The sequence below is a fragment of the Pelecanus crispus genome, chromosome 1, assembly GCF_030463565.1.
Source record: "Pelecanus crispus isolate bPelCri1 chromosome 1, bPelCri1.pri, whole genome shotgun sequence".
NCBI classification, from domain to species: domain Eukaryota; kingdom Metazoa; phylum Chordata; class Aves; order Pelecaniformes; family Pelecanidae; genus Pelecanus; species Pelecanus crispus.
Genome location: NC_134643.1, coordinates 134,043,652 through 134,115,740, shown reverse-complemented (window position 1 = coordinate 134,115,740; position 72,089 = coordinate 134,043,652). Strand labels below are relative to the sequence as shown.

The 72,089-nt window shown below is 40.2% G+C and overlaps 1 protein-coding gene across 1 annotated transcript; it reads left to right on the top strand.

Moving 5' to 3' along the window:
• The first annotated feature begins 22,373 nt into the window (after nt 1-22,373).
• GK (glycerol kinase) lies at nt 22,374-56,584 on the top strand. The gene is made up of 20 exons (XM_075718157.1): nt 22,374-22,451; nt 30,187-30,260; nt 30,934-31,040; nt 31,599-31,676; nt 32,672-32,751; nt 33,967-34,104; nt 34,623-34,732; nt 35,339-35,405; nt 37,566-37,601; nt 38,237-38,304; nt 39,864-39,906; nt 40,742-40,822; nt 42,580-42,658; nt 44,495-44,591; nt 46,273-46,357; nt 49,782-49,902; nt 51,706-51,849; nt 52,839-52,919; nt 54,477-54,563; nt 56,541-56,584. The coding sequence occupies exons 1-20, from the start codon at nt 22,374-22,376 to the stop codon at nt 56,582-56,584; spliced, it is 1,698 nt and encodes a 565-aa protein (XP_075574272.1).
• The last annotated feature ends 15,505 nt before the right edge of the window (nt 56,585-72,089 follow it).

Genomic DNA, 72,089 nt, shown 5'->3' with positions numbered 1-72,089 from the left:
GATCACAGGGAGGTCTACACGGCACCGGGCCTGCTGGCGGCTGATGGAGATCGGCTGTCTCCAAGGGGGAAAAGGATTCTCGCCCAAGAGTTGGCGGGACTCATTGAGAGGGCTTTAAACTAGGTTTGAAGGGGGAAGGGGATATAAACAGGCCCGCTAGTAAGGAGCCCAGGGGCGGCATGGCAACATTGGGGGCAAAATCGACAGCCCAGCTTAAGTGCATGTACAGCAATGCACGTAGCATGGGCAACAAACAGGAGGAGCTGGAGGCCCTTGTGCAGCAGGATGGCTATGACATAGTCGCCATCACGGAAACGTGGTGGGACGACTCTCATGACTGGAGTGCTGCACTGGAGGGCTATAAGCTCTTCAGAAGGGATAGGCAGGGTAGGAAAGGCGGTGGGGTGGCTCTGTATGTTAGGGAGTGTTTTGACTGCATAGAGCTTGACAGTGGTGATGACAAGGTGGAATGCTTATGGGTAAGGATGAGGGGGAAGGCTGGAAAGGCGGATGTCCTGTTGGGAGTCTGCTATAGACCACCCAACCAGGAGGTAGAGGTAGATGAGGCATTCTATAAGCGGCTGGCAGAAGTGTCGCAATCGCTAGCCCTTGTTCTCATGGGGGACTTCAACTTGCCAGACATCTGCTGGAAATACCACACAGCAGAGAGGCAGCAGTCTTGGAAGTTCCTAGAGCATGTGGGGGATAACTTTCTAATGCAGCTGGTAAGCGAGCCTACCAGGGGAGGTGCCCCGCTTGACCTGCTGTTTACCAACAGAGAAGGGCTTGTGGGAAATGTCGAGGTCGGAGGCCGTCTCGGGCTTAGCGACCACGACATGATAAAGTTCTCAATTTTGGGTGATGCTAAGCGGAGGGGCACCAAAACTATTACCATGGACTTCCGGAGGGCAGACTTTGCCCTCTTCAGGACCCTGGTTGGGAAAGTCCCTTGGGAGGCGGTCCTGAAGGGCAAAGGGGTCCAGGAAGGCTGGGCCCTCTTCAAGAAGGAAGTCTTAAGGGCGCAGGAGCGGGCTGTCCCCGTGTGTCATAAGACCAACCGGAGGGGAAATCGACCGGCCTGGCTGAATAGGGAGCTTTTGCGGGGACTCAGGGAAAAAAGGAGAGTCTACCGCCTTTGGCAGAAGGGGCGGGCAGCTCAGGAGGAGTACAGGGATCTTGTTAGGTCCTGCAGGGAGGAAATTAGAAAGGCAAAAGCCCAGCTAGAACTCAATCTGGCCAGTGCTGTAAAAGACAATAAAAAATGCTTTTATAAGTACATCAGCAATAAAAGGAGAGCCAAGGAGGATCTCCATTCTTTGCTGAATGTGGGGGGGAACATTGTCACCGAGGACAAGGAAAAGGCTGAAGTACTTAACGCCTTCTTTGCCTCTGTGTTCAACAGCCAGACCGGTCATCCCCAGGGTACTCAGGCCCTTGAGCAAGAGGATAGGGATAGGGACCAGAATGGAGCCCTCATAGTCCAGGAGGAAGCAGTTAATGACCTGCTATGCCACCTGGACGCTCACAAGTCTATGGGGCCGGATGGGATCCACCCAAGAGTACTGAGGGAGCTGGCAGAGGAGCTTGCCAAGCCACTTTCCATCATCTATCAACAGTCCTGGTTAACAGGGGAGGTCCCTGATGACTGGAGGCTTGCCAATGTGACGCCCATCTACAAGAAGGGCCGGAAGGAGGACCCGGGGAACTACAGGCCTGTCAGCCTGACCTCGGTGCCGGGGAAGATTATGGAGAGGTTCATCTTGAGCGAACTCCACAGGCAAGTACAGGTCAACCAGGGGATCAGGCCCAGCCAGCATGGGTTCACAAAAGGCAGGTCCTGCTTGACCAACCTGATCTCCTTCTATGACCTGGTGACCCGCCTGGTAGATGATGGAAAGGCTGTGGATGTCATCTACCTCGACTTTAGCAAAGCTTTTGACACCGTCTCGCATAATATCCTCCTCGGGAAGCTGGCAGCTCACGGCTTAGACAGGCATACTCTTCGCTGGGTAAAGAACTGGTTGGGTGGCCGAGCCCAGAGAGTAGTGATAAATGGTGTTAAGTCCAGTTGGCGGCCGGTCACGAGCGGTGTTCCCCAGGGCTCTGTTTTAGGGCCAGTCTTGTTCAATATCTTTATCAATGATCTGGATGAGGGGATCGAGTGCACCCTCAGTAAGTTTGCAGACGACACCAAATTGGGTGGGAGTGTCGATCTGCTTGAGGGTAGGATGGCCCTGCAGAGGGACCTGGACAGACTGGATCGATGGGCCGTGGCCAACTGTATGAGGTTCAACAAGGCCAAGTGCCGGGTCCTGCACTTCGGTCACAACAACCCCATGCAACGCTACAGGCTTGGGGAAGAGTGGCTGGAAAGCTGCCTGGCCGAAAAGGACCTGGGGGTGTTAGTAGATAGCCGGCTGCACATGAGCCAGCAGTGTGCCCAGGTGGCCAAGAAGGCCAACAGCATCCTGCCTTGTACCAGGAATAGTGTGGCCAGCAGGAGCAGGGAGGTGATTGTCACCCTGTACTCGGCACTGGTGAGGCCGCACCTGGAATACTGTGTCCAGTTTTGGGCCCCTCACTACAAGAAAGGCATTGAGGTGCTGGAGCGTGTTCAGAGGCGGGCAACAAAGCTGGTGAAGGGTGTGGAGAACAAGTCTTATGAGGAGCGGCTGAGGGAACTGGGGTTGTTTAGCCTGGAAAAGAGGAGGCTGAGGGGAGACCTTATCACTCTCTACAACTACCTGAAAGGAGGTTGTAGTGAGGTGGGTGTTGGTCTCTTCTCCCAAGTAGCTAGCGATAGGACAAGAGGAAATGGGCTCAAGCTGCGCCAGGGGAGGTTTAGACTGGAAATTAGGAAAAATTTCTTTACGGAAAGGGTGGTCAGGCATTGGAACAGGCTGCCCAGAGAGGTGGTGGAGTCACCATCCCTGGAGGCGTTTAAAAAACGGGTAGATGTGGCACTTCGGGACATGGTTTAGTCTGGTCTACCCTTGATTAGTCTAGAGTGGGCTTGGTAGTGTAGGTTAATGGTTGGACTGGATGATCTTAAAGGTCTTTTCCAACCTAGATGATTCTATGATTCTATGATTCTATATAATCTGGAGGGTTGGTGGTTTCTCCCAGTTTTATTTAATGCTTTTCATAGGCTGAAAACTTCTTTAAATGCTTGAAATTCATATAAATCATTTCAGCAAACAATGTGAAAAAAACCCTTTTAGTTTTTATTTGTAAACCTGAGTGTGCATAGCAAATAGGAGTGATCAATATTAGTATTTCAGGTGGCAAGCAAATAAAGCAGCCATCCCAGATCCCTGCATTTCAAAGCATCTCCTGCAGAATAAAAAAGTGCTTCAGCCCCTAACTATGTCAGATCACTTCCTACCACAGGAATCCCACAGGCATGTCCTAATGCATTCCTTGCTTCACAAGTCTGAAATGACTACTCACATATGCTCACTTAATTAAGCAGCAGCTAATTACATCCTATGTTCCAGATAGAAAGGCGCATCATTGGAGTAGCGATAAGACCAACCAGTAGGTCTGGGAGGAAATACTTTTGTTGCTTGGAAAGTAGTTGCACCTTTTATTGAAGGAGTCTTTTGTACAGACATGGTGTCTAGTGCAGAGCAGCCCACAACACCGTCCCAGGCAGAGGGCAGCAGAGCCTGAAGTTGTTTTACCAGCATTGCCAGAGCAGCGTGTAGCCTACCTTTCTCTCCTCCCCAGGACTTTCTTCCCCCAAGAACCTTTTTCTGCTTTTTTGCCTCTAGGCAAGCCTGGATTCCCTTCTCAGCAGGTCTCCGGGTTTAATAAGCTCTAAGCCTCAGCAAATCCCGGCTGATAAGAGAAGGAGCTTGTTGTTTCACCTGTCTGCATCTTGAGGATACGGAAGACTATTAATCTCTGCAGGACTAGCTCACTACAACACCGGCAGTTTTCCTCCTGGCTTTCTGTCAGATTCCCACTGTGGCTAGACAGGGTCTCAGGGACAAGCCAGGATTTTCTGTGTAATTCCAAAGGAGGAACCAATTAATTATATTATAAAAGTTTCAAATGCTATTTCCAAAGGCAATACAGATTGGCTGGAACACTGCCTACCTGTATAAAATCCTGCCATATGATACATACTCTAATTCCAATGCCTGCACTGAGTCTTTGTTAAAAATAAATCATGCATCACTCTGCTAATGTACTTTTTGGTTCAGTGACAACTAGTCAATAGTCGTGAGGCTTTAAGATGTGAGGCAAAGAGCTTTTAACTGGAAAACAGGATTGTGCAATAGATAGGGTTTTTCTTCTTTTTTTAGGTTTTTTTTTACTATACCTCAGTGTAATATAATAAAATCAAACGCAGTCAGGTTACTAAGAAGGGATTCTTTTTGACAGTGTATCAAAATGGCACAAAAATTGCAGAAACCCACGAGGTATCACAGAGTTCTGGTTACGTTAGGTGTATTGGCACATGCCTGTAGTTTCTAGGTAGAGCCCTCCAGTGGTAACTGGCTGAATTTCATGTATCTTTTTCTCGAAGTACTGGCTCTTATTTTAACAACGATTTCCACATCCCTCACTTCTTACTCTTACATCTTTCCGGCAACCAACTTTTTCAGCCATCCCAAATTCTCTGTCAGTAACACTCAGTTGAAAATTGAGTCCGAATTCAGGCACTGTCTTCAGGAGGTTTCCAATGGAGATGACTGGGGAAATCTGGAAGCAGCAACAGAAAAAGCAGTTGATCCTCTGAGTATTTTTAACAAGATAATAATAGAAAACCTTCCTGCACTTTGGTCCACACAAACCAGATGCCAGCAAACCACTGCCTGTGGTTTTGTTTGAGTTAGGTATTCCTGGGCAACCATGCTAAGAACAAACAAAAAAATGAAAAGCAGCAAATGTTACAGGCTGGAATGACCACGGACAAATCATCAGTTCCGTCTGCTAATGAAGAAACGATGCTCATCGCAGTTTGCTGCTGAAGCAATATCCAGGGTCATGACACCTGGCAGAGGGGGTGAGAGGGAGGAATACTGCCATGGACAAGTTTCTGAAAAGCAGAATGAAAGCTGAGGGTCGCTGAGTTGATTTTTTGAAAGAGATGGTTGTTGGTTAAGGGGCAGAAAAACATTAAATCAAGCATACAGGCATAGAGAACCAAGGAAGCTTTTTCAGATGGAGGCCAAAACTGAGATTTTGCAAGGAAAACTGATAGCAAAAGGCTGTTTAGTTACATAAATAAGAGGAAAACAATTTAAGAAAAATGGGTCCAGTGTGGTTTCTGAAAACAACAAATATACTTGCTTGAAGGTGGAACTCAGTGAATTAATGAAAAGTGTACATTTGATGTGATGCTTGAAGGATTACTGAAGATACTGATACATATCCAGGAAGACTGGGACAGAAACAATAAAAAGATTTAGGAATGAAGTAGAACATTTTAAGTTAAAAAATTAAAATTATGAGCCACCAATGTGCCCTTGCAGAAAGAAGGCCAGTATCATCTTGTGCTGCATTAGGTAGAGCATTGCCAGCAGATTGAGAGACCTGACCTTCCCCTCTGCTCACCCCTGGTGAGACACATCTGGAGTGCTGGGTCCAGTGCTGGGCTCCCCACTACGAGACATGGACATACTGGAACGAGTCCAGCGCAGGGCCACAAAGGTGGCTAAGGGACTGGGGTACCTGGCATAAAAGGAAAGGCGCAGAGAGCTGGGACTGCTCAGCCTGGAGAAGAGAAGGCTCAGGGGGATTCACCCATGTGCATAAATACCTGATGGGGGAGAGTAAAGACAACAGAGCCAGACTCGCCTTGGTGGTGCCCAGTGACAGGAGGAGAGGTGATGGACGCAAACTGAAATACAAGAAATTTCACGTAAACGTAAGCCACTTCTTTGCTGTGAAGGTGGTCCAACACAGGAACAGTTTGCTCAGAGAGGCCGTGGAGTCTCCATCCTTGAAGATACTCAAAACCCAACTGGACACAGCTCTGAGCAACCTGCTCTGACTCTGCTCTGAGCAGAGGTTTGGACCAGATGATCTTCACAGGTGCCTTCCTGCCTCAGCGGGTCTGTGACTCTAAATAGGAAGGAGGTAGAAAATATAGTATTTAGTACAAGACAACAAATATTTCTCTTCAAATGTTTGTTGCTACTGCGACATAAAATAACAGTGATGTGTGAAAACACAGGGATACAATACAATACACAAATATGTGTGACTGTTAAGTGCAATGACACAATAGATAAATGCTGGATATGAAACTAGACAAAGAGGTAACAGAATAACCTCAAAGGAGAATAATGGAGACTAAAGGTAAAGAAAGATTTTTGTGCTCAGAGCAACTTTTGATATTTGATAATTTGGGCTATATTGCCAACACTGCCAACATCCTCTGTGTTCCTGAATGAGATCTGTAAATATTACATGACTCATTTTCTCAACTCATAAAATCACTTAATAGCAAGTACCAGTTTACATAACACTTTAGGAAAACAAGACATTCTTGTGGATTTTGTTACACAAAAGGGAAACAAATTCAACTGATTTCAGTAACCACTAAGCAAAACTGGAAGCTAAGAGAAAGCTAACCAAAGAAGGTGGCCACAGGCCAAGTAATTACATTTCCATAGTAAAATATATTACTGGAACGAGTTTGAATGCTGGCATCAAGAATCCCAAAAGAGCAGAGAGATTTCTGAAAATCAACAAGAGGCAGGAAACTTGGTGTTCAGGACAATGCGGGTGACACAGGTTTTTGTTTGTTTCCTTGTTTTACAAAAGCAATTATGAAACCAGGAAGAGTAGGAATAGCACCTACTAAACTGAAAAGTTTAACTACTAAGTCAGTATTAAGGAATGTTTGTATCTTTCTGGGCATTCTAAAAATGTTGAAAAATGGAGGCCTGGGATGTCAGGCAAAGTTGGTTATTTCCTTTTTTTTTCTTCAAATAGTTTATCTTTTGTTTTGTGTGAGGTAGTTGGCATCTTTAATGATTTGGTAAAGATATTTGTTAGGAAATAACTAAATAAATCATAAGAAATTAGAGATGTTTAATATTTACACCATTTCTAATTTTTTTTTCTCATATCACACCAAGCTGCACAAACGTCATTACTTACAACACAGAAATTGTAACTTCAAAATTACAGTGACCCTACAGACATCCATATCATCATCAAACCGAGAAGCCATTCATGCTAAGTCAGACAAGGCAAAATAAAATAATAGAAGTAGTTTGTAAAATAATTACATACACCCAGATGCCATGATAAGATAAGGAGCACTTTGCATCAGATCATAATTCACATTCTCTATGGATTTACTGTTACAAGTAACCAGGAAATATTTCACAACATCCCTGACTCACCCATGTGTGATACGTGATGCAATCAATGGTCACAGAAATTTGTGTCTAGCCTTGTACCAGAACACAGTACTTTGAACCGCGTATTATTATGCCTAGGCAAAACTCAGGATTAAGACTGCTTGCTGCCTTTAAAGCAGGTTGGTTGCTCATCGCTCACAGACTCTGGACTGCAGAGAAAAGTGGTCATATTACAGATAACACGACCACTCTGGTAGCCCTCAGGAGCTCTAGAGTATGACTGCTAAGGTCAACTGCGTAAACAGAAGACCTGGTCTCTGATGACTACCCTGAAGGGTTGGACTTTTTTTTTAACTTAAGCGTTTGAATCAGCTACAGGCCTCTAAAGAAAAGACTAGGAGGGAGCCGTATCTCTGTATCTCCCCAGTTACATCCCACAACTTCTCCACAGACCCAGCTGTATCTCCAGCATGAAGCACGAGCTCTCCTGAAGAGCAGAAGCTGCTTGGTCACTGCCTTGCTGCCTTTCAGCTGTGGCTAAGGAGAGGACAGAGAAGAGAGAACTTCAGCCATTCTGTTGCTTGCTTTCCTGCCAAGCAATGTGACCTCTGCGATGAACTGAGAAGGTCTGACCACCTCTGCATAGCAACTGAAGGGCACTTCCCACCCAATACGCAGCTCTTAGAGCAGCCCAGGAAAGAGGAAAAACTGCCAGCACCCTGGCAGCTATAGATAGGGGAGGGGAGGGGAGGGGAGGGGAGGGGAGGGGAGGAGAGGAGAGGAGAGGAGAGGAGAGGAGAGGAGAGGAGAGGAGAGGAGAGGAGAGGAGAGGAGAGGAGAGGAGAGGAGAGGAGAGGAGAGGAGAGGAGAGGAGAGGAGAGGAGAGGAGAGGAGAGGAGAGGAGAGGAGAGGAGAGGAGAGGAGAGGAGAGACGAGAGGGGAGGAGAGGAGAGGAGAGGAGAGGAGAGGAGAGGAGAGGAGAGGAGAGGAGAGGAGAGGAGAGGAGAGGAGAGGAGAGGAGAGGAGAGGAGAGGAGAGGAGAGGAGAGGAGAGGAGAGGAGAGGAGAGGAGAGGAGAGTCTGCCTCAAAGTGTCTAAGTTATCCCCTTTGCTGTTTTAAGTGGTAAACTGAATTCCTTATGATTAGGAGGTTGGATGTACCTCTTACATGGTGAAATGTTTGTTAATGCAGTGAACACCAGCTTGAAATGAGGAACTTTGTAGCGGGGGCGGGGGCGGAAACTTTGTCCTGTCCTCTAAAAAAAACTTATTGTTACAAAACCATTTGGGAATTGAGAAGTTCTTTTACAGACTGGAAGAAATCATCCTTTTACTTTTTTTTTCACTTATCCCGTCCTCAGGCCCACAACCACAGAAGAATGTTGGACTCGCCTGCTGCAGGTGGCATGGCTCATGTTTAAAGGCACAAAGGTGAGAGGAAGAGTTTGGGCCTCTTGAGATTTCCATTAGTGAGATAAGACATATTTTATAAGATTTGCTAAGAAATGGACACTCCACCCTTGAACTGCTTCTTTGGCAGAGCTCATTCTAGTTCCTCATTCTTTGCCTCCCGAGGTAAATGAACTAAGCATTGCTCATAAAATTGTAGAATGAACTTTCCCATGACCAGTGAAATTCATTATAAACAAGATACTCTCTGAACTCCAGACAAAAAAAGAGAGGCAGAGTGACTGTGTAACAAATACAGTATCCACACACCAGCCGCTCTATGTGCAGGACACAACACATTCAGGGAAAACAGCTTCTCACCTTTCTCCTCTAACAGCCTCTCAGTGAGTGATTGTGTATCACATTTCTTTGGGAGGCTGGCTGTTTAAAGTTTACCTGATGAGGGCTTTTTACATAGCCAAAAGATAGTGTGCAGGGTGTTTCTTTCAGGAGATATTTTCTGTATAACAGTATAAATCTGATCTTCAAATTTCATGGGAATGGCCTAGAGAAAAGCTAATATTCCAAGCTAAAAATAACTTCTTGGAGTTAATCCATTTTGATGAAAAAATCTCTCCTTTGTTTGCCAAAATATATAGCTCTGAACTGACTTTAAAGCATCTGAGATATTCAGTGCTTAATTCTGTTATGCAATTCTTAAATCCTTCCTCTCCTCCCCAGCAAGCTGTCATGAGAAATATGTTTTGTTAGATGGGATCACCTGTTTCACATAAGCTCAGCTGTCAAAATGATAAAAAGTAAAACCTTCTGCTGACATGTATAAGAAAAACAGCATTGCAGCCACAGAAGAGCTCTTTGTTTTATATCAGGCTTCTAATTATTACAAAATTTTAAAGAGGAAGAGGCAAAAAGAAAATAAGAATCAGTCCTTCCAGGAGAAGGTATGGAAAAAAATCAATATATTTGGATGTTGTGTCCTCTGGGAACTTGAGGAATAGAATAACTGAATCTATAAGAAGAAAAAAGGTGGTTCTTTTTTTCATCTTGGAAGAGGGTAATGAGGTGACCTTCAGAGTTCCCTCCCAACCTAAATTATTCTATGAAAATTAAGAGTTAAACTCTTAGAAAACCACTTACTACTTTATGCTATTTGATGTATATTGTAGTATTATTTTAATATAATATCTGGAAATATTATATTATTATACAAAACTTTATATAAGTTTATATTACATACATATAAGAAGACATTTACTAAATCATAGATATATACATATGTAATAATTATAATTATTTAGAGTTAATACCATTTATTTTCAAAGTTCACATCATGCTTTAAAATATTGGTGTGAATTAATTAGAACTGTACTTCCCCACATTTCAAATGCCTCTGAGATTTCTAATACTCTCTGTCCTCTTTTGTTTAAGCAGACTCACATGCTCCACCATTAATCATCTGAGAACTTTGTACAAAATACACCATGGAAGTAGGTTTTTCTGTTTACTCGCTGTTTATCTTGTTTACAAAAGTACAGCAAACAAAGATAGTAAGCAAAGATATCCAAGAGAAATATAGTTTGATGTTAAAATTTTAATCTAGTTTCTTTCTTAAGTAAGCAGTGACAAAGCAAAGCAAACAAACACATGCACACAAAGATCAAGTACATTTTAGGGCATCCGCAGGAGAAATGCACGTCTCCTTTCCTTCTTAAATTCACTGCAAAATCTTCCTTTGACTGCAGGGGGAGCAAGAATTTTCCTAAAGTATTTTTGAAACATTCAGCTGTGGTGCACTTACTGTGCAGTGTCTTGGTGATTAGCCAGATAGCTATTCCTGCATAGAACAGAAAGAATAAACGACATCTATAGCATATGAAATCAAACTGAGCAGTGTGTTGCCTCAGGCTGACTCCATCTCAAACAATACGGTAGAAATAAATGTATAAAAGAGGCTAAAGTTAGCAATTAAATTTCTTTGTATTATTATACCAAAAATATAATCTCATATAGAATGAAGTCAGCTATGAATTTATCTTAGAATAGGAACCTTGTAATGTCATTAGAAAGGTAATTTTTCTACTTCTGCAATAAGTAGATGAATTTTACCACTGCTACACTGATGTTCATCATCTGAATGTCTTGCCTTATGAATTTATCTATGCCCCTATTATCTTTTGTCCTAATAGCCTCAATAAGGAGTATATACAGACAAATCACTCTTTTGTAGTCATTAGAATGTTATTAAATTGCACAGAAGAATCAACTCAGCTTCTAGAAGTTAATGTATTCACAGGGATGACTCACAAACAAGGCAGCTGGGGCAGTTTCCACCCTAGCTCTCAACTCTGCCCCTAAGGAGCTTGTGCTTCTGCAGAAGAGTGTTGTAACCTGGAGAGAATCAAATGCTTATGAGGAAGCTGTTCTGATAATAGACCAAGAGCATTCCTGGACTTAGGCAGAAGTTAATAACAAGTAGCCGCAATATGAATATATAAGTACATTCTGTTAACGAACCACTGCTGGGTAGACGGAAATGTCAAAGGCCCTGGAATATGAGGGAATAACATGACTACAGTGTGCTGCTGTTATCAGGAACTTACCTCGGGAAACATGAGCAGGAAACTATGTTTTGAGGTATATTAAAGAAAAATAGGAACCCGCTGTTGGAAAACCATTCAGCCAGTGTATAAGATACACATAATTTGACGATGTACAGAACTGCATAACCTACTGAAATACCCATAACTGATAGCATAGGTGGAGCCATCTTTACATTGTATATATAAGCCTGTAACAAACACCTCCTGTTGCACAAGCACCTGTGCTTCAGAATCCAGCATGCACATCTGACCGCTCTGGTTGCCTGCAACGCTACGTATGTAAGTGTTACCTTATGGTCGCTCTAGGGAAAGACACCCCTTACGTTTGCCTCTGGTCTAGCATCCTGCCCTTCAGGCTTGGTTGTAATCCAGCTGGCTCTGACAGAAGCGGGTATTAACACCAGCATTACCCTGCGTTTCCTGGACTGTGGCAGGCTGGTTCCTGTGCTGGCTCAGGACTGTGTGGTGAGCAGCACATCCCTGCCTTCCAGGAAAGGAGCAAGAATAGCTGAACCGGCCACTGTTTCAGACAAGCGATTTTCTTCTTTTTCTGTGTCGTGCTCCTCCACCATTGCACCAGGAAAAATGCATTCTTTAGATTAGCTGTCCTAAGTAAGGCTTCAGATATGTAGTCTCAGCAGACGCTCAGAAAGCATGCAATAAATTAACAAAATGTCAAATTCAGTCTTTGAAGATCAGCCCACATATCCACTTTTTCTTTGGGTGACTGGGGTTTTTGCCCTAATGATATCTACTAGATATGTTTCAACTTTCTCATGCTCTCCTCAGGATACTCTACAGTTTCTTTTACCTCACAACTTCAGTTATTCTCCGCTGCTGAAGAGCACTTTTCTCTTGGGCAACTTCATTGATAGCTTGGTTAGCTTCCTCCCTGTCTTTCTCTTGCAGTTAATTTTAGTTGATTCCATCTGAGAGTTTCTTCTCTTCCTAGAGCTGGGCTGTTTTTTTCCCCCATAAGCATAGCTTTGGGGTTCTGCTTTGGCAACCCCAGAAAGAAATATATGCAATATCTTCCAAATTCATTTCAAATCCAATTCAATTCAATTCCCAATTCAAACACAGCAAGGCATCTTTTATGAAGTTTGAAAAGGTTGGTGTTCATTTTGTGTCCTCAGCGGCTATATTTGCCAGCTTACATAGCAAACGAGTTTTCTGACTCCAGAAGAAACTTGTGCATTATATGCGTCTTCTGTCTCTATTCCTTTGAACATAGAACACTCCAAAACAGAGAGCACAAGCTTCAGGAATAGCTCCTGCTGGTGTGTGCCATCAGATCAGTGTCAGACCTTGGCATCAGAAAGGATCTGTTACTCTGGATCAGTCCTTTAGTACCATGGTCCCTGGAAGCATCGGTTGAACTGAGACCTCCTCATCTGACATCTCCTTCCACAACTTCTCCCAAGTCTTGACTGTTGACTGAAAATGTGTAAGGAACTTTGTTTTTTTAATATCCAGTTGCCAATTCAGGACTTTCTAGGTTAGGCTTCAAAGCCCTTCACCAGTAACGGCAAGGCCCTGAACAAGAAGTCAAAGAAGAAAAGAAGGTCCAAGTGCTTGGCTTGATTCAGCCCTCAGAACTGTTTACAGCTCATGCCACATCAGCTAGTACTGCTGAAACAAAAAGAAAGAAAAAAAAAGAAGGTTACTAAGAAGAAAACCTTTTACCTTTTCTGCAGGACTCGGTCCCCAGGAATCCTTTAGAATCACACTTGAAACTTTACAACTCTCAGCCCAGCCTTTTAGGAAAATACTGATACTGCTCCCTTCAGAAAGGAAAGGCTATGGGGCAGCACTACTTCTGACATGAAAGCTAGGACTGTCTGGGGTTCTCCTCTTCCCAGAACCCAAATTCCATCAGAGCAGGGGTGCTTCTCACACAAGATGTTCCGCCTCTTCTGTCCTGATAGTGGTGTTGATCAGTCCTTGATTCTGCAAAACCCAGTCATCTTCTGCACTTCTAAACACTGCTTTTTTTTCATGAAAATGGACCATTTATCCCCAATATCAGTCAGAAAGGATTTCTCACTATGTACAGAATGCCCAGATTCACAACATAAATTCAGGGTATTTTCATAATCTCAAGTGGAAGGTATTCCCAAATGTTATGGCACTGCTGGAGGAGTCAGCAACACTGAACAAAGTTTATAGGACAATATCCAACACCCAATCTCTCCAGAATGTCTTTACCTATAAATCAGGCACCACTGGACTCTTCTTACCTACTCAGTGATCTTCTGCAGAAGTAGTGGACTCTAAAGATCAAGTCCTTGCTGGGACTACAGAGTTTTTGTTTAAACAGCCACCCTCTCCTTTCATTTAGGGAAATAGCTAGAAAACGCAAAAATACATAAAAAGATTAGAGCCATAAAAACAGGGGAAAAGTTTTAATCTGGCAGCAACTCTTAAGTCTGGGTTATCCAATTACCATATCAAGCTTTGCTCCTAGGTCTTCATTGCTTTATTTTGAACCATCTGTGTAGGTTATCTATCTGTTTAACTATTAACCTAGTAGCAATTTCTACCCATTCCTCAGCTGTTAAAAACTGACACAAAAGTTAAAAACTGAAGCAAAGGCATGTCCCACGCTCCTCTTCTGGCAAGAAATTCCTTGACACTATGAAATCTGAGGTTGGGATTTGCATTACTTCTGAGTCCTTGATGACCTGGGTATGGAAGTAACCATTGCAGTTATCAGCAGTTTGCCTCGCAACGTAGGTGACATTTAGGTACTTACAGAAGATCATTCTAACAAGCCCATTTTTCCGATGGAGTATGCCTTCACACACATATCATGCTTCTGCATAAGAATGTAGCCAAATTTACTAGCAGTTTACCTGAAATTGTATGCTTTCCTGGCCCTCCAGTTTCTAAAATGGAAGAATCACTGTACTCCTTGGATGTCCATGGGGCTCCTTCTTTGGTATTTCTAAACTTTCAGATACTCTCCGATATCATTCATCCCTGTTGCTAACACCCAGCCCCACAGAGGTACTTTTGATTTGAGTATTTAGGGCAAAGGCAACATCAGTGATTGTCTCAGAATGATCTCAGGAATGTCTCCATCTTCAAAATCTATAGGATGGTCCCCTATAGCTTCTTTATTAAACCACTAAAGACTATGAAGCACTACACAACTGCTAAAGCACTGGGAAATGGTGCAGGTAGTGGCAGCAGTCCTGAGGTCACTGTTTGCTTGAAGCACTTTTATTGCTTCAGATTCTGCTTGGAGGAGGGAAGTGATCGTCCCCCTGTAGTCAGCACTGATGAGGCCACACCTTGAACACTGTGCCCAGTTTTGGGCCCCTCAATACAAGAAAGACATTGAGGTGCTGCAGCATGACCAGAGAAGGGCAACAAAGATGGTGAAGGGTCTGGAGCACAAGTCTTATGAGGAGCGGCTGAGGGAGCTGGGATTGTTTAGTCAGGAGAAAAGAAGATAGGACGAGAGGAAATGGCCTCAAGTTGCATCAGGGAAGGTTTAGGTTGGATATTAGGAGAAATTTCTTCATGGAAAGGGTAGTCAAGCATTGGAACAGGCTGCCCAGAGAGGTGGTGGGGTCACCATCCCTGGAAGTGTTCAAAAAATGGGTAGACGTGGCACTCTGGGACATGGTTTAGTGAGGATGGTGGTGTTGGGTTGATGGTTGGACTGATGATCTTAGAGGTCCTTTCCAACCTCAGTGATTCCTAGTTTTACTTTCATTAAAAAATAATCCAGCCACCAAGCCAGGAAACATGGAATTAATTCTTACTCTACCCTGAATTGGTTTAGTGGTGGACTTGGTAGTGTTAGGTTAATGGTCGGACTGGATGATCTTAAAGGTCTTTTCCAACCTAAACGATTCTATGATTCTATGACATGTCACATGGAAACTGGCATGCAGTGCTTCCGAAGGAAAGAAAAGCAGTTGTTTAGCCACAGCTTAAGTTTCTTGAGAACTGTAAGCCACTAATACACTAGCTTCATGCTCTCCCCTGTCTCTATTTCATATTCCAACTTGTCTCTGTTTAGATTACAAATGGGGAGGAAATGAAAGCCTGTGGCTGATGTCTACCTACAGACTTGTCATGGAGTTAAAGGCAGTAGAGCTGCAGCATGGCTACAGGTACTCAGTACTGAGCGCTTGTTGCACTTACCCTCAAAAAAAGTCACAGAACCACAGAATCATATATGCTGGAAGGAACCTCTGGAGGTCAACTGGTCTTACCTGCTGTTCAAAGCAGGCCCAGTTAGAGCAGGTCGGTCAGGCCTTGCCCAGCTGCATTTTGAGTATCCTGAAGGATGGGGATTTTACAGCCTCTCTGGGCATCTGTTCCAGTGTTTGAGAACTCTGACTATGGGGGGGTAAAAAAAAAAGTAAAAAAAAAAAAAAAAAGTTGCTTATTTCTAGCCATTCCTTACATCTAAACAGAACTAACTACACGTGTTCCAACTGGTGTCTCTTCCCTCCTCCATGGTGTCACCATGCACCTCTGAGAAGAGACTGGATCCATCTCCTCTATATCCTCCCACTAGGTAGCTATAGGCAGCAGTAAGGCCCCTAGGCCTTCTCTTCTTATGGCTGAGCAAACACGGCGCTCTCAGACGCTCTTCGTACATTATCTACCAGTCCCCAAGAACTCCAGCTGCTGGTAACTAATATCATTTTGCCTTTAGGATATAACCAAAGCATAAAGAATCTCCAGAAGACCTCTTTATAGCTGAGTTCTCCCTTCAGTTTTATGAGAGCTACACTAGTTTTGTGATGTAAAATTGAAAACAGCAACGTATTAAAGTTATTCTCAAAAACAGACAGTATAGTTCAGTCTTCACAATAGTGTAGCTATTAAAATCTCCAGGATTTCCCAACAGATAGCTAATGTGATTTGATGATATGGAGGCTGAAGGTCTGTGAGCAGCTGAGGCAATATAAGAGGTTGCGGTTGCTGGGTATTTCATGCTGTCCCTAGTCTCCTCCACATCACCTCCTGCTTATTCTTAACCTTTCCCATGCTCCTAGCTGTGGAAAGCTCTGCTTTTGCACCAGCTCTGGCACTCATTACAGTAAGTGAGTCAATTCAGCTTCTTGGCAGAAAACAACCCACTTTTATTTTGTCTGGGTATGTTTTCTGCCATATTAATGAGCTCAAACAACTCAAGAAGGGATCCAACAAAAACCAGTCCCATTGCACAATAAGGAGAAACTGTGCACAGCTGGGATCAGGATGGTAGTGGTAAAAATACTGTCTTTTAGGACCGATGTGCGGCTAGCTCAACTTACCCTGTGGATTCCTGCCTCTGCTGGTTATTATTAGATAATTCAGTCCTGTTCTCTCTGAGATTAACAGGAATGCAGCTGCTGATTCCTGAGAAAGGCAGGGAAATGCAGTAAAAAGCTAGGGAATGCAGTACCTTTGGACCTGAGAGAAAGCTGTCCTTTACCTCTGCTCTACTAAGCACTTGCTATGTGACCACTGGCCAGTACTTTAGCTGCTCTGAGCCTTTCTCCATATCTGTAAAAAAATGCTAGAAGCACTACACTTCCCCAAGAGGTTTTGTACAGATAATACATCAAAAGCTTTTGAAGTTCATAGACAAAGAAATATACAGATCCCGGGGCCATCTAATTACCTAGAATAAATTACTAGACCACAATACAATAATCAGTACTAAATTCTCAGTGCCCTTTCTGAGGATGTTGCACAGCAATTCAGCATGCAATAACCAAGCTGAAACAAAAAAAAAGCAAAACTATGGGATATCTTTTCTTATGTATACTAAATATGTATTTTCCTTAATAGAATTAAATATATTTCTACAAAATGGCTTCAGGTTGCACCAGAGGAGATTTAGATTGGATATTAGGAAAAATCTCTTCACCAAAAGGGTTATGAAGCATTGCAAGAGGCTGCCCAGGGAAGTGGTTGAGTCACCATCCCTGGAGGTACTTAAAAGATGTGGAAACGTGGCACTTAGGGACATGGTTTAGTGGTGGACTTGGCAATATTAGGTTTACAGTTGGGCTTGATGATCTTAAGGGTCTTCTCCAACCTAAATGATTCTATGATTCTATGAAAATGAACACATATTCGATAGTATGTTTTAATAACTACTATCCTTCTGTACTCTCTGTGGATGTATGGCACCTCTCACTTGAAATATTATTTTTTTCTGCTTTGCTTTAGTTCTCCTGCACGATATAAGAGCTCAGGTTAGTGCAGGATTAATGGAACTTGTTGAAATCCAGTGTAGTGATAGTCTCAGGGTTCTCACACAATTCCACTGCTGCTTCTTGTTTTTAATATCTTCACCACATATGGAAACCAGAGCCTGGAGTGTGCATCACTAAATTTTCAATTCTGAGCCTGGATTTAGAGACAAAAGTGTCAAATATCAGTATTTAGAGCAATTCACCTTTCTTCTAATCCTACTATTATACATAGCAATTTCACTTAAGCTTATTTTTGGACATATCCACTATCCAGTGCAAAAAAGACACGTGAAAAAATGCCCTGTATGAGCAACAGTTGCCTTGCCTCTGCTAACTTGAAAGTGAACATAAAGAACAGAATGAGCCTATGAGAACTGGTCATAACATCTGTTTATGGAGCATGAACTAGATTAATACATTTGATAAAAATAATTAAAACAAAAAAGGTAGCAAAATACAACTGTTACGAAACCAGTAGAATACTAACTCAGTTTTAATGCTTCCCTTCAATGCAGTGTGGATATTCCCTCAGGAATAAATTTTGCAGTAAGTTGCCATATTTTTGTATGGAAGCTAGACCAAGTATCTCTGTGTTAAGGATTTTGAGGCACAGAGTATCCACTATATCACTAATGAATACTTATATTTCTCTGAATTATTCATTTTAATTCCCAAGAATGCTTCATTTTATCTATATAAAATTCTTGTGTGGTTTTTTTCTGATTTTCACGTTTTGATTTGAGTAATACTATGCGTGTAAAAATTTATTGGCTTAATAGCTACTTTTCAACGTGCTTAGTATTAGTTGTCTTTAAAATGCAAATTTATTTAGTCTAAGCTTTATTTTTGTCCACTAGAAAGACAGCAACTGCAACAATGATTGCTTAGGGTTTGAACAGTGTGAGAGTGATTCTAAATATAAAATGTCATTCAGGGAAAACTATTGTCTAATATCAGGTCAGAAGTAAAACCATTCCACGAGACATTTCGTTGCATCACCGCAGTCATGGCTTCACAACAAAACTGTTCTTGCCAAATGGTAACAGAGTACTGCATGTGGAGACCTTCCAAAATAAACCGAGGAGACAAAAGGTGGAGTTGTTCGTTCTAATCTCCTTCCTCTGGATCCATGAAAAGTTTCCCTGCATACGGGTGCTGCAGACGATCTACATAAATGTAAGGGCATTGGCAGCCAAGGTCATGATCTGTTTGTGTTTGCTCCCTGAGCCAGTAAGAGAGACTGACTTCATCCATGTGTGCAAGCATATACACTCTCACACATACCACTCATCTTCCCAGCAGGCAAAAGGGCCTATGTGACAGCGTGACTCATTACCCTGGCACACTGAACACTTTATGCCTACACCTGTTCCAGGCTAGTTCAAAATATTTGCCTTCAGTTTTTCCTGGGGGAACACAAAGATCAGCCATCAGTAAGGAAAAGCAGGATTCAACCACCAAGCCCTCTCTGTCACTAAGAGGGAGAAGGGAAAGACATGTGGACATCTGGCATCCACTCTTTAATTCACACTGTATCACATGCTTTGAGTAGCCTGACACAGTCACATTTTGCCCTTAACTTGATGTCAATAAAAAAGAATCATCCAGAAAGAACAGAATTTAATTACCAACATCCTTCCATTCTGCTGAGATGGAAAAAAAAAAAAAAACCCAAACGCAAACCACAACCAAAAAACCCACACCAAAAGCAAACAACTGGGTTTATTTGCTATTGAAAATTGTTCTTTAGGAACTAAATTATGTTGTCTCTGAAAAATGCATTGTAAATATTTATGTGCTTAATGAACATGTTTCAAAATGTGTTCACTACCTTAAAATATCCAAAAAAAACAGTGGGGCTATATTCAGAGGTGGAGAAAACTTCCATTCGAGTTCAGTCCGCAGAACAAGAGGTCAAAAAGCTGCATATGGAACAAAAGCACCATTTGCAGGAAGCCACATTGCATGGGCAGTTGAAAACAAGCTCCATCTTCATAAATGTAGTATTTCAGGGAAACGAATTCAATTTTATTGTAATTGAGTTCTCCAAAATCAATGGGAGTCTCCATTATTTCTGCCAGGCTCAAGATTGAGTTAGTAAGTATATCTAACTTCCAAAACCTCTACCTCTGTCATGAATAATACACACAAGGCTCCCAACTGGCACTTGCTAGATATGGGCTTGATTTCCCATGGGCTCCTTCCTTTAAAGGAAGCTAATTCTTTCAAAACTATCTCAGCACTGCGCTGCCTCACACCATCTTACCGTAAAGGTACGGCCACAGTTCCACCCTTCCTTACCCTGCAGGCAGCTTCCTTGGGACTGGGCCCACGATCTGTACTAGTAACTCTGCAAATAGTAACGCTCGTGTGTTGTATAATAAATACCCCAGGAAAAAAAAATGTTCTCTTCAAACACTGAATAGAAATGTGAAAGAAGGGAGAGTACACTGCTGAATGAGGCAGGAAGAATAAGCTATGCTCCCTGACTCTGTATTTTCTAGTTTCTGACAAAATTCTTCCCTCCTGTCTCTCTTGCTTGTGTGTCTGCTGCAGGCTAAAGAAATGACATAGGTTATCATTGCCACCCCTCCTGTTCCCGGTCTATGAAAATACACGGGCATTGTATACCCAAGAATACCCAAGAAAATGGTAGATCTGCACCTCCTAGAAAATTTCTGTAACCCAGGGGTCTTTATAAATTTTACATAGGTCCAGTAGTATTTCATGTTTTACATAAATATCAGTCACAATATTGCTTCCTCCCTTTTTGGATCCTAAGACACCTCAACCTTTGCTGAAAATAGTCATGTCTTATCTTGACTTAAAATAACTTCCAAACACCATACAGCAGTTTTTAAAAGAAACGAAGTAACACAAACCCCCCACTTCTAGCAATTATACTAATGAATTCAGACTTAACTAAGATCCCATGAGATTAACTCCTTGAATCGTTAATCAACTTGGAGATGCTGTAGTCCTGCACAAACTTTTCAAGTCAACTGTGGTTGTTGCCTGTGGCTTTAGAGTAGAAGCTGCCTGTAGCACATGTCATGAGAACTGAAGGATATAGAAGGGAGGGTCGCTTGCAAAGTCGGGAGGGATAGTTACGACCTTCTAGTATGACCTGCTGTGGATCCTTCTCTATGGGTTGCAGCACATCCCCGAGTAAACTACAGCTTACATTTTAAGAACAAATACCTGTCTTGGTTATAAAATTTTAAAATAACAGAGAATCCTTCATCATATTTGGCAAGTGGTTCCAGTGTTTCATTACTCCTGCTCTTGAAAATATGGACCTTATTACTAAACTGTATTTGTCTCATTTCAGATTTTGTATTTATGGGCTGCAACTAAATCCCTTGCTATCTATTACACATTAGCAGATAGCGCTGTTCACATCCCAACCAAGGCCTCTTGGTGCTAGCTGAAGTACTAACAAAAAAAGGGTATGTTGGAAGCATTGGTTAAGATGTCGCACAAAACATTACCAAGCGGCAGCAATCAGATTTTGCTTATCAGGCAGCAATGCCGACAAAACACCACGAGTTTGGACAACTACCACTAATGGGGAGCTACAACAAAACCAAATTTATTTAGTGGTGTCTGTGGGAGCTGACCTACTGGCAACACGTGTCACTGAGTAACTTCTCATGTGCGTTAGTCAGCGTTACTAGCTTTTGCAATTCTGTCACAGGTCGTGCAACACCAGCAGTTTTTCTTGAAGCGCGAGTTACCAATACATGGGAAGGAAGGAAGATTGAGATCCTGTTTTTTGAAGTTAATGAGTATTTCTGCTTGACACAGCGTAAAGCTTTGAAAGATGAAACAAGCCCCTTTGGGGCTGCTAACGTTTTTCAGCCGATGCCATGGCTACAGTGACTCAGTTTTGAACACCTCCTCAGCAATGTTCGCTCTGAACAGAGAATTTCCAGTGGACACCTCGGCTTGGCACCTCCCGAGCACTCACCCTCCGCGGCCAGATCCTGCCGCAGAGCGGCAGCGCCGCTGGCCGACCCGGGAAAGCCAGCTGGGCGTAATGGATTTAGTCTAAAGAAGAATAGATTTAGACTGGATATAAGGAAGAGATTTTTTACAATGAGGGTGGTGAAGCACTGGAACAGGTTTCCCAGAGAGGCAGTGGAGGCCCCATCCCTGGCAACATTCAAGGTCAGGTTGGACGGAGCTCTGAGCAACCTGATGTAGTTAAAGCTGTCCCTGCTCCCTGCAGGGGGGTTGGGCTAGGTGACCTCTAAAGGTCCCTTCCAACCCAAAGCATTCCATGATTCTTCCGGCTCTCCCCGACTACAAGCGAAAACAGGTTTCGCTCTGGGGAACGCTGCCGCAGGACACAAGCGACCCCAGGCTGGGGCCCCGGGCCCTCACCCGGCAGGCTTCCCGGCAGCCTCGCACAGGCCTCCGAAGGCCCTGGCCAAGCGACAGCGGCTTCCCTCAGGAAACGCCTCAGCTTTCCCGGGCCTGCCCGCCCTCCCGACGCCTCTGGGGCAGAGGAGACGGGGCCCGCCGCGCGCACATCCCCCCTCCCGTCACGTGACTCCCCCCCGCCCCCCCGCCACTTCCTGCGCTTCCCGGCCCCGCCCCCGCCGCGCCCCGAGCGCTGGTTGGCTACCGGCCGGCGGTGCGCGCGGCAGCGCCCCCCGCCACGCCCCGCCCCCCCCGCCCCGCCTCCCCGCCGGCTTCAGCCCGGCAGCCACGCGCCGCCGGCCGCGAGCTGCCCGGGCAGCGTGAGCGCGGCCGTTACCCGCGCGCCGAGGGCACCGCTGTGGGGATCGCTGAGGGCACCCGGCGGGCGGCTGAGCGGGGCTGATGGCCGCGTCGGACCGGATGGTGCTGGGGCCGCTGGTGGGCTCCATCGATCAGGGCACCAGCTCCACTCGCTTCCTGGTGAGCACATCGTGGGGCTCCGGGCGGCCCCGGGCGCTGAGGTGTGCGGGGGCAGGCGGCGGCCCCGCGGCCTGAGGGAGCCGCTGCTTCCGCTCCTTCCCTCTCCCGCATCCTCGCGGGGCGCCTCCGGCCTCTGCTTTGCCCTTGGGGAAGGGCAGGGGGAGCGGGCCGCGCAGGGCCGCGCTGCCGCTGCCCCGGCTCTTGTCTCCTGCCCTGGGCCGGCATCCCGCTGCCCCCCGGGGGGGACGGGGCTGCTGCGCCGCCGGGAGAAGCGGGCGCCGGCGGACACGGGGGTGGCGGAGCCGCCGGCCGGCGGTGTCCGCCGGCGATCAGACCCCCGTCACCTTCCCGCCGCGCCTGGGGCCGAGCAGCGCTGCCCGCCCCGCGGAGATCGGGGAGGGAGCGGGCCGGGCGGGGCCGGGGTGCCGGCAGTGTCCGCCCGGCCCGGAGCGAGCCGGCGGCCAGCATTTCTGGCTGCCGCTGGAGGGGGCTGCAAAATCCCGCTGCTTCCAGCCGGTAGCGTTTTAAATCTGTCGCGTATCTCGCCCTGAACGAAATCAAGCGGGCAGGGTGCTCAGGTAGTGGATAAAACAATCGGTGTGAGTTCAGTGGCCCATTAGCTGGTGTTCAAACAATGCAATGACTCTGCTGTGTTCTCCTCTGACACCTACTTGGGCCTGTTGGAGTGACTGCTGCAGTTCCGGAGGCTACAACCCTAATGTCAGTGCCTCCTGTGCACTGTAGGTATTCAGGTGACTGAACTTGTACACCGTATGAAAGATGGGCTTGTTGAAACGCTGAAGGAAGATAGTTTAAGGATGGGGCGATTTAATGTCTTAATCATATATATAAGCCCTTTAGTTTAAGGATCTAGTAATTTCCATATTATGCAACAGACAGTAACGTTGTTATATATGAAACTCGCTATATGAACTTCCTTTCACCTAGTCAGTAAGTCGTCGTAATTTGACTTCGATCCCGGTGGTAATTTCTACCCCAGAAGTGAGATAATGACTAGATACAAAATGTTGTCAAATGTGCACAGCGTTTAACTGGGAGGATGAATGTTTTGGCTTTCCCTTCCTATTTTTCTCTTTTTTTTTTGTAATTCTTCCCCCATGTGGAAAGTTCTTTCATGAAGCAGGAGACTAGAATATCTTCTTGACCTGTGTTACCATTATTACTCAATATCTTGACCTTCATGGGATTGTCAAATGACAAAACACAGATCTGGGGGTGGAGAGAAACTTCAAACTGACAAATGACACCAGTAGGCTATGTTGAATGCCTGTCAGGAGACCTTTTCGGAACAGAATTTGGAAAAGTTTCCTGTAACACCTCAAGATAAATTCTCTCTGCGAAGTTAACTTTTTTGTTAGCCTGAAAGGATAACACTAGTAGAACTAAAAGAGACACTGCAAGCTTTAAATTCATACTCAAGCTCTTTTTACAAGTATTTTTACAAGTTCTTCTAACAAGGAGTTGCTTACACTAGATGTATTCAGATAATAACACATGTATCTGGAGAATTCGGTGCTGGAAAGAGATTGCCACAGTTAGAAGAGAGACCTTGCTTTGAAATATTTTAAGCCAAAATGTAATGTGGTGTTCTTTTTGCCTGAGTTGTTTCCTTGGCTCTCTTATTACCTCTTGATCTTTTACTGTGTTAGTCTTTTTGCGTACCTTTCTCACTGATCTCTCTGTACATTTTTTTTTTTTCTCTAGTGCTTCCAACCATTTTCATCTTCACCAAGTCACCAGTCAAAATCAAATTCTTGGCTACTTTGCACATGTCTATTCAGTAGTACAGTGCGACTTTTAACCTAGTTTTTTAAAATGGAAGGCATACGATTTTGGCCAGGTTAAAGATGTCTGGCTGAAAAACTGGCTGATCCTTTGGGGCCAAAGGGTAGTGTCAACAGTTCAGAGTCTAAATTTACAACTACAGGGGGCCAATTTACAAGTGGTGTTCCACTGCAGTCAGTAGCAAGGGCTGATACCCCATAGTATTTTCATCAGCACCCTGGCGGATGGGTTGTTTGCAGATGACCACAAACCAGGGGGAGGAGTTGACTGGAATTCCAGTTGGAGAAGGGGCCTGGCAGAACCTTCATGAGGTTCAACAAAATTTAGCATTTGGGACAGAAGGCTAAGAAGCAGCTTGGTGAAAAAGGACCCGGATTCCTGCTGGACAGCAAGGTGGATCTAAGTGAGCAGTGTGTCCTTGCAGTGGTGAAGATTAACCACATTAAGAAAAGTGCAGACAGTGGATCAAAGGAAGTAATTATTGCCATCTGTGTGGCACTTAGGAGGCAACATCGAGAACACTGCATCTGGTTTTGGTCCCCCCAGAGGAAGAGAGAGTCTGGGTTTTGTCCAGCAGTCTCACTAACGTGATCAGTGCGCTACAGCACAAGGCACCCGAGGAGTGGTTGTTTGATCAGGGGTTGTTTCATCACAGGGAGTCTAAGGGGGTGTATTCAGCTATCTAACCACAGTTTGCAGAGAACTCAGAACCAGCCTTTTCTCAGATGTGCACAGAAAAAGACACAGGCAATGAACACAAGCTGCAGCAAGGGAAATTTCAAAATAGATGTAAGAAAGGAATGTTTCACTACAAGGGGCTCTGGATCAGGGGCCCAGAAAGCCTGTGGTATTTCCATGCTTGCAGGTACTCAACACCTGACTAGAAAAGGACCTAACAACCTGGTCTAACTTCAAGCTTACCTGAGCAGTGGGTTGGGCTAGATGACCTCCAGAGATTCCCTCCAGAATTAATTATTGTATGTATGGACACAAGTTTTGAGAGATACTCCTGCTTACATGAATGAGGCTGTATGAGCATACACAAAAAAGACGCACCAGAACTTAGCTGTATTTCTGTTACTGTCACTCCATATTTATCCTTGCCTTTCACACTACGCATACAGTTTTAGCTTATACTGTAGTTTTACCCTCTGGGGACCCTAATTTGGATCTTTTCCTTGCTAAGCTGCTTGCTTTTGCAAGGTAAACTGTAATTGTTTTTGAGATCTCAACTTTTCTGTTAAGTTGGGTTGAATCTGGGTAATAGATTCAGAGTTACCAGGGAGAGCGCAGTGCTTTGAGTACCAGTGCAATTGCTTAAGGCTCATTTTCTTAAAGATATCAAGCAGGAAAATAAATTAAGTGGGCTAGACAAGTGTACCCAGATGGCTAAATTCTGGTCAAGATGTTTTGCCAGATTTTTTTTTTCATCAAATACTTGAATCTCTCACATTCCATTTTATTTTATTCAAGAATCGTATCAAAAATCCATTGTAACAACTTCTGCTAAAAGTCTTGGGATCAGGAGCTAATGGCCAGCTGAACCACTGCCTGATCTCTTGAAAGGTATTTTCTGGGTAAAGTCTGTCTGGCATTTTATCCAGGAACAGCAAGAATGAAAATATTCAGTGAAGTACATATACAGTGAAGTACATATAGAGTACTTCATGTTCTAGGTTTGTCAGTCAGCCACAGACAATTTTTTTTTCCACCTCAGTGGAATATTTGTTTCTTCCTTTACTTCATTTCCAGAAGAAACATTCAAATAAAGCTATATTGCACTGTAACCATTCTTTTTAGTAAACAAAAACTGGTTTTAGATAAGGAAAACTTAGTACCTATTGACCTTACCCTTCAGAGGGGAACCCATTTCACCCGTGTACTGAAGTAACATGACCTTTTGGGAAAAAGCAAAACTTGATTGTATAGCTAACAAGAAGGGTTAAAAATATTGCAAATACTTTAATTTTTCCCTAACACTTAGCTTTTATCACTTAAAATACATTGTAGTCTTGCTCTTTATTCCCATAATCATAAGCACCTCCTTGAGGGGGGAGAGAGGTCTGTTCATCAGGAGCCTTCCAAGCAAGATAATGTCTAGGTGACTTGTTAAACTGTGCTTATTCATAAATTCTGACTGACTGCTAATCCCAGTTAAATGCTGAAGATGGAATTATTGTTCGACTGTCATCCTTCCCCCACATGAGTTGATTTCAATGCAATTTCAGAACTCCACCTCTGAGTTTGTTTGCCTGCAAACCCATAGCTGTTCCAGCCTAACAGAAACTCATGAAGATACAGCATAGGCTAACAGAAGTAGCATTTCTGCAGGCAGAGTTACGTGACAAAGCTTGAGAGTCATGAAAAGTTGCTTGTAAAATCTGTGTTTTCACTATTGTCTTTTCGGCTGTACAGCTTCTTGCATCACTTCCGTGAGTCTCACATTTCTGTTTGTCTCGTATGTCTTTTCATTCTTTGAAAATTGTTACAACTGATTGATCTGAATTCTTTTCCACTGAGGTGATGCTCGATGTAATACCATGCAACTGTTTGCACCCCTTCATATGATGGCATGTATTATATTAGAGACCTTATAAAGAGCTTGAATTAATTGATCAGCTCTTGTGCTCGTCTGCTTGCTTACATACAGCATGGCTAAGTACGTCTTTCTTCTCTCCTTCACTCTGAGATTCAAGGCTCAACCTCTAATTCTTTGTATGATAATTTGTTGGGAGTGGAAGGAGAGTGTTATTTTTTCCTTTTCTTTAATCTCACCAGAGAATTCAGTATATACCTGGTGGTTTCATCGAATCAAAACCTGTCTTTCATCAAATCATGTCAGTTCAAGATAGCTCTACATATCCAAATAACCTATACAATTCTTCTGTGACTACTGCTGATCCAATTAGGGCAAAACTGACTTTGACTTTTTTTTTCCCCCGCCACAAAAAGTGAGAGATCAGTATCATAAACTGGAACAAGTTCTTAATGAGTATGAAAGGAAGGAAAGCAGTGACAGAAATATACTTTGAGCCTGTTTCATCAGGAATGTATTGACCTTGTCTGAATTACTCATTGCCACCTATTTCTCTCACCAGTGTCAGAGAGAAACAAGGACCGTTTGGGGGTGTTTTGGGCAACAGGGTTTTTTTGGGCAGGGAAGGAAGGGAGGTCCCATTTGTTCTATTTATTGCCTGCTTTGTTTATCGTCTTCTAGGTTTAAATGTAATGACTCGTTTATGTTTGGCATCTTTTTGTGTATGAGAATTCTGTTTATCACTGTAGAACATGGTATTGTCTCACTGAAACTTTTTTAATCTGTTGCCCTGAGGTACAGGGAGTGTCTGCTGACTTTGTTGAGGATGTCAGAAGCTTGATGTTTTGTTTGTGATGGATTAGGAGACTGTGTTTACCTATGCTCTATGGGCATGAAAAATCTATGCATTTGTAGTGTTATTGCTCCTGTTGAGAATTTATTGCTGTTAGAACAGCTTGCTTAGAAAGAGTCAAAAAGCCTTGCTGTGCTAGAGCTTCACTCTTTATTATCTGTGGGTCACACACTCCAGGTTCAATGAATGACCTTGTCTAATTAAATCTGTAATTATTTCCTGCTAACAGTAGGAATCCTTATGTGCTGCCTGTTGTAGAAGTCACTTCCTAGCTCAAACGGAATCCAATACATAGCATTAGTAGCAAGGCTTGCTAAAAGCCTTAGGCCGCAAGCTGTGAACTTTCACCTAGATATGCTGACCATATACTGAACTTTTACTTAGCTACGTGAAGGAAGGCCCCCAAAACTGGTGCAAACCAGAAAGATAAGGTAGCCACAACTGTCAGCAGAAGCTGCATCCATTAAAATAAGAAAAGGAATGTCCCACCTGGAGACAGAGAAAAGATCCAATGAAGAACAAGACGACCCCAGACCAAAATATTGCTATTGGACCGAACCGTTGCGCGACGGGGGAGGTGGGGGGGGAACAACTTAAATTGTAAGGGTATAATGGCCCAGGGATTTCTTTGTTCAGGGTCCCTCTCCAGAGGCACGCAGCTCGAGCTGTCATCTACCACTGTACCACTCAATAAATTCATCTGGTGTACATTGTGTCAGGGACTCTGCTTCAGGGAAACCTAGGGTCGAGCCTGAGGGGAGAGAACACGCCTGAGAATGAGTGAGTGTGTGTGGGGAGTCGAAAAGGTTCCTTCCAAGCATGCAGTACTGACAGAGCTTACCCTTCTATTAGGATACGTTCATGTCAAGCCTGAGCTGGTAGATGAAACACAGATAAGTAAATAGGGTAAAAAGAATACAGTGGTGCTTTTTTCTATGTAATCTTTCCAACTGATAACAGAAAAGGATGACCATGTACCTTTTAAAGACTTCTTTTCTGGGGAGTGGAGGGGAAAAATTAACTTTTAGTATTTTCCAGAGAGATTGTGCTGTTTCCGTCCTTGGAGGTTTTCAAGAGCTGCCTAGAAAAAGTTCTTGAGCAACCTGGTCTAATCTCATAGCTAGCCCTGCTTTGAGCAGGAGGTTGTACTAGAGATCTCTCCAGGTCTCTTTCAGCCTGAATTATTCTGTGATTCTGATACATAACTGGAATGTTTCTAAACTTTAAATTTTCACTCTGAAGATACACTTTAAGGTTTCAAAGAAACTGGAGAATCAGAACTTCATCTGTTCTTTGTCAGAATTGTTCTAACAGTTTCAGAGTAAACTACTATCTAAATGAAATCAAGAGTTTATGAATTAAAAGCTTTAAGAGAAATTCCTAAAATTTTTGGAATTAGAAGAGAGCATTACCAAGGAAGTCTAGAAGAGATTCAGTTGTATCCTAGAGAGTGGATGGGTATTATTGAATTTTATACCCTTAGCACAAGAGTGGTTTCTCAATCTGGCCTTCCTCTGCTTGCCATAAAAAGATAAGATGGTGTCCTACTGGCATGTCCTGGAGTTCACTGGAGTTGGCTGTTAGATTTTACCTTTGAGGTCCCTGAACATTCTTCAAGCAAAAGATTCTTCATGGTGCTAGTGAGAAAGCCATTTTCACAGGAATGTCGTTATTGCCCAGTCAGTTACGCTGGCTTACTCACTGTACAATTAAGTTGGATGTTTTACTGGGTCTCCTCTTAGCTTGGCTACAGTCAATTACTTTTGGAAACAGGCCACTGATGGTTAATGAAGATTACTGTGTAGTCTAGCTGAGCTTCTACTGCAAGGCAGAGCCTCTAACTCGTGATTCTTAAGAACAGCCATTAGTATAGTCCGCAGGATTCTCTAGTCTGCTGTTTTTTATTGTGGTATATCCAAATCTAAGTAACTTTTCTTCATGTTCTTCTCTTTTTTAATGTATTGTGTTGCTGCAGTGACATTCTTTTCTTGTCAGATTGTTCATGAGCTCTGTAGTTTGTTTTGAAACAAACTGGGTTCTACCCAAGTGCTTTTTCTTTCTTCACAGTTTGGTCCCGTCTGTGATTGCTAAACCACATATGATTGTCCATCTCTTAATATCACTCTTCCTAAAAGTGAGCTAACCCAAGAAAAGGCATAGCTCTGTCATTAGACTATCAGAGCAGGAACTAAAGAAATGTTATTATGACTAGCAGTGGGTATTTTACTGAGAGGTATGTTCTAAAATGCATCATTAGTCTAATTTCTACAACCTCCACAAAAAAAAATGTGGTCCTTTCTGAATCCATCATGAAAAAAAAGCAGTTATGATTGATAGCAAAGCTTACCAAAATATTCTTTGCTCACCTTAATTACAAAACTTCATATATCTGAACCCAGGTTGTATGGATATTTCGGTTGATGATGGAAAATGATTGTCAATTATCATGGCACTGTATTTATTCAAAGGAATAAATGTTAATTTATTGTTGTTTAAACTTCTGTGTTCATAGAAAATTCTGTTGTGCAACTTATTTACAGGTTTTTAATGCGAAAACAGCAGAGCTCTTGAGTCACCATCAAGTTGAGATAGAGCAGAAATTCCCTAGAGAAGGGTATGAATTTTCTGTGTTTTTTATTTGTTTGTGTACATTTTGGTAGAGCGTATGTATTTTTATCTATGAATGATCAAAACTGAAGTCGATTAATAATTGTTAAGAACATAGTATCTTCTATAACAGACTGTGTGGTAGGAAAAACAGCATAAAAACCCCACATTAAGTGTCCGGTATGTGCTCTTGAGTTATGTAAACTAAAAATACTTGGTGTTTCACTGTGATCACTCATTAACGTATTTCAAGTTTAAACTTTGAAGTTTAAAACTAAAGTTTAAACAAGACTTAAAGTCTGATTTAAAGTGGTGAAGCTGGTCATTTTTACAATTTAATCATAGTCTTCAGCTTGGTCCATAGAAATTGCTTAGTTTGTTCTCTGAGGTGTGTGTTTGTTTGTTTGTTCTTAACTGACCTACCAGGTGCTGCTAAAGCCCTCTGCATAGAACAAATCTAAACAAAATTCTTTGTTTTCTGCAGATGGTTTTGTTGTGAAAATACAGGTTACTGTTTAAAAAGGGTTTGAAATTCATTACACTTTTTCTAGATATGTAAAACATACTTTGTAGTTATGATTGTGTCAAAATGCTCAGCTGTTTTTTCAGACTAGAATTTCTTCTTTTCCCTAAATGTAATTTTTTGTCTTTTTATTAACTGGTGTTACTGTTTGTTAAAGATGGGTGGAACAAGATCCAAAGGAAATATTAAAGTCTGTCCATGAATGTGTGGAAAGGACCTGTGAGAAACTGCAACAATTGAACATAGACATCACTAATATTAAAGGTATTCCTAGTACTTAAGGGTAACTGAGGGCTTTAACATACTTATGGTTGAGCAAGTCAGATTCTCTAGTTTTTAAGTCAATAAATAGAAAGGTGGCAGCATGTGTCGGCCTCAAAATGTTAAATCGGAATTGAGAGCAGTTTGTTTGGGAGGAATAATGGGAAAATAAGTGTATATTAGCAATGCAAAATCTACAAAGTAGACTTAACCTAATCTTGCAAATTCACAGAGACAAGTGATGAATGAAGAAATTCTGGAATTTAAATTAGGACTTACTGGGAAAAGCTAGTTTCCCTATCAATGTTGTTGCTGTCTCTGGCAAAAAAAAAAGAGATTTAGAGCACACAGGTTAAGCAGCAAAAGTTGAACGATGAGTTTTTAGAAGTAATATTTCTAGATTATAACATGAAAAACTTAGAAGCTTTTTACTTCCCATTTACTTTCCTCTTCTCCTTACCTGGTCCTCCCTCCTCTCCGCTTCTCCCTTCCCTCCCTCACCCCCTAAAAGGGGAAAACAAACCTTCTGAAAAAGATACTTCTTTCTGTTTTGTCCTGAAGCCATTGGAGTCAGCAATCAGAGAGAAACAACAGTGGTTTGGGACAAGACAACTGGAGAACCTCTTTATAATGCTATTGGTAACTACTATGCTTTCTGAATGTGTAATATCATAAAATGAGCATGTTGTAGAAAAATGCTTTCCTGGTTTCCTGTGCAGATCTCCTTGTGGCCTAACCTGCTAACTTCTTTGATAACTGTGTCATAAGCTGTGTGTTTGTATACACCAGTGCAATTAAAAAAAGCCTGTTCTGTTAAAATCATTACTTAATAGTTAACAAATGGCTTTGTGGGCTTTTAACAAAAAACAAAGTTCCTGGGGGATTTTGTACATCCCTGGCATGTAATGGAGCTCTGACTTCTGCCCAATCACTTCCTTTTAAATGAAGGAGCTTACTAAATTTTCATGCTTTTGATTTAAATTTAAAGGAAAAACTTGTTAACTAGGTTTAATGACTACTTACTCATGTGGAGTTTTATTTATAACTTACCTTGGCTTTTCAGATTATGTCAGCTGAGAAATGGTAATTGTCTAGATTTGCTCTTTTAGGCCATGTCAAGTGCCAGATTTAGTTTCGCATAGTATCACTGAAAAAACATGACTCTTCTATAGTCAAATATATGTTTTTTACAGCTTTATTTTAAGCCCAGCTGTACCTTGATAAGTCTGACATGGCACTTCAGTTCAAAGTTTTCGTAGAGATAGTAAATAATCAACCTGCTATTTGTTTTAACCTCCTAGTTTAATGACAGTCATCTGCTGTAAATAAAGCAGTATTAATCATTTGCTTATGCTCTGGTAGAGAAAAGTATATATCCTATTATGTGGAAAATCCTGTTTGATTTCTCAAATTGTTTGTTCGTCTAAATCAAATGAGTTTATCTAAGCATTTTTACTTTTTACAACAGTGCATTAAAAATACAATGGCAATACAATATTCTTTCAACTACACGAAAAGCTAAAAATAAAGACATGAATTTACTGGCAAGAGCTCTAGTTTTGTAGAAAAAGCTTGTACATGTCACTTTTCATGTATTAAATCAGTTGATCAGTTAATTTTATTTGTGTTTTTAGTGTGGCTTGACCTGAGAACCCAGTCAACAGTTGAACGGCTTCTTAAAAGAATTCCAGGAAAAAACAAAGCCTATTTTAAGGTAAGAGATATTCCAGAACATTTAAATAGTAGCTGAACTCTTATTGCTACAGTATATAATGTTTTGGAGATGTATGTTTAAAATTCCCCAAAACAAAGTCAGTCAGTTGTAGCTTCTAGTCCCTTCTTAGCTTGTGAAATAATAAAAAATGTGCATAATACTATACTACAGATCTGAGATTGGAAAATGTTTATTTTCCTCAAAAAAAGTGGTTAACACTCCTTACATATCTCACTAGAGAAGTTAAATGGGTAATCATTAGTGAGACTTAATCATGTGCTATCTATCCAATGATAAGTAAACATCACACGCAAAAATTAAGAGCAAGTAGAAAAAGGCTGGAAAATAATTTATTGATGTGAAATCATAGAATCATAGAATCATTTAGGTTGGAAAAGACCTTTAAGATCATCCAGTCCAACCATTAACCTAACATTACCAAGTCCACACTAAACCAATCAAGGGTAGACTGGACTAAACCATGTCCTGAAGTGCCACGTCTACCCGTTTTTTGAACACCTCCAGGGATGGTGACTCCTCCACCTCTCTGGGCAATATATTATCCTTTCTCATCTTATGCCTTAATATTGAAATGAATTGCAACCAATCTGGGAAATGGGAAGATATTTCATAAAGAGCAAATTAAATTCTTTTTTTGTATATGGGTGTATAGATATAACAATTTGGAAAAAAAATGCTTGCAAAAAGGTGTCATAATTCTTTGATTTATATTTTCCTTGATTGATTGTATTAATATTATATATTTTATGTATTATGTATTTTCCTATAGCCAGTAAATGGATGTCAAAAAGCATATAAACTTACTTGATTTTTAAGTTCTAGTGGAATACAAATTCCATGTTTTCTGTGCCGTTCTGCTCATTTCTATTGTCATTACTTGCTGTCTAGTCATATGGAGATGTCCTAGATAAGACAGGACTTCTGCAAACAATTATTTCCATGTAAATTATCTTTGAACTGCATTTAGATCAGCTTTAATCATTGTCCATTAATGCACTCGTCATTTGGTTTTTGATATTTTCATACTTGGGTATTGTATGCTTAGTACTGATTTAAATAACAAGCTTGTGTCATTTCTCTGAGTTTTGTCTTTGGTTTTTCACTTACTATCACCATTTTTATATATAATTACAGTATTCATGGAAAAGGTACTTGCATGGTCTTTAAATTTTTTTATTTTATTTTATTTTACAGGGTAGGACTGGTCTTCCACTTAGCACTTATTTTAGTGCAGTGAAACTTCGATGGCTTTTGGATAATGTGGAAGAGATTAAGCAAGCAGTTGATGATGGAAGAGCTATGTTTGGAACTATTGATTCATGGCTTATATGGGTATGTATTTGTGAGTTTATTATCATTCTTTTTAAAATTAATTTCCATATCAGGCAAATTTCTGTGCAAAGTACTGTGACACATGATGCCCACTGATCACACAGTGATGTTAGTACAAGCCACTAAAGAAATTCCATTCAAGTTCCTTACAAGATGAACTTTTACTGTCCCTATATGGCTGTATTTTTTTTTTTTTTTTGTAGATGCTTATGTATAGTTTACCATTTATGGTTTGCTGTAAAATTGCACTGATGCTTTTGGAAAAATCTTGAACTTCAGAAAGATGTATTAGCCACCTTTGCATTATAAGAATCCGGGAGGTACTGCTGTACCCTTATTACTTCTCTCATGCTTTTTCTCCACTATGTCACATCTGCCTCTTTAGTTGTTGCAGAAATATCAGAGTTCCCAATCCCAAGCTGCAAGCTTTGTGAATGTAGAATTTTTTTTTTGTAATTTGTTAAAGCAAACCTGTATTTTTTCTTGGTGAATACTGGTGATATATTTTTTTTGTTCAGAGTTTGACAGGTGGAAAGAATGGAGGCGTTCACTGTACAGATGTAACCAATGCCAGCAGAACAATGTTGTTCAACATTCATTCCTTGGAATGGGATCTTGAGCTCTGCCAGTAAGCTCAGTTTTTCAGTAATACTGTTATTTACACAGATTCTGTAAGTGATGTGTAAAGCAACTCATTAATAGTAAGAATCTCTTATCTAGACTAAGATCAGCAATTACTGTTGTATTTACTGTTAAAATTAATAATTAAGATTCATTGTTCTCCAGATGTCCAAATTACAACTGTCTGGATTAATTAAAAGTAGCAGAGCCTTGATTTTTTTCTGCAGGTGGAACACTGGTTCATGGAAACAATATTTAATAGTTTCTTTATTCCTTAATCAAATTTGTAAGACAGTTACAATGATAGTGTCTCCATTTTAATTTAAATTTATTAATAACGATGTAATAAAGATATTGTTGGAAGAGAAATTACTTCCCACATGAAAGAGTTGGATATGTCTTCAGAATATTCCAATATATGCTGGTTTACTCCATAATTCAGTGTCACGTACTATAACAAGTGAAAAAACACAGTGATGGATTAAACCCTAGGAATCAAAGTTCCTTTTATATTTTTTTTCTTTACAGGTTAAACTTATTTAAGAAAATAAATGCAATATGTGTTCTGACTTAGCACAGAACATATATATAAATTATTTTGTATTGTGTTCAGGTTCTTTGATATTCCTATGGAAATACTTCCAAAAGTACGAAGCTCCTCTGAGATTTATGGCCTGATGGTATGTTTTCTTGTGTGTGTGTGAAGTTAATCTTGTAAAAATATAATTCTATCAATATAAATTTGACAGAATTTCCATGGATTAAGACTAATGGCTTTTTCTAGACCAGTATTTTTTGGTTTATGATTAGTATGTCATTATCTACCATTGTGTAATATTATATGAAGTTGAATACCTGTTGTTTTCTCTTTTAAGTGTCAAATAGACAAAACGAAATGGGAGAGTTTTTTTGATAAGGATAAAAATTTGATTTTTTAATTACAATTACTTATTGATTTAGAAACTACCAATCAGAATGCAATGTATAATCGGTAGATTAAAAAGATGAGATTACTGTTGTTAGAGCACAATATTTTTACTTTTTGTACAATTGAAGAGATGAAAATCACTATGGAAGTCTTCAAGATCTCAGACGACTGGAGGAGATGTGTAATGTATTATTTCCACATAACTGAAGGCAAGATAAGTCAGTTTCTGTGAACTGGAAAATCACAAGTGACATCTTAGATTGCCTTCTTTTTGAAAAATAAACTCCTCTTGCCATGTATATTTACATAGCACTCACTAAAAAAATATTTTAGAATATTGTAATGTCTTTTTAATCACACTGCTTAGAGTGCAGCTGTGAATATTACTTAGGAGTAAATCATTAATTGTTATCATGGGGCCGAGGTTTCAAGTTTACTTTGATGCAGCACTGACTCTGCTGATACAGTGGCATCTAATTTATTCTTAAAAGCTTCAGAATCGGATAAACTGGATGTTGTGATTTTGCATTCTTTTTCCTGGTAGTTTGCCCTATTGTTTACTAAGAACATACAGGCATTTTGTAATTAAGACAAGTTATGACATTTTTATTTAAAATATAACTCTAACTTGCCTGAAATGTAAGTATTTTTGCTAATCTGTTAATGGAGATGCCACTAGAAGTCATTGCTGACTTTTATTAATGTGAAGGTCAGATGAGAGTGAGTTGTGTTAAGCTGAATGAGTGAGGTAAATGGGGAAAGATACTACCTGGCAACAGAAACAGAATAGCTGGTCACTTTAAATGTGAACTTTTGTTTCTCTTCCCCTTTCCTTCTATTTTTTTTCTTTTTCTTCCTTTTGCTGACTGTAGAAAATCTGTCCTAGCCTGGTGAGTAAAGGCTTCCATTAGGTTGACCACCTATATCTTATCCATTCTGTTCAGACGCTGTGCATTTCCATTGGTTTAAGGATTAGTAAAAGCACACTTTCTAGAACAATAAATTTGGTGGGTATTTCCAAATTTGAGATATTACAATTAGAGTTCATGCCAAAGTTGTTTCTAAAATGTAATCTTGATGTATGCATTTGCCTTAATTTGAAGGCTGTTGAATATTTCTTTTTATAGTGAAGTAAAAAATACAGCTACTGGCTAATAAATGTTGGCTGTCTCATTTTATAAATGAGAAAAGTGGGCCATTCTGTCTACAAAAATTCGTTCTATTATAGTGAAACATCAGATTCATGCAGGGGGTTTTAGTGCATTTATAAACTCAGTTACCTTAAATCCAGTTAATTAAAAAGAGAATTAAAGAAAAAAAGATTCAGATTGGAAATGCACTTGCATGACTTCACTGAAAATGTGTTTTCATGATTGCACAAAGAAACACTTTAAAGAAAGAAGTAGAAATTGTCAGGAGATAAATTTCTTATGTTACCTATTGCAAGAATGCAACTGAAAAACAATGTGGTAGTGTTTGGAAGAAATTGTCTATGAGACTTAAAATGCTGTATCTTAAAATGAGGCATCTGTCTTTGCTTAGTGTGTCATCACAATCACGTTTTTTTCTAGTCACTACTATTTAGGCACTTTTGCATTTTACACTTGACACTGACTGCAAAGGTTACACTGAACTTAATTTTCTGTACACTGTGATTTCAACAAAATTTATATTAAGAGCTGTTGAGGTGACATAAAATATACCTGTAAGTTTCCTGCTCTCTATTTTTTAGTGCTTTAGGCATGAGCTGGATTAAGCTGAAGTCCAATGTACACCTGAACTGAACCACGTTGCTTACGTGACCCTTCTTTGTTTTCCTTTGAGCATTACAAGTTTAGCTTCTTTTTCATTGCCTTAAGTTGTAGTCATGGAAAGCTAATTTTGAGCTTTTCTTTCTCTTTTTGCAAATCAGAAATCTGGAGCTTTGACAGGTGTACCAATTTCTGGGGTAAGTCCTACTTCAACTCAGATTCTGGCATGAGAACCTGATACTGCATGAACATATCTTCACTGGAAAAAGCTTTAAGATGGGTGACTCCTGCTACAAATTAACTTGATGGTTTTTTACTTTGTGTTAAACATGTAGCAAACTTTTAAAGTTGAATTATTAATTGACTGGGTTCTTCATTATTAAGTTAAGGTCTGGCTGTGGAAATACAGCTGACAGCTTTAATGCATATGGGTAGTGCTGTGGGAAACAGGGTCTCTAAGTAAATGAGTAATACTACAAAATGGAAGCAAGCTCTGCTTTATATATAAAAGGAGTTTCGTATATACATAGCCCAGAAATGTTGGGCAGATTGTCATCTTTTTCCAATACAACATGCATAAAGATAGTAAATTTTGATTTTGATTTCTTTAAATTGTTCACCATAAATCACACGACACATTTCATTTGTAGTTCTTTGAGGGGAAGAGTACTAAAAAGCACAGATTGTCTTTATAGATTTTTTTCCTCACTTTCAATTACCTGTGTGCTCCTAATAGGTTAGAGGTATAGTTAAATGTATCTGTTCATGTTCCTTTTTCATGCATGTGATTCATCTACAGACATTTGCTAAAAAAAAAATCTCCTCTTTTCAGTGCTTGGGTGACCAGTCTGCTGCTCTTGTTGGGCAAATGTGTTTCCAAGATGGGCAGGCAAAAAATACGTAAGCTATTATGAAAGTTGTAAGATAAACAGTACCTCCCTGTTCTGTTTTGAATTTAGTGTTATGTTCTCTTTCAAGCTAACTGCCAAATGCTTTTGTAGTTATCACATAACTACAGCTCTGTGTTGACCTACAATGTAAACAGTGTCCTTACTTTTATATAAAATAGTGAAGATATTAAAGTTAAATGGCTTGTGAGTTATATTTTGAAACAAAGTCACTGTGAGTAAATATCTCTGTGTGACAGGAGGTTCTTCATTTGAAAATTCTCCAAAACACAGATTAAAACAGTTGCAGTATCATTTAAATGTTGACCTAAAGTTAAACAAATAGAGGCCACATGAGTTAGATTGTGTAGTCTTGAATGACAAAAAAGCCACAGCACTGCTGGATGGGAAAGGTCCATTTCAGCTGCAGTGCTTAATTTTGCTTCTGTGTCTAGCTCAGGGTGGAGACTTTTACGTTTAGGTTTTTTTTTTTCCTATTTCTCAGCCTCTTAGTGTCCCTTGTTTAAAATAGCTGATCAGTTAAATCAGGCAACTGGTGTAATCAAACATTCATTTCAGGAAAAGCTCTCTGCTTAAATGTCTTACTGTTCCATTTACAACTGTGTGCTTAACTGAGCATGTAGGTACATACACAGTATTGGACTTGCACAGATTTAATTACACATTAATCTATACTTGTTGCTAATTAACCTTCACTTTATCTTTTATATTTATGGTTTTATTTTATGGTTAGTGGCTTTGTATTTTAGTAGAACAAACACGGTTCTAAGTAATATTGTCATGAAGTATTTTTATAAGAAAAACTTTTATAACACAAGAGACCTTTTGAAAAAAAACCAGCTAAACCAAAAGGTAAAACTGAGATTCTTTTTAACCTGTTTGTGTTATTGCTTTACCATTTTTCTCTCCAATCATAACTGAAGACTTTCTCAGTACTATTTAAGCTATTAATTTTCAGGGTATTAAAAAGGTAGGGAAGTCATAATTTCGTAGACTAAGATAGAGTGGATTATAAGTATTTTGTACTTCTTTTATTAAACTGTGTGCTTGTATGTGTATGTACGCACACATACATGTGATGTGGTCTTCAAATGAGAAACATGCCATTTTAAGAAATTTTTTAACTTAATGTTTAAAGAAAACCCTCTTTGTGATAGTAACAGTTTCTTAAATTTTCCCCTTTAAAAGCTTGAATTTAATATTGTGAAATATTTATTTTATAAAGTAGCTTTCGTAATCAGCTTAAATTGAAGTAGGTAAACACTGCCACCAAAGAGGAATTCGCACTTAGTTTTCAGCCATATCTGCTCCTTGATCGAGCGTTATACAAGAAATAGCCGGAGAGTGAGGTGTGTGACTAGATTTTCCAGCTGCAGGCTGCATTTAAATCAACTTTTTGAGGATGGTTTTATCATTAGTTAATGGTAACATAACTTTCAAGGGGCAAAAAGTGGTGTCTTGATTCTCCACAGGGGAGTCGGATTCATGAATTGCAGTAACAGGTTATCCTTTAAACATCCTGGTTTTAACTTTTCTTTGCTTTCATGCTAGGTATGGAACAGGATGTTTCTTGCTGTGCAATACAGGTCAGAAGGTCAGTTGCATTTTTTAGTTGTTCACTTTTTTTTTTTACAGTCTTTAAGTTCTTGACTACAGCTATATATTAGCCTTTCTTAACCTTATTAGCAGCAGTTAGTATCGCTAGAGATAAGGAAAAGTGCATACTGAAATCTGAAAGAATAGAAAGTAATAATTTGTTCAAGGTGTTTCAGTAAGACTCCATTTCCTAGCTCCTTAAGTTTCTAAAAAGAACTTGTCATAGCAAGTTTCTTGCTCTTCCCTTGTATATGTTTCTTAACCTCACCCAGAAGTGCTGAGCGTTGTGTTACTTAACCACATGCTTTTCTCCTCGTCATGGCTATTTTATTTCTTCCCTTCATTTTCTTCCACTGGTTCTTTGTAGTTGTAGTTCAATCAATAATGCAAAGCTTTGGCTTCCATCTCATTCACATCTCCTTCTAAGGACCCCTAATTCTTTGCTCTAAGGAGGCTGGAAAGATCTGAGGCAGCCTGTGGAAATGAGAATTAACACCAGCGATCTAGTCATAGAATCATAGAACGCTTTGGGTTGGAAGGGACCTTGAGAGGATCATCGAGCCCAACCCCCTTGCAGTAAGCAGGGGTTGAACCTGTGAACTTGGCGTTATTAGCGCCGTGTTCTAACCAACTGAGCTAACCTGGCTGGTCTGAGGGTTCTGTCTTAGGTGCTTATTTAGAGTGACTGATAATTTAATTTGTTCAAACTTTCCATATGTAATATTTCTTCCACTGAAAGTTTTGTCTCGTTTTTTATCATTTGAATATATTTCTTTTAAATATGTTCTGCCTCTGTTCATGCTTTACCTTTTCTTTCCCCTTTCCCCATTTAGTCTGTGTTTTCTGAGCATGGTCTTCTAACCACAATAGCTTACAAACTGGGCAGAGACAAACCTGTTTGTTATGCACTAGAGGTAAGTACAGTAATTTCTGCCTTCTTGTAGTGATATGTATTCTTGTTTACTAATGTTTTCTAGTATCCTTTTGTTATCTTCAGTTGCATGGAAATCAAAATAGCATTGTGTTGTAGCTTGTGTGCTTCAAGGCTTATGTGTGGTTTTGGTTATCCCTATCTCCGATCTGTATCATGTAATCTAGTAAAAATATTTCTACATTGCATCATTTATATTTTCAGGGCATGACGGTGACATTTTTTCTGCTACACAGTCTTTCAAATGTTTAATAAATGTTATAAATAAATAAAAAAGAAAAATTTTTATGCTAAAATTGTGTATAAAAAAGAGGGGAAAAAAGTACTAGTGTTTCAGTTATCCTCTCATAATAAAAGGCCTGACTAAATGTCTTTGGGTTTTATTTCATTCTAACGGATGTTACTTATAACTCCTTTTAAAAATCTGAATCAAATTTCTGGGACAAGAATCCTCTAACAATTGAGCTTTTTCTTCCTACTAAGACTTAGGTGCCTACTTCCAGAATTTGGTTCCTCAGTTCTCCACAAAACTCTGAGGACACCCAAATTCTATAGAAAATTGGATTTTTACTATAACTTCAGGGTTCATTTTTCTAAAGCTCGGCTTCTGAAGCACAGAGCAACTGAGGACCTATTTGTCACCAAAGCTTCGTAGGGTCCAACAGAATGATTATTATTCCATCTGTGTTGCTTAGTGGGCTTAATCTAATAGTTATTCTCAAAACGTGCATACTGAATTCTCTGCTGCCATTGAGCTTCTGTAGAGAGCCTGTGTTTTCCATGTGAAACAGCCAAAGACAACACACAGGTTTTTCTTCACTGGGAGAATAGTTTGTAGCTTACAGTACTTTACTAGGATGTGGGAGGCTGTATTAACTTCCTTTTCCTTCCCTAAGGAAAGTTGATTTGGCATTTGCCATGTTCCAGCAAACTTTGGGGTTTTCATTTTGTGGAGGTGTGCAAGATGTTTGTTTTATTTTTAACCCACGTTCTTAAAGCAAGAACAGGAACTGTCTTGAGAGTGATTTGTATTTCCACATGCTGAAACACATGCATGTATACATTTCTTCTTCCTCATCTCCAAGTCTTTAATGATATTGTCTGAAGAAATGGCATCAATAGAAGACATTAAGTATTCTTTCTCCTGTATCCATGCTAGAATCATCTACAATCTGTTGGTTGAGACACTTTCCAGAGAGGCAAGAAATGTGGATTCAGCCTTTTCTTCTAATCAAACCCATATCTTGTAACTGTAATAGCTAGCTGGTTAGAAAACCCCCTGCACCTTCTAGCAATGGCTAGAGGAATTTTGCTGGCAAATGCAATTGTCTAAATTTTCTGTCTGTCTGGGCATTTGTATTTATTCATAATCAGTCTTGGGTTTTTTAAATCAAAGCATAAAAATTGTAATTTGTCAGAAAAAGAAGGCTGAGGCTACTGGACCTCATGACTAAATTAGAGAGACAAGTAAACTGCTTAGGAAATGTCATGGTAACTCCCCTCCATGGAAAAAATCGTGCAATATGCACCTTTTCTACATGGAGCCTGTGTAACATGCTGCCATTTTTACATGGCAAGAAACTTGTGGTTTGTTTGAGAGCATTCTTGGGAGTGCTTTAAGCTGTGACTGTCAGCCTGCAATTGGAGGCCGCAGCTACCCCTTCTATTCAGTCTTGTGAAAAGGAACACAAAGCTACCAGTTGTTGTCTCCTAATGGTGTAGTGATTTTGTTTCCTTCAGGGATCTGTTGCAATAGCTGGTGCTGTTGTTCGCTGGCTGAGGGACAATCTAGGTATCGTTAAGACTTCACAGGAAGTTGGTGAGTGTTCACAATTTGGAGCTTTTCAGCTTTTTAAGGTTTCTTTTCCAATGTGTTGATGTCTCTAATGTTGAATGAAAGTTCAAAATATTCAAGTAAAGAAAAGCTGGAAGATGCATATATTTTGCTGCCTTTGAACAATTTGGTTTGCATCCATGAAATCACCGTTCATTGGTATGTGTATTTCATACAGGTTATCAATATGGTCTTTGAAACCCTTTGTCAACTCTATTCTATTGCAGTCTGTACTTTTTAGTAGTTTCCCTAGCAAGCAGATATTCAGGAAGATACTATACTTATAGTGTATTTCCTTGTTTCATACAGTATTGAATTTTCCAGAGCCAAGAGTATTTAAGTCTCTATTACAGAACCTAGAGCGTATTTGATCCTAAACCTACATATTCATTCCTGTCATAAACACGAGAACCTGATGCCCTACATATGCAACAATTTGTGTAGAATTGTTCATATCCATTGAGTTAGGGACCTCAGTTTGCAAAACTGCCTCTTAAAGGAATCATGGAAGATGGTAATCCATTTTGGCTAAGAATATAGTAATCCATCAGCATTTGGGTAGCTGATGTTTTCTGCTTGAGCTGAACTGAAACAAACTGGTGTGTGACGTTACAGAAACTAGGACTATATCAAACTTTGAAAAAGGAGAAAATGTCAGAAGCGTGCAAATGTCACAGTTTGAAAGTGATTAATTTAATGAGATTAGGATTAAAAAGCAATTCATTACATATTTTTAATAATTTGATATGTTATTCAAAGGTGGAAAAAATTATAATTAAAATGTTATGTAAAACTTCAAAGACTAAGCAAAAACTTAAAACGTCAGTCTGTTTTTCTGTAAGAAAGCTTCGTAGATCATACAGAAGAATATAAACTACTAACACATGAATTAGCCAGCTGTTGAAACACTACAGGACCTGTTGGCTTCAAAAGTTTGACTAGACCTTTGGAAGGTTTGAGTTTCAAGAACTTTTAATCTTGTCAGTGTTGTTAAAGTCATGTGAGACTTCATCTCCTCCTGTTTCCTGGAACGTGTCCTTGCTTCCTTCTTCTGCCTTTTTTTAAGTGGAGTCTGTATGAAAATACCATTTTAAAAAGAACTTCTGAGTAAGTTTTCCTACCTCTTTTCTCTATTACTATGCAAACAGAAGAAATTTACAAAAGCAGATAAAAAAATACTTTCCATTCTTGTTATAGGAAGGAGCTGCACATTAGCATTACTTCCTTGACAGTTCTAGATGTTTTAGTATAATTTTTAAAATTACAAATATTTTAATATTGGGGAGTTCAGATATCCAAAGTTATTACTCAGATATTAAGAAACCTCGGATTTCCTTGTAGCTGGCCTTGTGATTGTGTATGTAAGCTGATAATTTAGAACTCTAAAGTCCATTTGAAATTAATGAGAATTTAGTTCTTAACTCCCTTTAGTCTTCGTCCAGTTTCACTTGCTTGCCTTGACTTAAATGCAAGTAAAGCATAACCTTTTGGACTGCTTTGAAGGCTGCATTCTTTAACCACAGGATATCCTTTGAAAACCTCACAGAATCTAGATCAGAATATTGAATACAGGATTTTGGGTTTTGGTTTTGATTTTTCATTTTGCATTTTACATTTCCCACAACACCCGATGCCCCATTCCATTCACATTGTTGCAAATGAACAACTAGTTAATGAGGAGCAGAATGCCAGAGTTAGTTTCATTTAGTTAGTTAGTTTTATTTTGTTTATTATTTAAATAATAACACCTTTAAGTGTCATATTTAAGTGTTGGTACAGTTGTGAAAAGCTAAGTGAAGACTGTTTGTGTGTGTGCATTAGAAAAACTGGCCGCAGAAGTGGGGACTTCTTATGGCTGCTACTTTGTGCCAGCATTTTCAGGACTGTATGCACCATACTGGGAACCCAGTGCAAGGGGGTAAGGATCTGACTAAATACTGCATTTGCAGGGAGGTTTAATGATTTTACAAACACTATCGCTAGTCTTTCCAGGTATGTGAAATTGTTCTTTTTGTTCCTTTGATGTCTGAATACATCATTCTCTGTGGTATCTTCAAGCAACTACTGTGCTTCTCTTTTGTATTTAATCTGTTCAAAACAGCATCTGCTACTGGGAGAACAGGGTTAGCTAGCTCAACTACTCACCCTCCTCTCCGTCCCCCCTCAAAAAAAAGGAGGTGGGGAGCAGGGAAAACATTTGGGGTGGGTTGTACATTTCAGAGGACAAGTGCAAGATAGTTCTATCATTCTTGCCACTAACAAGACCAGCTTTTTTTCTTCACACATTTCTGGTTCTGAAAGGATTTTCGTCTCACTAAAGAGAAAGAGGCGGTCTGGATACCTGTGAGCTGTCAGGCAGCAGAAGTAGAAAGTGAAGAATTTAGTGCTGATTAGTTTTTCTGAGCTCAGTTTCCCATGGCTGCTGCCTTCACTATCTCAAATGAGCTACTTAATGGGCTACTTAATTCCTCCCCAGTTTTCCTCCCTCTCCTTCCCCTTATGTCCAGCTTGCTTTCCAATCTATTGAACGCTCTTTTCTCCTCTCCTTACAGTCCCTTTCCTGGTTGTTAAGACTTAACTAGCTGGTACTAGTTAGAACTACTAGTTCAAATAATAACCTTCCATTTGTCTTTTCTACTACTGTGAGCTTCCCACTGTTGCTGGAATCACAATATGCCATGGGAGTCATAGAAGTGTAACAAATTTAAATATAAAATAACTTTTCCTAAAGTGAAAAAAAGAAATCTTAAAGAATATCTAGTTCTAGGTTTCAAGTAGTTGCATCTTTAGAATTTAGATGCTTTTTGGACATAAGGAAAAAAAAATCTTAGAGTTAGATGTTTTTACAGTTTTTCAGATCACAGTGCTTAACTTTTTAAGTGTTAAAAGAGGATCTTTGGAATGGCAACAACTAAAGATGTCCTTTAGTATCTTTGAACTTTCATGTATCCAGCACCAAACATAGCAGCATTTCTGTGTAGTATGCTATGATTCCTCAGGTGTTGAAACAGTATAAAAGGATGGTTATTTGCTCTGCAGTTCAGAATACATTGACAGAATTCAGCTTACTCATGGTTAGATGCAGCATTATTTTCATATCCAAAAATCTCTTTGAAAGCGCAAAAGCAACTAATGATCAGAATAGATCTGAAAACAATTTTAAGCATTTAGAGCACAGCACTGACCCAGCTAGGCTTTTCTTTAAGAACTGAAAGCACTAGAAAATTTATTAAGATTTTAGTGGTAGGTGATACTATTTTTTGAAGAAAAATCAGCCTCGATCATTCATTTCCTTTTCTTAAAGGAAGACTAGAATTTGGGGAGGGGGGGAGGTGAATATACACCTATTTGCATGCAGATTGGCAATAAAATTTTAATTTATGGCAATTGTATCGATTGGACACTGAAAGCATGTTCGTCAGGAAAACAGGGAGGAGAGAGTTTAGACTGAAGAGAAACAAGCTTTTAATATTAAAAAGCAGTCCTCATACAATGTAACTGGATGAGCTTTGAATTAGAAGGCTTATGTCTGAAGTAACAGTGTATGTCTGGTAAAGAAGTATGTCCTAACTGTTTGGCTTTTTTTTTCTCTACAACAGTATTATCTGTGGCCTTACTCAGTTTACAAATAAAAACCACATCGCCTTTGCTGCATTAGAAGCGGTCTGCTTTCAAACACGAGAGGTAAAGGCAAAATGGGTCCTAAATTCATTGTAAATTAGTATGATAACAGGGACTATAGCTCTTCAGGAAGAGAGAGGATTGAAAAGATTTAATGAACATTAATCATGCTTTATATTGTACTTGGATGCTGTTCTTCTCTTTAAGTGATGCTAATGTTGAAAAATTGTTCCTGTGGACTTAGCTACAATGGTCTGTTTGGGTGGTACATTATTTTGGGCTGGCAATCCTACTTTTTATCAGCACTTAAAATAAGGTGAACGTATTGTGTGAATATTTTGAGAGGCAGAACATAGAAACGCGAAAATGACAAGACCAGTGCCATAGTTGCATTAGTTGCCAGTTGCATTAGTTCCACAACATAGGAGACTACATTTTATATTGTGTGCTGTGACAGAGATGGCTTATGTGGCTTTCAGTACACAAGAACAAAAAGGAGTTAAAGAAAGACAGCAGCAAACATACCAAGGGAAATCTGGATTCACTTCTGGACCATTACATCTTGTATTGCCTTAACTGGCATTCTGCAACAGCAAACCTAAATTCTCACAGAAGAAATGAATCCTTCACCCAAATCAAAGGGGTTGATATCAGTATGTTCTGAACATTAGAATCTTTATATCACCATCTGCTATCAATTTACGCTTCCTGTGTTCCATACAAATACAGGAGAAAATGCAATCCTAGATCCCAAAGGGCAACAGTCAAACCTTAATTTGATTGCATGTTTTTAAACTGATGTTACTTAAATATATTGAGTTTTAAAATAACAGCCAGCTAAAACCTTGTGAGAGGAGGAAAACAGCTTGCTGTTTCTGTAGTGAGATAGAATAAGGTAAGAAGTACTCATGTGGAAAAAGACAGTTAGAAATTTCACCCAGGTGTCTGCCTTTGAAGCTATGCTAACAGCCTCTGAGTCCTCAGAAAGTTGTGAAGGAGCTTGGAAGTAGCATATATTTCTAATTCTCATACTAGAAATCAGAGTAAAGTTGCAGGGAACTGAACTGATAGTCTAGTTTTGACTGCTCCTCTCTTTCCTTGTGCCTCCTCCCATCCATTCCCTCTCATGTGACAGCCCGATGAACTTTCCAGCAGAAAATTATCCCTCTTTTTGCTAGGCTATTTTTCTGCTGGATTAATGACCTCAGCTGCCTCGCAGAGGAGTGTAGCAAATGTCAGAACAAGAGACAGGGCATTTGGCTGGGAGTAGGAGGGAGGGGAACAAAGCTCTCAGGCTGAGTGAGGGTGAAGTTAACTGTTTGAACAGGTCTAATACTTCCTCATGCTTCAGTCAATGTGCTTTTATCACAATGACAGGAGTGCCTGATTAGGTCTCTGGACACGCTTAAATTGACAGATTAAGTCCTAGTGACACAGATAAAATATATGTACATTTTTCAAAGATACATTGTTAGCTCTGTCTTGTCAGAAACAAAGTTCTTTCGTTTTAATTCCAGTTAAAATGGAATTCTTTTGTATCCTTCAGGAAAACCCTCAAATTTCATGTTCATTGGAGTTTTTGCTTGTTTTACTGTGCCATCCAATCCTTCTAAGTCTCTGTTCCTTGTTATCCAAAAAGCTCCTTCCTTGTGCAGACAAACAACATTTGTTACGTTTTTTTCTTCCAGAAGGCATTATGGAAAAATAAGCAATTTTTCAGTTCTAAGAGTTGTACAATGCTGTCGTTAGCCAAAACTTACATACTTGGATACTTTACTCTTCATCCAACCTTGGTATAATACCGGTATAATACTGGCAGCAGCATGATCATGATTTGGTTTGTTCCTTCATCCCTTCCTGATTTCTAGCATTCTTTTTACTTTTTTACTCTCTACTGAGTGCATAGTATGATCCAACATGCTCTTTGCACAGTGCTAAACAAAGCCAGAGCCTCCAACAGTATGTGTATGTAAAGCTGAGATTATGAGGCACTGCTGAAGTTCCGAATGGTAAAAAAGGCAAAGGCAGGTGAAATCAGCATAGACAAATGTAAAATGATGCATGTGAAGGAGATAAGTGGTGGGGAGCAGTACTAGCTTACTACTGCCAGCAAACTTTGCTGCTGTGCTATGAATCCTCTTTTCCAGGTTATTTCTAATGTACTGAACAGTGCAGGCCCATGGACAGATGCTGCCACCATGAAAACTCACCTTTTGCTCTTACCTTCTAGTTTTTAACCATGATTTATCCTGTGGCAGTTCTTTTAGTTCCTTTAAAGATTTTCTGCTAAGGGACCTTGCTGACTTCCTTTCTGGGAACAGGCAGAATCTACTGGACAGCTCATCTCCCTATAGTTTTTACTACCTTACAAACCTACAATTTTTTTTTCTTTTTTATAAAACATTTTGACTTTTCCCAGTAAGGATTGCATAACTGGGTACTTTGTGAACTACAGGACAGTGCAGAATGTGTTGTATTTTTGGTCTTTTTTGCGGTCTATGTTGCCTTGTCATTTAAAGCTAGAAAAAGCACACCTCTTTTTTATTCAAATAAACTGAAAAATTACAAAGAGAAAATAATTCTGCACTAGTTAATGCTTAACTTTGTCAACAAAAATTATGCACTAACCTTAAAGAATGTAAATGAGATATTTAATTGACTGCTTTTATAAAACCCTAGAAAACCCATGCTTCTGCATTTAATAGGTGCTGTGGTGTTGCCAGTAGCTAAGGTTTGAGGCAAATCTTACATTTTTAGGAAACCCTCTAAAAAGCATATTGGTAGGTATCAGTGAATTAAATACTCCACTCTTAGTTAATTATCCCTTGCAAACACTTTAACACTTTTCATTTGTTTTCAGCTATCCACTGTGCCCAAAAGAAGGAAACATGATTTTACAAAAAATTACACTAACAAGTTTGTTTTTGCAGTCTATTTCATGTAATGTAAAATTCTCAATTTTCAACAACTAATTGAAAATATTTCAAGAGGCTGCTCTTTCAAAATAGTTCCACATTCAGCAGTTCCTATTGAAGTGTATTCCAGATTGCCAGTTCAAAAGTTTTAATTTTTCAATTCTTTAATGCATCAAATTAGAGAAAGTATCTAGACAAACTGTAATCAGCTAAAGGACTCCATTTAGTATTACTTCTTCCTTTGTTAGCTTTGATAAATGTTGTGGTTGTCATCAGCTTTTCTTCAAAATCCTTCTTCTCAGACCATATAAGCAATGCATAGGCTAGGCATAGAGCATCACAGGAGAAACATTTCCTACACTAGGATTTCTGTAATAAATAGAATGCATTTGCTGTATATTAAACAAAACTGTATTGTCACTACCTCTGTTTTTTCCTCTTGATATATATAGGAGAGGGGAATTATCTGCTTAACACTCTTCAGCAAATGCTGAATTATCAGTATTTTACACTCAGATGGTATCATCGATTTCTCTGCAATTAAATCATAACATACATTACTCTTACTTAAGATTTTAGATGCCATGAACAAGGACTGTGGGATACCATTAAATCAGTTACAAGTAGACGGAGGAATGACCAATAACAAAGTCCTCATGCAACTCCAATCAGACATTCTCTGTATTCCAGTAGGTAAGGTGAAATTACAACTCCTATTCTCTTTTTAAAGCTGAAAACAACATTGGTTTGTAATGGCTAGTGAAGGCAAATTGGATGGCTTGCTTTGTTGTTGTTGTTGCTGGTCTTTTGCTACTGCTTGAGAATGCTGGGGGTTTTTTTCAGAAAAACTTTAGATTTTGCATCCAGTTTTGAGATTCACTTTCATAGAGAATCACTGACTTATTTCTTATGTTGAAATATTACAGCACTATGATGGTATTGAACTTTAAAGTTGTCATATCAATTTCTAAACATCTAGCAATTTTTAAATCAGTGAAATTAACCCTCTCCTGCAACATGTTGGCCCTGAGAATCTTGCTCAGACATAGATCAGAACTTTGCACCTCCAATGCTCATGTATGGCTCTCGAGTTTCAGCAAATAGCAAATACCCTTTTTTCTGTTCCCTTTGCCTGCGCAAACCTTTGATTTCCTTTAAAATGTAAAAGTCGACCCACAAAACACATTCTCCATTGTGTTTCCTCCCACAGCAGCAACAAAGAAGGGAATAGAGGTTACAACAAAAGTGGGAATCTTGCAACCAGTTTTCTTGGCGTGCGTAACATGAAATACAAACCCAAATGGGGTTGTTCCTCTCTGAGGCGAATGAAAGTTTACAATACCATTATTCTGATCCAACAGCAATGCAGCCATTTTAGAAATGATCATGTAACACTTCTTTCATAGAAGTCCCCTAGAATAATAAAAAGGCTTTTTTTAGCTTTTGAAGGATGTGTTTCAATACACTAAAGCTCTTTAAAGACCTCACTTGAAACCTGGAGCATTTCAGAGTCAGTGAAAAGGGTGCATCTTTCTGAAGACATGTTATAACACCTGTAGCAGATCCCAAGTTGCCAAGTATTGTAAGCTATACATTAGCATTCTTATGGATGCGGTGTGTCACTGAGTAACAGCAGGATATTACACATCTTCAGCTATACTGACAGCTAATAATTTGCTGCATAAATGTAATAATCTTGCCTAATATGCAGCTTCTAGAAAATAATTTAGAAAAACATGATGTTGTCTCATGCATAAATGTGAGACACTTCAGTGTAAAGTTTTTAACTCTAGACATATTATGGTTTGCCTTTAATAATACATAATACCTAAGGCTTATACTATCAGTGCAGATGCGTAGTTAGCAGATGAAAGGATGCATAGTTAGCGGATGAAAGGATATGATCAATGAAATCAGATTTTAAAGGGTCCTCTGCCTGAAGCAGAGAAGCAGGCAGCTCTAGAGTTTTTGGAACAGATTTACCATTGACATCTTGGTGGTTGGATGGCCTTCTATAGCGTCTGTGGGAGGCAAACAAGCTAGTAAGTACAGGTGTATAGCCTCTTTTAAGATGCCTTTCTAAATATAAATGCTTTTAATAACACAATATCTAGAGCATGGGAACAAGACTCATAACTTAGCCAGTGATCACTGCTTTGAGGAGGGAGGGAGGAAGAAGACAAAAAAAATAGTGTATTATAAGCAGGAGTACTCTAAGGAAACTGATGGTTGAGGTCAACAGCCCTGCGCATGATATGAAAATGGGCAATTGCATGATTCATGTTTCAAAGACTTGGGCGACTTATAGGTGAAGTTAGCCTCATAACCATATGAATGGCAATAACATGAGGTTTGCAGTTGGTAAATTTAAAGGAAGCATATAGCAGTTGTAGAAAATATATATCATTCTAGATACATATGTAAATCTTTAGTTCTGATGTCATCAAGGTGACTTTCATTAAAAATCATCATGGCCTTCTCTGTGATTTACTTCAGTAAAGCCATCAATGCCTGAAACAACAGCTCTAGGAGCTGCTATGGCAGCAGGAGCTGCCGAAGGAGTTGGAATTTGGAGTCTGAATCCTGGAGATCTGACAGCAGTGACATGTGAACGATTTGAACCACAGATCAACCCGGAGGGTAAAATCCTTTCATATTATCTAAGAAGTTGCAAGCTTAATATTTTATGTCCAACAGATGGGGTTTTTTCTTTGTTGCAGTCTAACATACTGATATAAAACGAGCTATTTATGAATATCCTCACAAATGTTGAAGATCAGTTTGTTTGGCTTACAGAAAAGTGCATTTCACTTGCTGATTTGTCCATTTATTGACTAGTAAGATTGGTAAATGGTTAAAACAACATTAAGTCCACAGGGGAATGTGTTGGCATTTTTTTCTTTCTTCTTTTAGAAAGAAGCTTGGCAATGGGCATTGCAGTTAGTAGCTTTTGATTTATAGCAAGTAGAATCAAAGAAATCTTGAAAGGTTTTTAGTGAGAAAGATGTCTCCTAAAGCTCCTGTGCATGTGTGAGTTTTCACAGATGTAGAAAGGACAGGCTGACTGGTTTGGGGAGACTTTTCTTTTGGCTTTAAAAAGCCTACATTAATAATATTTTTTTCACTACCTTTTTCATTGGTTCTTAAGTGCTTCTAGAGATGGAAAGCAAATACTTGACATAGTTAATCTATGTGCAAGACAAATGCATTTTTGCCTTTTCAATTATTTCTTAATTTTTGGTACAGAATTTTGTCTTACTATTTTGATTATAATTACTGCTGTAACCCCTACTTCATGACAGTATTTTCAACACTGAAGGGCTTCTACATGAATAACAATTGCTTCATTTTGTCCTACTTGTAATTCTTATTGGTGAACATGCAGAAAATTGTTTCTAAGGCTTATTTTTCCTTACTGTGCATAACTGTGTGGGTTTGGGTTGTTTTGTTTTGGGTTGGGGTTTTTTTTTTTCATTCAAAACAGCATTTGATAATACGTGTTCTGTGCAGACAAACTATATTGTGCAAAAGAGTGGAAAGCTAATATTGTAGTCATTGCTTCTTAAATAATTGTAGTTGTATTCATATGCATTGAGAGGCTTTTCTGTTTGCTGATTTCTCAATTTCAGAAAGTGAACTTCGCTATGCCAGATGGAAGAAAGCTGTGGTGAAATCTATGGGCTGGGAGACATCTGAAGCTCCTTCAAATGGTAAACCAGAAATTAATGCAGGTCAAGTATTATTAATTAGCCAGTTAGCCTAGGTAGTTAATCTTGAGTTTGGAGACCTTTTCTGTTCATACCATCTCTGGACTGTTCCCATGATTTAAAAATTATTACTTAAAACCACCGTGGAAACAAAGCAGGAAAACAGAGAGATAGGTCTTCCTTGTGAAAGGAGGGCACAAGCAATATCTTGTAGGGCTCTAAAAACAGAGGACGTGAAATCAAGATTAACTGCAGGTTTTGCAGAATAGCATTAGTTTACAAAAGAAAAAAAAAAACCTTACCTAGAAGAAGAGATACAGCACAATTCTAAGACAGTGCAGGGATTTTGTAAACTTTCTTATACTATAACCTCATGTTGCAAAGGAGAAAAGTTTCATCCTGTGATTTTTCTTGCTGTATCTTGCCTTTATTTTTCACTGTATCTGAAGGAGGGATTGATAGCCACATCAAAATCTGTTTTACCCACAAGGGCTAAGAGCAAGAAGTTATCATAAAGTGAAGAATTGCATAGACCTATTGTTCACACACAGAGAATATACAAACACTTTTGAGGGACTGAACCAGATCTTTCTTTTGAAGTAGAGGGCTTTTTCATCTGTCAGGTTTGAATTAAATAAAACCTGCAGTCTTCTATGATCTATAGTTTGGATTTATATTTCAGCAGTTTCAAGATAAGTTTTTAGTCCTGAATCATCCTTATCCATCATCATTTATAGGCTTTATCTTCATTTCATTTCCCTTTTGTTGGAAACTGGTTGAAGGAAAAGTAAAGAATCCTCAAAATGTAAACTCACCCCACAATCCACAGTTGCAGCCCTCAAGCTGCATGAAGTCTCTTACTTTATTCTTGAAAGCTAAAGCTAAAATTTTCCTTTTATCATCCTCTATGTTGTTTTAAGTATTTTATTTAACACCATGGTTACACAAACAATCCTGTCAAGGCTATTTGGAAGGGAAATAGGTAACTTAGCCTGAGTAACAAGATTCACTTCAGTATTGTCCGTTATGATTTAGTAGCCTTACATCTAAACTCTCTGTTAAGCATCCTAAAATCCCAAGTGCTTGATGTGTATCTTATTTATGTATCTTTATTTCCTTTTAAATGATAGAAAATTCTGCCTTGCAGAAAGTAAAGCTAGATCTTGTTCTTCAGCTCATGTGAAAAGGGATATGTTTATCAAAACTTACCCTCAGTGATTATCTGGTTTAAACACTGCGGGGGGAAATGTTATTTTCCTTGGTTCTTGCTTTGAAACTTTGTGTTCTGCCTGCTAGGAGTACTTAAGATTGAAGAATACTAGAAATGGGCTCAACCTAGATGGTGCTAACAGTGGAATTTGGATTTGAACTCTTATACTGAGAGCCTGTTTTGAATTATTGTGGGGGTTGTGCATAATCTTTTTTATTTTTTCTGCAAATGTCACTACATTTGTTACGTTTTGCTGTTCATATGATTTTTTAACACATACATTGCAATTTATATATATATTTCTCTTTTGATTTGCTTGACTGGAAACACCCTCCCCTGGATGACATCAGGTGACACTAGTATCTTCTGTAGTCTGCCTTTGGGTTTTTTTATTATGAGTAGCATGATAATGTTAATCGGAGCAAAGTACGTCTCAGGTCAGTTATTATTCGAACTAGATCACTTTAAAAGCTATCTATGCTAGTTTAAGTGTTGGGTTTTTTTTGTATTCCATCTGTTTATTTTTAGCAAAAATGACTGATGCTTTTTGTTGTTCATGCACACGAGTGTTTGAGGGTGTGAATTAGGCATATGGTACCTAAAGAAACCAAGTGAATGCCATCTTGAATTCATCCTCATGTGCCATGAAATTCATAGTTGTTAGATGCACATGAAACCTTGAACTCTCCCCTCCCTTTGTCTAGCTATGCAGACTGTACACACTTTATAAAAGGGATATAGGTTGGAGCAGCCTAGCAGAGTTTTGCATTGCCTGCATTACAGTGTGCATTGTATTATCCTGTATTTCTTCTCATAATGTTTAAAATTATTTTGAGGATCTTGTTTAAATAAAGTGAAGACTTTTATTCTCTCCCGGAAAGGCTTCATGCACCCCTTTCATCCTTCTGGTCCCTTTGGAACTACAGTGTGGTTAGAAATCTTCATCTACTAAATCTATAGAATGTTCTTTTTGTACTTTGCTCTTGATGGATAAGTGAATTTATTTTGTGTAAAGAGAAGAGACCCTAAAAGGCCTATCTGCAAAACTGGGGAAAGGGACTGTGTGCATATGCAATGAAGATGCATCTTCAACCTATTAATATATGTTTTATTTAAAATAAAGTTCTTAATATGGATGACAGTGTTAGTTACTTATGCCAGAATTAAGACATTTCTTTAGGATATTCTTATGGTAAGAAAAAGAAGTTTATATGGCGATGTCGTTTGTTCTTTGTTATTGTGTTTAACAGTTTCATTCCAAAGAAAATATTTTACAGTATAGCCATTGTTGCTGCTTAAAAAGCTTTTTTTTTCGGGGGAGGGGGGAGGGTTGTTTAGTTTTCTTTCTTTGTTTTGGTTTTGATGGGGTGGGTGGGGGGTGTTAATTAAACAGATAATTGAGGACTCTAGCATGCCGCTGTGATGATGTGTTTGTATTTTGTTTCTACTCATTCAGCCTGAATTAACTATTCAGTTGTAATTTTCCTTGCATGGAAGAGACTGCCTGAGCTTTTAGAAGAACTAAAATAAAACTAAAGAAATGCTAGGCAAAAATCAAACTGAACAAATGGATTGACATTGATTTGCTAACTCTGGAATGTACCCATGAATGAGAACAATCTTGATTATGAAGAATTAAATAAAACCAGCTGTGAATAAGTGGGTAAATTTTTAACAAGCTGAACTAAGCAAATTCACTATTAATTCTAGATCAGGTTCTTCACCACATGGAGGATACCCAAAATAATATGAAGATCAACGTTAAGTGGGCAGATAAGCAACTTAAAATCTGGGTTTATTGCTTTTTAAAAACAACTAATAAGTAACCTGCATATAAATATCTAAACTTGCACTGTTGAAACTCATAAAAAAGATTTTATTTCCCCCCCGGCCCCTTCCCTAAGCTTGTCAGTGCCTTGCTGACCCACAAGGAGAAAGCATATTTCAACTCCCTCTGGCCTTCAGAACCGATTTTTGCCCTTGTTTTCAAATAACAGTAACTATTGAGAGAGAGAGAGTTACTATATATACCAATATAGTTCAATATAGTTACTTTATATACCAATATATTGGTATATTATTTACATGGTAAGCTTGGGGACAGGGGAAGTTTCAAGAAATTTCCAGCTCTTGTTTTAAAAATGATGATGTCTAAAAAGAAATAGCAACAGTGATGATATGTACAGGTTGTAGTTTTGCTCACCTGTGTGTTAGGGTAGAACATGATATATAGAATTTGTGTTGCTGATTGGAGCAGGGCTGCTTCCGCCTTAGACATTTACTCTGGTAAAGAGCCTTTTGTTTTTAAAAGCCGGAACTAGCTGACCAGACTTTCCTTCTAATTCAGTGCAGGAACTCCATTAATTAATTTCTTACATTTTATCTTTTAATGAAACACTGGAACTCCAACGCAGTCATCAGTATAGTAGGTTTGAGGACTGAATCTACTGAGGATTGAATTCATCCTTCATGTACTGAAACAGCAGTAAGTCTTGCATGGCAACAGTGCTGTTGTTGAATGTGTCTCTGTAGAGCAGGGCCATGATTTTACAACTACTGAAATTGAAGGAAAAATCTGCTGTGGCAGAGTAGAGAGCACTAACGTGGCAAAACCCATTTACAGAACTGCTAAACTAACTGCCTTTTCATGCAGCACCTGATGACAGAATATGAAGAACAATACTGTATTTCATTATTTCATAATTTCATCAAAATCAGGTGAATTACTTGTACCTTACTTTATGATCTTCATCCTTCTTCTCTCCCAGGGGAGAGGGCCAATATTTTGTTTTACTTCACTATTAAAGCAAGTTGTGTGTAGCGACTGGAGTCCTTATGCTAAGATGCTGTTAAGTTTTTCACACTAGTTTTGGAAGTGGGCAGCTGAGGGATTTCAACATACTCTGTAGCTGTACTTTTTTGGGGGGTGGGAGTTAACTGAAAGTGATACTATATTTTATTAGACTCAAATGTAAACAAAAGCCTTTGCATGCTTAAATTGGCACCTCTCAAGTGAGGTATACATGGAGATTGGCTATATACAGGATCTTACATGACATCTGGGGTATAAAAGTTCTTTGACGTTATTCTCACAGAATAAGGTGTCAGTGCTGATAGTAATACTATATTCTTCCTGCTTAAATACCCTTTGGGTTTTTTTTTTAAGATTCTGATTTTTCTTTTTAGTTTCTTGTGTTGTGATAGTTACTGCCAAATTGCATACTAATTTATATATAGGGATCACTATGCAGTTCTGCAAGTTAGTTGCAATAATATTTCACAAATTCCTGAAAGCTGAGCTCATATTCAGAAAAAAATAAGCTAGGAGTACCTTCCTTCAATTCTACTTGTTAAAAATTTACCCATCTTAATAGTGTGGTCTCTTCTCTCCTACTGTGGGCGCATCCCACATACTTAAGTGCTGGCTTATCTGGTGTCACAAGATACGTCTAATTTATCATTGCAATAATTAAAAACAAAGGATGGTTATACTGAATTCCTCTTGTAGCTCAGCTGTGTTATTAACATTTTAGAGTAAATCCTGTGTTACTAATGCATGTTCTTTCTCATTTAAGGTACTGGTAAATGAGACTACTTAGTGGACTCCCTGGACACAGCTGATTTTTTTTGTTTGGTTTTGTTTTGTTGTCTGAAGAGATTCCACCACCAATGTGATTATACTACTTTTGTGACTAAATCCATTCATGAATCCATCTGTTGCCGGTCCCTGAGAAACCTCCCAGTGGTACACTGAAACTTAAGTCCTCAGCCCTTCATTACTCTGCTCCCTTCCCTATCAACTCCAACTGCACTGGAGGCCTTTGCGTGGACTATCTCACATCATCCTCTAAAATTTCACAAGCCCTAGCTTTGTTTGAGAAGGTTGGCCCTGCAACGTCTGAGGTAATGTCAGATGTTTAGCTATCCTTTTCAGGGTTTTGGTACTTTATATAACACACTGCAGAAAGTTAATGATGCACTATAGAACTTTGTAAACGTGTTACAATTCTTCCAGCTGCTGTGAATTACCTTTTGTATGTCTGTCGTTGCCAAAGATGTTTTATTTGTAGTGGCCACTGGTCTGAAACACCTTCAACAGTACAAACCTTCTAAACGGTAGCTCCAAATGTATTATCAGTAGCACACATCGCCACCGGCTTGGCAATGAAGAGGTTGCTGATATGGTCCACAGAGCACTGTTGAAATGATCAATTACAAAGTGAAAAAGTTTGGTTTGGCTTCTGGCATATGTAGTCAGTTTGCCCCTTACAACTATTTAAGACCCTAAGCCCTGTAGCTGTACCTTTAAAGAGATAGGAGTAAATAGGTGTTTTGGTTAAGGCCATGTTTCATGTTCTTGTGTTTTTGTGTTAGTTTGGAAAGGCGTGCTATTGACAGGACAGCTTCTTGGTCCTCAGCAAGTGGTAACTCTTACAACTACTCTGTACAATGCACTTTTCTTGATCAGTACTGCATATATTCTGTCGTCCTGCTTAAGGATATTTTTGTGACTGTTTGTTAAACTTTTGAATGCTGAAGCTAACTTAGTTTTCCTTAAAGAGGGTCCGCTCCAAATTAAATATCAGTGCTTTAGTTCTTGATCTCATTCAGTATATCTCAGGGACCAAAATCTCCCTTTCCGTTTCCTTGTCTGTAGTTTTAACAGCAAGTTGTTGCAAAATAGGCTGAGACAACCCAAAACCCTGGCTTGGAAGAGTGGGCACTTGGCACCTGAAACAGGCCACTGGAATTCACAGGCAACTCGCGTGACACCCGAGTTGCATCCATTTTGAAACTTTTTGTCCTCCACATGTAAAGGAGTGAGGCAATAATCTTAGCTTCAGCTTTCCTGTTTGTACCAACAGCATGACAAATGCCAGCCTTATTGGTTAGGTCAGAGAAAATGCGTTCTTGTATAGTGTCGTTAGATCAGCATAGAATGACAGCAAGGTTAAACGTGGGAACAGCATGGAGAATTTCAAAGATGTGTTTAAATGCACTAGGAGTTAAAGGGAGCGTTTTTTTTGTGCGCGTTTGTTCTTAAAGTTTCTTGTCTTTAAAAAAATAGTCTTTTACAAAGTTTGCTTTTCTTTGTTAAACTATGATTAGTGGCTTAGTTTTTAAAAAGACGTTATCTATGTATGTGTCTGAAGCAATGATTGCACAGAAGTTCAGGTCTGTTCAATATATTTAATATCAAATGCATATTAATTGCCTTTTTATTGTCAAGTGCAATGACTTTTGAAAATATGATTTTTAATTAACAAGTTAGAGAAGGAACATTTTTCGTCCTGTGGTTGCATGTATAAATTCAACAGAGGGGATTTTTGTGCGGAGGTGAAAATATAACAGCATCATTCAAATCCCATATCTCCTATAAGTACTCAAATATGAGGTGTGACAATTGAAATTTCTGCGTTTTCCATTTTGTATTGGAGAGGTGAAGGAGTGAAAAATGAACATGAACCCACAGAAAAATCTTTATAATCCTTACCTTTACTCAGAGCTGTTGCTGATCCCACCTTGCCCCAAGGATGAGGAGCAACAGCAGCCTTTGGAGTACACAGGGCAAGGGCAGCACACACCTCAAACGCTGGGCTTCTGAGTATGACTTCTTGCCAAAACCACTGAAGTACTGAACCTGGGACGATTAATGTTGAAGTGTTGCCTTTGCCGGTGATGTATGTGTATTTTTTTTGTGATGATGTATATTTTTTAAGAATTTCACACCACTGTTAACTTTCTACCAACATAGTTGAAATATATTGTAAACTGCGTATTGGGGGGGGGGGGGGGGGAACGACAAACTGTTGAAAATTAGCTTTTTTGTGAAGCTGTGATTTATTTTTTTCTATACATTACCAGATTTATAAATTCTTACTTGAGAAATGCATTAACTTGGTATTAAAATACCATAAATAAATTGATGTAAGCTGTCAGTTTATTCTTGCACATTATCTTTCAGACACGTTTTCCTTAATGTTTTTCTCATGAGGCACTAGTATACGTTGATGTGTGTTAAACAACAGAGCACCCTCTTTAAGGATCACAGGCACGTGCTTTAACTTGCTCAGATGTACGGCTCAGATACATGCAGTACTGCATTCTGCTTTTGAGTGATACATTCGGTTGCAAGGACTGGATTAGAAATTACATTTCCTCAAGTCCCTCCATATTCAGGAAAAAGCAGGAACACACGAGTAGAATGACGAAAAGGAACACGGTCGTAATACAGGTTTGATCCGAAGGTCTCGACCAACACTGCTTGGTGGGGCCAACAGGCCAGACCGTTTTTGCTCTTATACCAGAGTCTGGTAATTGCTACAGATTGAAAAGCCATTATGAGCTGGGGGAAGAAATACTCATGGAACAGAAAACATTGCTGGGGGCACTAGCCAGGAGCGTAAGGTGTTTGTTATTTCAAGAAAGAAGCACGGGGGGGGGGGTGGGGGGGTGGGGGGTGGGGGGGGTATGTGTATATGCGGAGGGTACGTGCATGGAACGTTTGTTTGTTCTGTCTCTGCGTGGCTCACAGTTGTATTCTACACGTCTAGTGCTGCGTAATTATACCAAGGATATAGCCTTCATCCATCATCTTTACAAACTCTTTAGTCCCCTATATCAAAACCAGTTGTGTAAGTCAGAAATGACCCCCCCCCCCCAAAGAAAAACAAAATAGGCATTTAAATATCAGCACAGAACCCTTAGGTACCATGTTATTATCAACACCAGACTTCTCCCTCTGCTCGTGAGACTCTGGAGTCTTCCTTTCACGTGGCAAAATTACAGCCTTGCCCTTAGCTGCGTTGCAGAAGAGCATACTCAAATTTCATGATTCATCGAGCTGGAATATTATGAGATGAGAACTTCATTAATGTAATTAGTATGAGAAATTTATATGTATAAAGAATTTTTGTTCAATGAAAGCTAATACAATATCTATTCTATTATTGGAACTCTATACAAACAAGCTTTTCAATATCCGTATCGGCATCCAAGCCATAATCTTTCCATCTAAAGAATCCTAGATCTGTAGCTATTGGAATGCTGTCCCATTAAGAGCTGTAACACCAGCCCAGTGGGGGGGGGGGGGTGTGTAATTATTATAATTGACTGGCATTTACAGCAATAGTACTCATCAGTCCTGGAGATAAGGGCAGGCAAACGAGTAGCAGCCCTTTAAAGCTCGGAAATGACAAAAGAACACTGCTGGAATGATTTTCCTGTGCTGTCCAGTGGGACCTCTACAGGCTGGAGAAATGGGCCGACGGGAACCTCGCGAAGTTCAGCCAGGGGAAGTGCCAAGTCCTGCCCCTGGGGGGACAGCCCCAGGCACCAGGGCGTGCTGGGGCCCACCCGCTGGGAAGCGGCTTTGCAGAAGTCCTGCAGGTCCCGGTGCACACCAAGCTGAACGTGAGGCAGCGATTGCAAGCAAGAAGGCCAACAGCACCCCGGGCCACACCAAGCAGACATCGCCAGCAGGTCAAGGGAGGTGATCCGTCCACTCCGATCGGCCCTGGCGAGACACATCCGGAGTGCTGGGTGCAGCTCTGGGATCACCGGTAGGAGAGAGACACGGACATACCCGAGTGAGTCCCGTGATAGGCCACAGAGGCGGTTAAAGGATCGGAGCATCTGTCATACGGGAGGAGCTGAGAGATCTGGGGCTGCTCAGCTTGGAGAGAGCCCAGATATAAATCCCCGATGCGGGGAGTAAAGGCAGTGGAGCCGGGCCCTCCTCTGTGGTGCCCAGTGACAGGACGAGAGGCAACGGCCACAGCTGAAACACAGGAAATTCCATTCAAACAAAAGAAGACACCTTTTTACTCTGAGGGTGGTCACATACGGCTGCTCAGAGAGGTTGTGGAGTCTCCATCCTTCAAGATACTCAAAACCCGAGGGGACGTAGCCCAGATCTCGCTGACCCTGCCCCGAGCAGGGGGTTGGAGCAGACGATGAGAGGTGCCCCCTGCCTCAGACGGTCTGTGAGTCTGTGGTTAGGTCAGTCACAGCTTGCCTCCAGCACAGGCTGAAGGCTTGAGCCAGCTAATAACAAAGGCCAGGGAAAAGGAAATCCCAGTTTATTTGGACAAAGCCAGTTCACTTTATATGTATCAGTTTTCACCCCCTGTTGTATTTCAACACTGTTCAACGGGAGTTATTACTATATTACCCTATGTACGTATTTGTTTTGGAAGAGTCAGCCCTATTGTGTGGGCTTATTATCTTACTTGTTCTAGTTTTGAGAGATAATCTTTTCAGCAGTTGCGAGTGGGAGTTTAAGCAGAACGACTGTTGTTCAGATTCCTGATTGCTTTAGAATGCTTCTAGAGCTCTCACACTACAAATACCGGAGGCATCAGATATTCTCCAAGTTTTCTGGTTTTGTTTTAAGGAAGAAGGGGAAAAAGCCGGAGGGTGACCTGTCTGGAATGTGCAAGAACCCTGCCTTCATCGTGAAGAAAAATATGAGATGATAACTTTAATATTGTTCTCTACATAATGATTCTTGTGTCTCAGTTAAACTTCAAGATACATTAAGTCTTTTTAAGACACTTCTCCTCAGGAAGTAGGTTTGTATTACCAACGCAAGCTAGTCTTATTTGGAGTCTAGTTAGTCTTCAGGAAGGTGCAAACCCCTTCATGTGCAACATGATGCCTCTGTTCTGTGACCCTCTAATACATAAGCCTTAAAGTAAACAAATGGCACTTTCCCTTGGTTTGGGTTTCAGCTCACTGATGGACTTCCGACTCAAGAGTTATCAAGGGCTGTCACACCCAGCAACAGATTTCAGATCATGCGAGCATTTCTTTCCTTGTTACCAGTCTTTCTGTTTGACTGCTGATATTATGCCAACAAACAAGCGTATACAATGCAAGAAGGTTTGTCAAACTTCTAAATGTTAAGTAATGTTAAGTAAAATACATATTAATTAAATTGACAAATTAAGCATATCATAATAGCGCTGAAAGATTTTATTTGCTAATCTTGAAATAGCTTATTTGTTTATTCATGAGCATGTGAAATACCGAGTCCCAACTGATGTGCAAGCGAGGCAGGTCGTATATTGGAATATGCAAGTATGGTTTTATTATTTGGTGGGTGAGGTAAGCACTGAGGAAAGGTAGAAAAAACCATGCCAGAATTTTAGCAGTTCAGAACCCAGTGTAACACAATAGCAGGTCAATATAACAAGCAACAGGATGGCTGAAGGTCATAGCAGTGGGATGATACTGGTTTACAGAATATCCTTGAATATCTGAAATTGTTGGAAGATTTTGTTATAGCGTCATTTAAAAGAAAAAAAGTCAGTTATTCCCACTTGCTTTCCAAAGTAGCATCTATTGAAGCTATCGCAGCAGCATTTGGCACAGTATTCTCAAAATGAAAATGTTGAAATTGTAATTTAAATATTTATGCAAAAACATGAGTCACAGCTGCACTACCTTACAATAGAAACAAAGATAACATCAGCATATGAGCACTTCATTTACACACTGTAAATCAGTACTGCCAAACTAGTTTGCAGTAAACGTGTAGTACTAAACACATATGAGGAAAGACAGAGCTCTTTCATCATAAAATAAAAACAAGAGGTGTGGTAATTCTTGTTTACAGAAATTCCCCGAAGATTGTTAATGTTACAGATTTTCACCCAAAGGTCATGAAGTTCCAGTACCAAGGATACACACAGACCTAATAGTCCATATCCACAAAGTAGCCATTAAAGTATAATTAGGTAATTTCTTTCTCTCTATGCATATTTAGTCTTGGGTGCTGCCTAGACTTTGAAATGAACTGATGTTCCATAGTGAAAAAAACAGATGTAAGTAGGATCCACGTTTCTTTTTTTTTTCCCCCTTTTATTTTGAAGTTAAAGGTTTTGTAGTGCATGAGGCATGGGTTCTCATTATTGTGGTGCTTGAAATTACACTGAACTACAAGCTTTGCACCGGCATCCCCAAGACACCTCTCTCTCTCCCCTCTGGCCCTGAAAAAAACTCATTTTATATCCATTCAGAAGGCGGCTAACAGCTGTTGGTTTATTATTTGGGGTTTGCCTATCTACTCCGTCACTTTGAGCCTAGACTCCGTATCAGTAAAAGCATTCCTGTTTCAGAACAGGACCAATAAGCTGGGTTTCTCCATCTGTCCCCTCACCCTGCTTCTGTAGCGAGAAAATGTCTGGCAGTCTTAGGGCACGTGTAATCATGCCTCTAGATGCCAAACCACCTCATACTTTAAAGATACATTCTTCAGAGCATACACTCCTTATCAACCTTTATAGAGCTAATCCTTCCTCCTGCATCTTGACAGGCGGCCGTGTAGCTACAGCCCAGAAGCAACACTATGCAGAGGGATGAGCTAAGTAAGAGTCACGCTGAAATCCACACATGGGGTGTTTGTTGGGATTTGGGGTAGTATCTTACGGGGTTTTTTATGGATCTGGCCTACAGCATGACAAGAACAGAGTACTGCTTCTGGAAAATAGCATTCGGGAGAGGAAAAAAAAAAATTATTTGATGCACTGTATACTTGCATTTGTATAAATTCAAATACTCCCTCTCCATCCCAATTTCGGTGCTGACGTCAGGCCCACACTGTAACCCTTTGCCAGCACAGCTGTGCTACCCCTGGGTATAAGGATGCTTTGCTTGGTTGCTATCTCAGCGCCCGCACACGTTAGCCGTAGTGGCAATGCTGTGCTTTCACTGGCTTCACTGGCATTTCAGGTGGAGACTGATCTGAAATCGCTGTATGACCACAGCAAAATCGCTTTACTGCTATCTTTTCTCTCTGCATTAAGAAATGCTTTTGCAGACATAGCCTTGGTGTCTTGGGCTTGAACTAAACCAGGCTGTTATCAGAGCAATTTTAATAGCTCGTTTTTCAGGTCAAGTCAGGTAACACTTCTAATTTAAACAAAGTAGAATAAATGTGGTCTATTCAAAAGTAATCTTTCTTCAATGAAGACAAACTTTTAAAGAATATGAGAAAGGAATTCAGGGTAAGAGCTTAAAAAAAAGCCCTCAGGTGATGGTATCACTTCATTTGGGTATGTGCACAGGTAAGATAGATCGATTCCTCCAGGTCCCCTTTGTTCCTTAGGTTGATCTTTGCTAGCATCCCGTATGGTGGAAATTTTCCAGAGAACAAAAACCCAGATTTTTCACCACTGTCATTTTCCCACCAGAGCAGATGTTAAAGAAATGTGGTCCTAACTGTAAAAATAAAACTCTTATTTGATCAGCCAAGTAACTAGATATTGCTGGCCGTATGCATGGGATTCTTATTATTTAAGCAAGGTATGTTTTGTACTCAAAGGCCATTTTCACAGATATTTATTGTGTTATTTATTATGTTCATTTTCAACAAACATATATCTGTTTTGCTGCTTTGACATTTTCATCATTTGCTAGTGCCACCTAGGTTAGCATTAAGTTAATGTCACAATTGACTTGAGAGAAAATTGTAAATGATTCTGTAGTTTATAAACAACTGCAATATAAAAAAACCCCCCTTTCTATGTGGTTATGGTAAGTTCTGCTTTAAATCTGAAAGTTTTGACTGATTAGAAGTTCAAAGCATAAATTGTTCTTCTTAACAAAAGACCAGAGAATAGTTTTAGATTTCTTAATCACATTTTGCCTCTGCTGAAAAGCACCCGCTATTTATAATTTAAAAAAAGACACTTGTTGACTGCATTAATTTCTCAGAAAAGCTAATTTCATTTATAATTAAAGGTGCTCACTTGGCAGCATGACAAACAGAAGCCCTCTGTTTATTCACAAAACAAGCCGTGCACAGGCAACAGGCTAAGTCTTACTCTCTTACCCTCACGCACCACGTATGCAAGTGGCTTCTTGTTGCCAGTTAAACCTGGACCATTTCTTTGGGCATTAGGATATCTGCTGAGATTACGCTTTGACCTGGTGTAGCTACTTGTCTACCAGATACTGAAAGAGTTTCTAACCCCGTTGTCAGTAGGTGGGCAACCAACCACCAAGGACACCGGTCTTCTGTCAGTAACCTGCGGCTGAATCAGTCAGGTAACCACCTGGCATTCTGGATCCCATTCAATCATCTTCTTTCCTTTATTTTTCTTCTCTTTATTCACTGGCTGTTTTGTTGTGGACACCCCCTATGTGTTGAAATGACTCAAAGTGAGACTTAAATCCAACTAGCCATTTCTTAACACTTGTGCTAGGCCATTGCAGTGTGGTAAACATCACTCAGTTATTCATTCATTATTCTGCTGTATTTCCTTTTTAAAAATACCATGTTGGCTATCCTAGTAGAGATGAAAAAGGGCAGGGTCTATTAACCCTGGTTAATTACGGATGTAATCATCTTGTTGGTGATGCCTACAGTTGTACATAAATTTAAGGCTAGCTCTTAACCCATCAAGACCAGTAAGCCTCCTGGTCTTCATCTCGTCACCCCTGTGAGTGTGCCTGGAAGTTCCCTGGGAGCCCAGAGCCAGCCCTGGGAGGCAAAATCGTGCTTCCACACCATGTAGTAGCACAGCAAGCCACGCACGCCAGCTCCATTAACTCCCTCCAGCCGTGAGGCGGTAGAAAGATGCTCACCTCGGTTATTTGTTACATTTAACAGTGTGGTGTTCTCCTTGCTTCCCCTAAAAACCAAGCACCCGAGCCGAAGCCACGCAGCCCAGGTGCACGCGGCCTTCCCCACCCCTTCGCTTTTGGGCACCGTGGTGGTGGGACCGGCAGCTTCCCAGATCAGTGCCCTAAACTTGTGCCCAACGTGCAGCACAAGGTGGTAGTTTCTGGGGGAACTTCAGGGACTTTGAGGATTACTTTTGGATCTCCAAAGGCAGTGAGGCACCGTGCTTGCAACAGGACTAAGTAATTCACCCTGGGCCACACCAGGAGTCCGGGATGCTTTCACTCAAGGCCGTCACTCTCAAGTGACAGGACCTAGGCAGATACACGTAGTTTGATCAAAGACGGAGTCCTTAACTAGGATGGCAGCCAAGGGCAGCTCCCACTCAGCCATTCACATCCCGTCATGTTTGCCCAGGCGACATTTAGAAACCTGCTAGGGTTCCTGACAAAAATGAAACCAATTTAAAAATCCAGAGCACTGTAATTGCACGTGTTTATCAAATTTATCAAGTAAATTGTGTAAAGGAAGTTGATTTAAAACACTACAAAAGTTTTAATTAAAATTTATTTCATTACGTAAAAGGAGTCCACCAAGTTTTATAATTAAATCTTGGCAAAAGGACTGTATTGGAAAATGTCAGTGCATAAATTGCATTAATTGTGTAACGCTGTTCAACACGGCTTTCTCTGCTGCTTTACGGATGGAGTAGGAAGGAGAAGAAAAAAATACCATGCCGAAACCTCTCCGCACAAGAGTGGATATTAGTCACTTCAAACTCTTTCCTGTTTAATAGAATGCATTACCTTAACTTTCAGAGGGAGGAAAGTAATATTCTCAGTGGTGAAGAACAGCTGGATATCATTAACAGCTTGAAAGTGGAGGTGGTGCTTTCATCACTTCCACTTTCCTTTCCCTCCCTCCTCCCTTCTGTGTCCTTTTCAGAGCAGTAGCTTTATTTTTCCTATGCTGACTTAACTGACCCCAAATTACAGCTTTCTGGCAAAATGAAGCTGGATTTTCTGAGTTTTCCTTCTATGTTTTGTCACGCACCTGGTTTCTTTACATACAGGCGAGGGAACGGGAAGCAGCAGCTCCCCCTTTAACACAATGAGTTTAACAACCCCTCTTTAATGCTTCCTGTTTAATGCACATTTCATGCAAGACTGGCATCATTTATTTCTAGGCAAAGAGCCTATCTTGATGCAGGTAGCTCTGTGCTGGAGTAATCTACCATCCCACTCTCCCCGGCGGCGCGGGGGGAGAGGGCGGGTGCGATGGTGCGGGCGGCCGCCCCCGGTCCAGCTGCCGCGGGGGGCATGGGGATGGCCAAGCTCTGGGGCTCCAGGCTACCTCGGCACGCTGTGAGCTGCCCGCCAGCCCAGGCCCCCTTCCTCCCTGCAGGCAGCTTTTTTCAGCCAATCTCAAAAGCGGTCAAAAAAACCCCCGGCAAATCCAAGGGGATATATTCCTCTTGTTATCCCAAATCTATCCCTATGTCTTCCCTCCTGTGCTCCACTGGCAGGAGGAAGGACAGATAGAAATGGTTTTCACATGGTCTAGCCTTTCTCCTTACTGGTTTTCTCTGGGTTTTTGGCATGTAAAGAAAGCCTGATGGTTTCTGAGAAATAAGGGAAAAACCAGGCTTTGCCTTTTGCGATAGCTGCTATTTGTTGCTTTCCTCAGGAAAGAGACGTTGTCAGGCAAAGAGGGATTTCTTTGGGGCAGTCCAATATGTGAAGGTCAGATTTTGCGGTGTTGGCTCCATTAGGAGCCAAAGTGCCATTACCGAGGATACATCTGGAAAAGGTCACGAAACTCAGAAGGATTGTCAGCCGCCTTCCTTTTGGTCCCTCATACAGTCAGGATCCAGTATTATCTGGATATTAGATCCGGTATTATACTGAAGATGAACTTCACTGTTCTGCCGTCGCCCTTCACCCAAAGCACACGCTTTTCTCCTGATTCCTGCTCATCCATTTGGCACCACTGGACTCCGCTGCTCTTTATTCAGGTTAGCAAGAGCCCTGGTTGCGCTCCTAGATGGTCAATAAATGAGTTACAGCCGGTGGCATTTCGTTATTTACTGCTATATCCGAAACGGGTTCTAGTGATACATCCGTGATGCTGGGGTGGAAGGTAAAGCTCCTCATTAGGAAATTACTCATCCCGCAGGGTGGAGGTGGATGTGTTTCGTTGCCACCAGCCTCTCTGTTGCTGTTAGCCTTTTAACTGGTGAGGAAACTCATGACGTCTCGTCACTGCCCCAGGGATGCTGTATTTGCCAAACGGAAGTAGGTGTATACCCTAAGGGGCACGGGCAATATGCAGGATTTATTCCCTTCTTCCAGGGGACTACAGCTGTTTTTCTGGCCATTGGTTCTTTGTTTTTCCACTTTCTCCCTCCCTAGGGATCACTCTTCCACCTGATGGGATTGCCATTGTTAACTTTAATTATTTTAATACAAGTTTCACAGTACTAGAGTTCTGGATTAAAATTATTACTCACAGGTATGGTTATATATATATATTTTTTAAAGGCTTCTAGTTTTAACCTTTTCAATCTTTTCTTTCTCTCTCAAGCTCAAGAAGAAAATAAAAATAATTCTAGTTTTCAAATCATGTAGTGTTCGAGTTGTTGGAATTCACAGCATATTTCTGTCCTCTAACTGGACTTCGGAAGACAGCTCTTAGCTAGAAGGTCTGTTGAGCCTACTAGAGCTTATCTTCTCTTTATTTCTATGTACCTTTTATTTTTTGTCTACATAGAGCAGTGTACATCAGGAATACTGTACCTGAAGTTTATTATTTTTCCACTACCTCCCTTTCTTAGAAGAGAAACTTAGACTATAGTGCTTCTGACAGTCATATCAAACAGCTGATTTTTATTTTCCTGGCTCCCTATTTTTAATTAAATGGTATTTTCTGCTTTTAGGATTTAATCTGTAACATGATGAACAATTATCTTAATTGTAGTCTGATATTTTTTTCTGACGGGGGGGAAGTGAATAAAGAAGTTTATTATTAGAATGCAAGAAGTTCACAGACTACCCTAAAATCAAAATATGAGTAGGTGGATGAATGTGTAAAATCCTTGTAATTATTGTGCTTTCCAGACTGCATGGTGGGAATTGTATTATTTATGTTGTGTCACAGTTCTATTACATATTAACTGTGATGACCCATCAGCTCCAGATTTAGTTTTGAGCCAAGGTGTTTATTTCCTTGCATGATCATTTGAGTTTCAAAATAACCTTTATTTCTGCTGTTCCTGATGGGGCTAATGAACAATGCTTATGTAAAATATCCCAAAGGCAGTTAAAAACCCAGAACTTAATTGCTGGTAAGAAATAATTTTTGGTGAGGACATTGCTATTCCAAGCCGTGATTAGTCATTTAAAAATAGCTAAGTGATGTTTATGTAGCTCCTCCAGGATAAATATTGCGTAGTGGGCTGTTGATTGGGTGTCTAAATGTCCATGGGGTCTGGTCAGGTCTTGTTTGCACATTAATAACACTTTCAAACACTTAAGCTTCATCAGAGTGAGCAGGAGTAAGTGAAGAAGGATTAGGGATACGGGCACATGCTTACACGTTGACTGGACCATGACTGTGTCTAAAGAGACGGTTTAGTCCAGCAGTCACCAAGACTATGAATTGGGATCAAGAGAAGACAGGATGCTTTCTCCTTATTTTCTTCAGTAGGCAGAGAAGTTTGGCAGCCCCCAAGGACATCTTTTTTATCCTTCCCCTAATTAAATAATAGACAATTAGGTGCAAGTAGTGGGAATAAAAATGACTTGACTGTCCACTGGGGTTTTTAGTAGCTCAAGGGAAGCTGTTGCCAGAAAATCCTGTGCAGCGGCTGCCGGCACAAGCATTGCCGTGCGGCTTGCCCAGCGGTCATGCCTGGGCTGCCAGGGACCTGCAGAGCTGCTGAGCACAGCCGACTCTGGCAGCACTTCCCGCCGCTGGGCAGCATTTTCTCGGTCGCCCCAGAGCCTTCCCTAGGCTCGGGAGAGCAGGTTGCGGGGGGTGCCACTGGTGTGCGTGTGCCCTGTTTCGCCATTTGCTTTACGAGTGCTGCGGGAGCGGTGCTGGGGGCTGCTGGTGAGAGGATGAGGACTGTGAAATGAATGGGCAGCAGCAGGTTCCTTGCTCCAGTCGCCCTTTCTGCCTGACCACAGCGGTGCACGCACTATTTACCCCGTTCCTCCCCAAGCACGAGCCCCAGACAACTGCTACAAATTCTGCTCGTATCAGGCAATACTTTTTTTCTTCTATTAACTCACACAGGAAAAACTTTCAACCCATCTTAGAGCAGCATTTATTTCAGCGCTTGCTGCGTACTTAGTAAATGCAATGAGGAAGGATTTGAATGCACAAATAATGCGTAGTGCCTGACTGTACTTTGTTTTTAGGAAAAGGAAAGCTATTGCCTTTGAATTCTGTAAGATACGTCAACGCTTTCCAAATAATTTGCAAGCTCCTTTCACCCCGCTCTGAAACACGGCTGCGTCTTTTCTGTGGAATGAAGCTGGAGTTTAAAACAAATGCATCAATTTGCTGGTGTCTGCTACCACATCTCAATTTGAAATTGCATGGAGCATATAGCTCGGTGTGCTGGGATATCAGTAAACAAAGTAACTCTTGTTTGAAATTGGTACAGATCTTTGGTAGTCCTTCATATAAACCCAAAAATTGATATGTGAAGTACAACACGTAGCCCATGCTGTGAATGGGGTTTTGTCTAATTAAGCTGATTTTTGTATACGTATTTAAACGGTGAAGTATAAAAATTAGAGCAGATATTGTAATAGGGTTTTATGAGTTGTGAATACATGACACCTTGATTTTGCAACTAAATAAAACTATTGATGCACATTGCCATTTGATAGCCTAAGAGCCTCATAAAAAAACAACGAAGGAATAGTTTATCTCTATTTTATTTATAATTGAAACATGATTTAAGATGAATAAATATCTGTAAATCCAAAGGTGTCTAGTCATTACTTTTGCTGCATTTGCTCTTGTGCTTTTCCCATCTGTTAGTTGAAGGACAGGAAGGGATTTTAGTTTCCACTGATGGTGCATTTCTTCTTTGTCTTTTCAGGACAGGCAAGTGCAAAAAAAATAATACTCAGGACAAAGTGCTGGATGTAATAGCTCTGATCCAGAGAAAAGTCTCCATTCAGAAAAGGTGTTTAAGGTATTTTAATGTTATCAACTTCAATGAGAAAGAAATAGGTGTGTGTTTCCAGAATAAGAAATCAACTTCGAATAATTTGCATGCTTAATCCGCCTCCCCAGTAGGGCAGGAGGTCTGGGTTCCTTG

Excerpts from the sequence above, each read along its gene's own strand:
- GK (XM_075718157.1), top strand. The coding sequence starts at position 22,374 with ATGGCCGCGTCGGACCGGATGGTGCTGGGGCCGCTGGTGGGCTCCATC. Across the intron at positions 32,752-33,966 it reads AAAACAAAGCCTATTTTAAG|GGTAGGACTGGTCTTCCACT; the intron begins GTAAGAGATATT and ends TTTATTTTACAG. Across the intron at positions 38,305-39,863 it reads GATGGGCAGGCAAAAAATAC|GTATGGAACAGGATGTTTCT; the intron begins GTAAGCTATTAT and ends CTTTCATGCTAG.